The sequence below is a fragment of the Chrysoperla carnea genome, chromosome 4 (genome assembly GCF_905475395.1).
Source record: "Chrysoperla carnea chromosome 4, inChrCarn1.1, whole genome shotgun sequence".
Lineage (NCBI taxonomy): Eukaryota > Metazoa > Arthropoda > Insecta > Neuroptera > Chrysopidae > Chrysoperla > Chrysoperla carnea.
The window spans coordinates 8,702,371-8,755,856 of NC_058340.1; the positions used below are offsets into that span (position 1 = coordinate 8,702,371).

The 53,486-nt window shown below is 28.6% G+C and overlaps 1 protein-coding gene and 1 long non-coding RNA gene across 3 annotated transcripts; one reads left to right on the forward strand and one right to left on the reverse strand.

Moving 5' to 3' along the window:
* Positions 1 to 6,321: 6,321 nt before the first annotated feature.
* LOC123297875 lies at positions 6,322 to 8,821 on the forward strand. The gene is made up of 3 exons (XR_006535253.1): positions 6,322 to 6,458; positions 6,581 to 6,761; positions 8,639 to 8,821. It is a non-coding gene; the product is annotated as an uncharacterized LOC123297875 (long non-coding RNA).
* A 1,543-nt stretch (positions 8,822 to 10,364) lies between these two features.
* Positions 10,365 to 46,914, reverse strand: LOC123297375. Of its 2 annotated transcripts, XM_044879007.1 has the most exons (6): positions 46,898 to 46,914; positions 46,756 to 46,819; positions 15,192 to 15,457; positions 14,462 to 14,719; positions 11,898 to 12,167; positions 10,365 to 11,478 (listed from the first exon to the last, which is right to left on the reverse strand). In XM_044879007.1, exons 3-6 carry the CDS (start codon positions 15,371 to 15,373, stop codon positions 11,208 to 11,210), a joined length of 981 nt encoding a protein of 326 aa, XP_044734942.1. In that variant the 5' UTR covers positions 15,374 to 15,457; positions 46,756 to 46,819; positions 46,898 to 46,914; the 3' UTR covers positions 10,365 to 11,207. The 2 variants fall into 2 exon arrangements, with proteins under 2 accessions (XP_044734942.1, XP_044734943.1); XM_044879008.1 differs by lacking the exons at positions 46,756 to 46,819; positions 46,898 to 46,914 and adding an exon at positions 40,827 to 40,845.
* Between the last annotated feature and the right edge of the window lie 6,572 nt (positions 46,915 to 53,486).

Sequence of the window (53,486 nt, forward strand, 5' to 3'; positions counted from 1 at the left end):
TTTTAATTAAATTTTCTTTTGAAAGTGTACTAAAAATTACTAAAAAAATTAAAAACAATTTTTTTTATATCATGTAATTTTACGGCTTTTTCTAAATTATAAATTCAAACGCCACGTTTTTAGCAACGTCACGGTACGGAGAAATGAAAAAATAACATGCAGAATGATAAATGAATTGTTTTTAAACTTGCTTTCAATATATTATAACGTAATTTTCCATAGAAACAAGATGAAAAATGTGAATTTAGTATGATTCCGATTAACTCACTGCCTCAACGGGTGTACATACGTCACTACCGCTTTTTTTATTAAAAAACATACCTGTTTTTTATTTATAATTAATAAAAAAAATTGAATTAGGTACTAATTTCAAAAAAAGTTACTTAAATATACTTTAGATTAATTATTCTTTCATTTATATATGAATTAGTGGTAAAAAAAAAATTAATGTAAGTTCTCTGTTGCGTGTTTCTGTGTTAAATTGCATCTATCGTTTTACCGAAAAGGTTATATACAAAAAACTTAAAATAAATATGAAAAATTATATTAAAATTAGCTGCCACGGCTGGCGTTTCCAGGCAAGAATATATCACACACTTCTTAATATTCGAAAACATTCTTCTCGAACATTTCAAATTATTTGCAAAATATCTGACAAATACTTGGAACTGCTTTCTAGGACATTCTCACAGCTAAGTGTTTAAACACACTATACGGAGAAAAAAATACTATAGATAACGTCAATTCCCAGTTTAAGCGACATAAAATTAAAAGGGCAAAATTGGTACAATTAGACAACCAGAGCGCCAGAGCAATTCTAAATAAAAAGCTTGATTTTTTAAAATTTAAAGTTGAACTAAGTCTAAAAAACTTTTACCAACTTTAATTTGAAGTTGGACTAAATCAATTCTGAAAATTTCAGGGGAGTTGACCAATTATTTTAATAAATAAATGACTTCAAATGTAGGCATATTTAACATTGTTCTTAGGAAAACGGTTGATGGATGATATGTTTTCATACATTTCTCCAAAACAGTCGATGGAAATTAAACAAAAACTGTTTAAATTAAAGTTACAATCTTTATAAATTATTGAAAACAAAAATCCCGTTGTGTCCGTTTATTTAAGGATGTATGAGCACGATAGTGGAGACACTAATTTAAAAAAAATATATATTTTCAATTTTGATGGTGAATTATGTTATAACTTAGCAATATAAGACAAAAAGTAGGTAAGAATACAATTGTTTGATATCTGGAGTTATTTTCAAAATAGCGAAAATTGAAAATTTTGTTTAATAAATAATTTCTATTCCAAAAACCAAGGCAGATATCGAAGAATTTTATTCTTATATTTCGTCTACATTCATGAAGGTATAACAAAATTCATCATCAAAGTTGAAACTTACAAATAATTTCAACCACATGTCTATACTTGCCTTGGCGCTCATAGTACCTTAAAATGGATTTAAAAGCATTGTAAACATCACAAATCATGTAATATTTTATTTCGGTTTTTGAGACTATTTAAATATTTTCATATTAGGAAATGAATAATAGATAATAGTCAATTTGCATATGACCAAAGATATTATTTAAATTTATAAAATTTATGAGTAAAAAAAAAAAAAAAACAATATATATAAATAAATATAAGAAACAAACAATGTAGTTCGATGATCATTGCACGTAGTCTTTCAATTTACTTACCTTCACCTCTTTTATAACTTTTACTCTCATTTTGTAAAAAGTGATAAAAAAGAAATTACTGTAATTTTTGATATGATTTTCAGTCATTTTTTATGCAAATTCCTATCCAAGGTAAGTATACGTTTTCCAGAGATTCTTTCTGAAACCATAAGAGATAGAATGTAGCAAATTGGCATGTACTTTCGAATTATTGGTATAGAGTGGTTACTTTTATATCAAATTCCTTTCTAATAAAATTCGTAGCGCACGATCTGCGTTAGTTAAACGAATTCCCTTTGAGTTGTAAAGTTGTAAATTGGTAAGGAACTTTAAGTTATTGAGCTAAGTTTTATACCAAAATTTTTAGCAAAGAAAAAACCTAATTAATCCATTTCCGGTTGTCCGCCCGTCCGTCCGTCTGTGGACACGATAACTCAAAAACGAAAAAAGATATCGAGCTGAAATTTTTACAGCGTGTTCAGGACGTAAAAAGTGAGGTCAAGTTCGTAAATGAGCATCATAGGTCAATTGAGGGCGTCAATTGGGTCTGTAGGACCAATCTTGTAAACCGTTAGAGATAAAACAAAAGTTTAAATGTAAAAAATGTTTCTTATAAAAAAATAAAAAACTTTTGTTTGAAATTTTTTGTAAACATCACTGTTTACCCACGAGGGCGTTAATTAGGTGGAAATTTTATAGTATGTATTAATATAGGAATATCAGTTGTGTATGTGTCGATTTAAAAGTGAATATCTTTTGTTATTTACGTGACGTCAAAAAAACAAACGACTGCGCATCAACACTGTCTATACATGGTATTTCAACAATTAACTCAGTCAATTGTTTGTTTTCACTTGTTTTAAAGCTACTTTTAGGTTTTACTGTATGAATACTGTATGAAATATTTGTAGTAGTTCCAAAACATGCTAGATGGAATTGAAAGTTCTTGTGGAATCGATTGCAGCTTTTTTTTGTGTATTTACCTATAGTATTATATTGAAAACATAAAAAATTTACATCTATTTTTAATTGGTAGGAATAAGGAATTAAATTAATTCTATGTCAAAATATATGGTCTTGTCATTTATATTCACCTTCACCTAAATTCACCTAAAAATTCAAATATTTAATAAATATATAAATTACATTACAATGACCACAGGTCATCGATTATTTCAATCCAAGAGTTCATTCTAAAACGATTGAACTAAAGCAATTCTGATACATTTTTGGGCAGTGGCGAGCTAAACTCACGTCCGGAGCACAATGCATTTTCGAATGGTCATTAATGAATTAATGACCAGCCTGTGTATAGTTTTGACTTTTAGCCTGTAAAACATCTTACCTAGGACTTGATATTATGAATGCGGTCGAAAAAACAACTGAAGATCGTAACTGATAAAAAATAGAGAAAAAGTTTTAATTAGAAAGTTAGTTTTAGCAGATTTTACGAATTTTACCTATTAAGTTTACGAAAAAATGTTTCGAACAAAAGTTGTTTATTATTTTACAAAGAATAACTTTCTAATTTAAATTTTACTTCTTTATCTTATCAAGTACAAACTTTGGTCAATTTTTCGTAAGCCTTGAAAATCACTGTAAATTATAGGGCTGAGTGACATTTTCCGAGTAGGGGAATGCCACAAAATATTCAGCTGGGAAGATTACAAATACCGCCCTTTTTAAACAGATGTGGAACTGTTTGAATACTATTGGATACTATGTATGCTGAGTGTTGAATCACTCTGTAGTGGGTTACAATTACAGATTATTATTGTTGTTGACTGGTTTTGATATAACAATTATCTTGGAAATGAACAAAGTCACGTGAATGTTTATTCAAATAAAATTAGTATGGTAAAGCATGAACAGATACATCTTCAACCGTCTGAACATTTACATCTTCAAATTTTGAAAGGACTTTTTCAAATCGTAATTAAATCATAAAAGCCATAAATACGATAGTTTGTAAAGATTTTTTATCCCTCTTTCTTAACGCCCAGTATCTCGAAAACAGCTGGATATCCAGTCAAGTACAGCAAACAAAAGTGGAACCGTGTCATTAACTACCAAGATATCTACTAGCAGACGAACCAAATTTGATAATTTCTTTCCTAGACAATTTCTGTTAGTTCTGTGGTATAAAATCTATATGTAAAATAAAAACAAGTGAAAACAAACAATTGACTGACTTAATTGTTGAAATACCATGTATAGACAGTGTTGATTACTTTATCACATTACACATATATCTATACATGGTACACATACATAACTGATAATCCCATATTAATAGATACTATATAATTTGTATCTAATGTGTGCCTTCGTGAGTACACAGTGATGTTTACAAAAAAATGTTTGAAACAAAAATTGTTAATTTTTTTATAAGGAATATTTTTTATATTTAAACTTTTGTTCTATCTCTTACGGTTTACAAGATGGGTTCTACGGACCCAAGACCCAATTGACCTATGTTTCATCATTTTGAACCATAAATTAAAGAATTCTGTAAAAATTTTAAATAGTAAATGGCCAACTATTCTGATATACTCAATGAATTATGACTATTTTACATTTAAGAAAATTGAAAACTGTGTATATCAAGTGTCATATAGCGTGATACGGAACCCTGTATATTACAACAAACCGCACATGCCTCATTTTTTAATGGGCGAGTAATTCCCGAAATACGCTGGCTTTTTATGCCTTGCAGGATTTTTTTTTATACAATTGAAAATGTGTTCACTATTTAAAAAAATTATAATATCTTCTCTTCCAAGGAATTCAGAACTCTCATTAAAACCACACTATCTTTCTTTACATGTGCGTTTCTTTGACAATGTAGGTGCGTACTAAGCAAGGATTTTTAGAAATTTAACTCTTAAGATGATGAAAAAGGGTATAGACAAAAACTGCTCAACCAATTTTAAGAAAGTTTTTACTTATAAAATGCTACAATATCAATAAGCCACATGATCTGTATTTTATTTTCAAAAAAATTAAGGGTCTATGTTGTGGTACCAAATTACCACTTTCCTCTATTGTAATGATACATTTTTTAATGCACATATATTAATTGAAACGGGGATTCCCCTTTGCACACGGCCTTACGTGTAACTACAATCAATTCCCAAAATTTTTGCGCAGACATGCGTATATTGTATTATATACGTGAAAATCAATTAGGGTATATAAATAGATATAAAGGCTGCCATATAGAAACTTTCCATTTTATCGAGAATTATCAGTTTTTAAAAGCAATTTATTTTATCATATTGATTTTTAACAACTATTATTATAAATTTTTTAGTAAAATGGAAAAAGCTAATACATTATGGCCATTATCTGCGGATAATTTTGACAGAGCTGCATCTACATTTAATGCAGTAAAACCTGTTAATTCAAAAATAGCTGGCATTGCTTTAGTGTACAAGAATTCTGAATATCTTTGGTCTGTTAACTATGAAGTTAATTTTGATGGACCATTACCTGCACCAAATACAGAAAATATACCATTAGCTCACAGTGTTTTGGAAAAGGAAGCCCCTAATGGTGCAGTTGTACGAGCTGTGGATGTTTGTAATGTAAAACCTGGTGGATTACTTCATACTAAATGGCAAGTGTCGTATTCCGTTGAATTTGAGGGGAAATAAACCAGAAATTTATTGTAAATGTTTAAATATTTAATAAAATAAATAATAATATTTAACTGGGTCAATAATAATCAAATTTAAATCCAATGTTCAGTGTTTAATTAAGCTGGACTGCTTAAAGTGTTTCGATACCAAAACGAAAGTGTTACCAAAACACTGAAACACTGAACTTTTATGTGTTAATTAATGAGTATTTAAAACCTTCTGTATAAATTTCAAGTCGATTCTCTGTACGGTTTACGATATATTAATTATTAAAAAAAGTCCTTTTTACCTGATGGTATATGAAGAAGTCGTAATGAATAAGAAACTTTTATCAATATTCGTCAAGTTTTAAGCCTTCAAATTATACCAAAATTAAGAGCTGTTCATAAAATTTGAAAAACTTTTTTTGGTAAAAACACTGATTTTGATAGTTAATTTTTCCTAAACCGTTCAGAGAATTGATAAGAATTGTTCACTAAAGACGTATAAAAGGATGATTAATTGATAAATAAAATTTCAAATATTTTGGTTTGGAAATATCTTAAAGAAATGATTTGTTCAATTGAAAATATTTGGAAAAAAAATTATTTTGATTTATCAGTGTATGCTAAAATGTTTTTCAGTGCAATCAAATGTTTTGTCTATACCAACAATTTGCAGGATCAGTGTATATTGAGCCTTATTAAAGCTGTTATAATAATAATGCTTACACGAAATTAATTAAATTTAATCACTTTTGTTTAGCAATTACAAGTTAGTAATGAAGGATATTCAAACATTATGTAACAAAGAATTTGATGTCATTTGTGTGATAATATTTAAAGTGTTTAAACACGTTTAAAGGAAATATTTTCTTTTTATTATTTTTAAAATTATTTTTTAACTGTAAATGATTGAGATTAAAGTTAAAGTAAAAGTCTTATCGTCTTTGTTTTTTCCAATTTTTTAAAACCGTTATTAGCTTATTATTATTAAAATTGTTTGCAGGAAAATATTTCTAACTACGAAGAGTTTTCATCACTACGAATTTCGTTTTGCTTCACTTTAAATTGAATGTGACATTGCCTGCGTATTTTAATTCGCTGTTTTACTAACTATCGTTTTTGATCTCTTGAACGATTTTACACAAGTAAGTGAATCATAAATTTCGAAAAAATTGTGTTTTGATCCTATTTTGTTACAGTTAAGTTATAGTGAAATAATTTTAGACACGTTTTGAACAATTATTCTCATTTCCAAATTTTATTTCAGAGACAATAAAAGTTGAAAAGGACTTTCAAATACAAAGTTGTTGAATTTGTAAATAAGAATTACGTCCTTAATTTGCTCGAAGCAATTTAAATATACCGAATAAGCTTGGCACAAAAAAAAAAAAAAAATAATAATAATAGAAATGTTAGAAAAATACTTTTCTTATAGTTACAAATAATAGGTAAGTTTGATGACATTTGTGACTGTTTTTCTTTTTCTCTTTCGTACTTCGTAAAGAACACAGCTTATAAATATTGTGTGTCAGTAATGTAGGGTCTGTGATTCATTTTTCCTGCCTTTTTGATTATCGAGTGCTAAGTTTATATGTATCTTCCGTATATCTTAAAAGAAAGTTGTTCACAACAGAATACAGGAAAAAAATTATTGGAAGTTTTCAACTACCAAAATTGAGTGTAATTGTAAAAATCAAAATCCTTTTCCCAACCATTTCGACAATCGTGATTCCATGTATCTTCTTGACAATGACAACTTTCTTTTAGCACATAAAACAGAATAAAAGTCGTCGAAATGCATGAAAAAATTTGAATTTCGATATTAATATTAAATTTATCTTATTATTATTAAATTTATGAATCCCGAAAAAGATTTATAGGAATTTCGTATTTGAAGGCAGGCAAGAAATCTCATCAATTATTAGAAATATTTGGAAAAAAAATTATCAATTTACTATTGTGAAGTGTTACAAGTTCACTGAATCGTACTTACGCATTGTTTGTTCTTGGTATAAAATAATGACGTATTGCGAGATAAAAATAGCCAAATTCATGTATCACAATGTTCATCTAATCAAAATAATTTCGTTGAATACCCTCATTTCAAAGTCCTGTGTAAAATATTTAAGAAATGATTCAGTCCTAGGCAGTTAAAACTATAATTGTTAATTTTAAAGTAAGAATTCGGAACATTAGCTTATAGTTAATTAATTTATTATTTCGACCTATACGAATCTGAGTACTTAATTTTCGTGTTTTGAACATGTGTTGGGAATAGCACATACAAAAGCATACTTAATCGGGTTTCTTTGGTTCGAGGAGGAGAATTTTGATTCTAGAAGAGGCCAAATCGGGAAAATTCGACTCCATAATTTCATAAATTAAATAGTTTTTTTCCATTACACTCAGTCAACTAAATCAATAATAAAGTAAATCTAGATAATACAGTTATTTATCCTACATCCAGCTATTTCTATCTACGAAAATCATGTCGATCCGTTTTCCCACTCTGACTCAAAAGAAGGGCAAACTAACAAATAAAAGAACAGTATCTAATTGATTTTATACATAAACAAGTAAAGATAAGAAACAACTGAGTTAGTTAATTGTATTTAATTAGCTTGGTTATCAATATTAAAACTGTTTATAATTATTAAAGTTGTTAAATAAGCCAAAATACATCGTTAGTGATAAAAAAGTGCACTTATTATTTATAGTATTGAATAAATAGTATTATTTTAAGATAAAGAAATGTGCACTAATCTACTTTGAGACAAATATATAGTTTATGTATCCATATGACCCAAGTAACCGATTTGATAAATCACTTTTTATGCTTGCTATCTCCTTTCTTTTTTAAGATAACATACTTACGAATGGCCATATAGGCGGAGATGACTTTTTCGATGATTTTATGAACATCTGCACCAACTAACTTATGATGCCTCTATTACCGCTATTAAATGTAGATATTTCACGCAGTTGCGGCGTTAGCAAATTAGGAGTTCTGTTATTGTTTGAAAAAGAGATTCCTGAATCCTAAGGAGAACCGAAAATGCATAAGTCATTACGGGACACTGAATTAAAATCCACCTAAATGTCCTTCCCTAGTAATCCCTAGTAACAACTTCCGCTCGGAATGCGACAAAAGAGAATTAACTATGTAACATATATCTTACTGATACAATTGAACCCGGCGTTCTAGAAGCATAACGATGGAACGATACGGTGACAATGTACACCGAGAAAATAAAGAGGTTAGCAAAAAGCTGAAACTGCTTCAAAGCAAAGATTTAAGAGAGATTAATAGATTTTTATTCCACAGAGCACAACAAAATGAGCCTGAGGTCGCTGAGTGAGTGTCCGTACTGCCAAATTGCCTTTACCTAGTTGCCCTAACCCAGAAAAATTGAAAAATTCCCTATATATATTATCTCTGAAACAAGTGTTAGCAGATATTCCAGAAAAACATATAAACATAAAATTATGGATTTCAACTTGGCTTATTATTTTGTATAGGTAATAATATTAATTTTTCCTGTTTGATAATAAAATAAATTTTATATAATCATATTTCAAAGAATTTATTAAATTTTTTTTCGTGTTAACAAAACTCATACAATACAATTAATTAAAATTAAATTATTAGTATCTTTATTTTCCTGTTGATTATTTTTATACAATTTATTTTTTTTAGGTACAAGATAAAATAAAAATAGTCAATTATATAAAAAATAAATATATATCTACTTATTTGCTAGCGTATATCGAAAATTATTCGTGAGAAACGCATTTTACGAAGTTTATAACACTGACTATTTAGCATAAATTGTTTAAAATGAAAAAATTTATTATTAAAAATAAATTTTCATCAATAAACTATCGATTTTAAATGTTTAGTACGACCTGCGGCCATAAATTAACTGCAACAAGACATTATAGATAGTGAAAATTTTATGATTCCCGTTTTGGAGGGCTTATAAAGTTAATGTTGGTAAATAAGAAAATATAATTTATGAAATTTGTATATTTTCGTGTGAAATAATGACAAGAAGCTTGGAAAAATATATTTTTTAACAATTATACTAATTACTAACACTAGGGAATTTTTTGTTACATGTGCTATTACGGAAGACAAAAAATGCGAAAATCAAAACACACGATTTTCTTACATTCGAAACTAGAACGATAGTTCCAACCTTAATTTTCTTAATAGAGAACTTGTTTTAATTTTTTTTAACCACAAACTCATATATACATAAAAGAATAATAATATATTTTAGCAATTTTTAACAAAATTAATAATTCAATTTTGTTATTAATTATTAATAATAAGTAGTTATATTATAGAAAAAAAAACAAAAAAAAATAGTGACGTATTTCGTGTGAACCAATCGGAATCGCTAAATTTATATTTTTCAGTTCGTTTCTATGGTAAATTTACGTTTAATTAGACACACCATTTCTTCGTGCGATGGCGTTGCTAAAACGATGTGTTGACGTCACTGGAGTTTGGATTTATAGTTTAGAAAAACCATTTTTAATTGTAAAATTACATGAAAAATCAATTTAAAAAAAATTTTGTTTGTTAAATTTTTCTTAGTAATTTTTAGTAAACTTTCGAAAAAAAAACAAAATTAAAAAATATGCAACTCTCTATTGCCAAACATACACTAATTCTCCAAAACGCAATCAGAAGAATTGTTGAAATTTTCACTTAATTATCGGCTTAATATTTAACTGTCGGCCATTCTGATTTGAAAATCTAAACTTAAGAGTCAGTGGCGCTGAGAATTTTCTAGGATTTTTTTCTTTTTTTAATAAGCTATAGAGGTTTTTATTAGTTTTTTTTTAGAAGTAGGAGTATTTGTATAATTTATTATATTACAAAAAATTAAAAAATTCAATTGCACAATTAATTTTTTTTTAGTTGTTAAATTCGGAATGTAGGAATACGATATAAATTAAAATAAACACAAATATTTGAAAAGTTAAATGGTATCCTAGTACAATAAAATTATTTAAAAAATCATGGTAATAAGGAAAAAAGTGTGAATATTTGATATATTTCACAGTTGTTTGTTTCGTACCGACAAATTTCATTAAAGTATATAACATTGTCTAAGAGAAAGGAGCATAAATGGAGTATAATATTATTACAAAGTATAAAATGAAACGTTTCAATTTTAGTAATTTGTGCTATAGTTCAGTCCCCTTATTTGGAAAAAACTTTTTTTGAGGTACATACTTCGAGACCATGGGGGGTGAGTTCGAAATGTTATCAAAAACAAAAATCCAAAAAAGTTGCACAATAATTTTTTCCCGGAACGATCTTTTTTGGCGGATTTTTTGAAAATTTTGAAAAAAAGATTTCTTTTTTGGGTTTTTTTGGGAAAGTTATTGAATTTGCAGATTACATTAAAAAGGAAAGTTGGAGATAATACGTTTTTTGAGCCAAGACTCGCATTTCTGTTCAATATTATGAATCTATGAGCATTGCAAACTATAGTTCCGTTTATTATCGGTAGATAAAGTCTTTCTTAGTATTAAAATCCAATATTTTGTCTCTTTCTATGATATCGCGTGCTCTCTCATGTCGTTAGAAACACCTTAAAATAAATTTTGTAATAAAAAAAATTGTAGTATTAGGTACGTGACATTAAGATTATTTTTAGCTCTTCGAATCTATTAACTAGATTCTGTGGTTTGAATCGATATTTACAAGTTTTATTCTTTCGGCTTTCCAAGAAAAGAAATTTTGTTCAATTAAATAGACTAGGTAGTTAATAATATTATATCGAAGTTATATAAAAAAACTTTAATTTGAAGATGGCGAAGAATTGGATATAGCATCAAACAAGTGGAATAAAATTATTTTATACACGAAGCTCAACTTAATATCGTTGTGGATGACTTCGATCGGAATATTTATTTGACATTTTCCCAACAGAATATCGATCACTATATCGATCTGGATCGGTATATTTTTCTTCAGCTTTGTAATGAATCTCAGGTGAGCCGATATTCTTCTGCCAATGATGTGTCCAATATAAATCATCTGGATGTCTTGGAGGTGGTCTAGCTTCACGACATACAACTACACAGTACACCAAACTTCCAATTAATGTTAAAAATCCAAATACAAGGAATAATATTCCCAAGCCCCTAAAAATAATACAAAACATATTAGAATAATCTTATTTTAATGCACCAGGTACTGCTGGGAGTTGAATATAGTGAATAACAAAAAGTATAAAAAAAATTTAAAATATCTGTCCGGTTTATCAACAGGATAATTACTAGAAAAATAGTAGTTTTTGCGAAAAAACGATTTTTGCAAAAGAAAAACGGAAAAAAGATTTTGATAAAAAACAAAAAATAGAGAGTTCTAGAGCTGATAAAATGAGACTATCTAAAATCAAATCCGTTCGAAACTTTATGAGAAAACACGGTTTTATCGCAAAAATATTAAAAAAAATTTTTTCGGATCTGATCTTTTCAGATCATTATTTATTAATTTTCCTTTAAACTTTAGTTTTTATATGCTTAACTTTATCGAGAGTAAAATATCAAAGAATACTTACCAAATAGCAAAATCGAAAAATTGTATAACAATAACAAAACCCAAGCATACTAATATTAATCCTAAATTAATTAAAAGCATCAAACAGCACATTCCTTTAATATTTGGACAAAAAGGATTTGGTGCCGCCATCGTTTCAATAGTAACACCTCCTTTACGAGATGTTCTTGTCTTTACTGTGCTGGCAACTGATGGTGCACGAGTTCCACTCCTGTACGAATAGTGACTGGGTGCTACACTTCTTGAATGACGACTGTAACGGGACCCCCGACTGAAATTAAAAACAAAACCATTGTTATTTTATTTTAACGATGTTACTCTAAAAAACATCTTCTTGCATTTTTTGCATATCGACAATTTAACACTTTTGTGTTTTTAGACAATTCAAAGCTGCATACCAATTTTTGTAATTTATCTACTCTGAAACATCGACACGGAGAAAAAATGACACAATCTGTAAATTTAGAAGATTATAAGACAAACTTTTTGTAGGTATTTATTTAAAGTAAATTTCCGGTCTATTAAGCTACTCTAAATCATGCTAATCAATAATTTTATTTCAATAACCTGTCAATCGCTTGATTAAAACCGTTGATAATTTAATTACAGTAAGATTATAAATATTTGCGATAGTATAAGAAAATGAAAAAGTCGGTTCATAATTTTCGATTGTTAATACTGTTATCTACTTTCTTATGAGATAAAATATATAAGAAATAATATTAAAAAACTAGCAAAAAAATCACGCAGAATTTCAGAGAAGTAATTTTACTTGTTTTTGGTGAAACAAACGCATGCTTATGGTAAGTACTCTTGCAATTTTTTCAAATGATTGTAAAATCCCAACGCACCTTTTAAGGAACCTGGTAGTTTAAATTGGAACTCCTGGAAAAACGGTCCAGTGCCTCTCTTAATTGGTAAAAATTTTTATCGCCAGGCGGGATTTATCTGATTTGAATTTCAATGTTTTGACTGGCAGGCGTTCAAAAATTGTAAGTGCATTATTGCCATCTAGTAGTCTATTTTGAAACTACTGAAAACGAGTTTTAATTAGTTCGAATAAGTATCGCCAATTGGCGGGTTGCAACACAGTTAAGCGTGCCCGATTCGGATTCAAATCTTTCTTTTGTTTTGGATTATTAAAATAGTTGTTGCTATAGAAAGGGTCGAAAATGGAGTCTTGTTATAAAAACCAAAACCATTTTTAACCCTTTAAATAGTTATAGTTAACTTCTTTCCATTTAATTGCTCGTATTGGAAAAGAAAAAAATTTAACGGATACATCAAGAGAATCAATTTGTTGATTTAAATGAAAGATAAGATTACCAAATAATTTATTTGGTCTAAAATAAAATTAAACGATGACTAAATTTGCATATTATTTATTTCAATTGTCTAGTTTTTGACCCAGTTCACATCGATGTAGACATTTTAAAAAGATGATTGTCAGTCGCGTGCTTCAATGTTTAACATGCAAAATGCTGCTTCTTTTCATTAACACTAACACAATAATAACAAAGTGGTTAACAGTCAATAAATTGACTTGCAAATACAATTTACTTTTTATTTATTTATTTATTTAAAGTTTAAAAAAAATATAATCATAAATGTTTGTTATTATTTTTTTATAGAGATATGAAAATAAATAAATAAAATCTTTCTAAAAAATGATTGGCAATCAAAATATTTTGCTATTGAATTGATTTAATGACTTTGTATATTAAATAGGTGAAAATAATATTATTAAAAATAAGTACAAATAGTTTTTTGATTAAGTTTTGGGTAAAAAAAAAAGATTTTATTTAAATTATTTTTTAAAAATAAAAATAATTTTTGTATTGATTCAATAGATTGAACATATAAACCAGAAAGAAACCAGCTTAGGCACGGATAGCAAGAATTTGGTGGAGATTATTTTGATCAAATTGTAATCAGAGAAAAAAATAATTTAACATTATTTTTGAAAAATAAGTATAATAATCCAAAAAAAGAACGAGAGGTGTCGTGAGACACACGGCAGGAACTATATTCCTTTCGTACCCTGGTACATTATAAATCTAGCGCTTACTTTTTTTATTTACAAGGTATTTTTCTGAAAACTTAAGATATTAATTTTATAATTCAAATACTTGTTTGATTTGATTTAGTTTTTACTGTATAAATTAATTGTAGTATTAGTTTAAAAAAGACATAGTTCTGATTTAGTAATCAACCCAATATGTGCGTACATTACGTTTGGTTTGATCAGGATATTTATTATGACATAACATAAAAATTGCATTGTACTCACTTTAAATTATTTCAGTTATTTTTAATTTCTGATAACTTTCACAACTCAATTTTTTAAAATGATAAAGCATAAAATTTTGACAAAAAGTACAAATTGACAATTATTATAAATATTTCTCAAAATTCATTGCAAGCTCAAGTTTTAGTTTCCTAGGTAACCTACATGTCGGTTTTTGGTGTCGTTTGTTTTGTTGCATTTTTTTTGGTTTTACCCCCAAATCAGAACGATAACGTGCGATAAGGAACATAGTTAGAAAAAAAAGAAATAATATTTACCTAATTTCTGATGGAGCTTTATAAGCTGCACTCGTAACGTATATATCAGATCCATTTTCATCGTAGGCTCCATTTCTTGAATAACTTAACGTTGATGGCATATGATGTCCATTACTTGAACTATTGCCATTTTGCGTGCGATGTTTATTTTTACGTGATGGTGCAGTTGGTGGACTTCGTGATAGTGTACGTTCGCGTTCTCGTTCACGTTCATTTGTTATCGTGTATTCACTAACGGTTCGATCAGAAGGTGCTCCCCTAAAATATAGAATTTTTTTGAACATTTATTTATGTGTTTTTGGATAGTGCGCATTACATGTTGGAAAAACTGTTGTGTTGGTAAGAACATTGTTGTTTATTCTAGCTTTGTTTTTCAAAAGCGTCGTGAAAAAAGGCAGCCTTCGATCTAAAATCTCGCTATGTTCGCTATATAGTATTTACACCCATAAATATGTATATGGCATCTACTCCCTTGGTGTTTACAACTCTGAATAAGGGTCTAGGTTAGATGGGGATCAATTCGGTCATGGACCATTTAGGCCTTGCTTCGTCTGTAATCCCTATTTATTATAAATGTGAAAGTAAAGTTGTTTGTTTGGTAAAAAGCGGTAGAGGAGTGGGAGTTCGGTAGGCCAGACGATCATTTATCTGGCTTTGGACTCGTTCGCCACCCTATCTACGGATCAACGTGCATGCAACATAATCTATGTTATTATGAAAGTGTAAAAACCTGTGCAAACTTTCTTCACCATCCGTTGAGTAACCACGATTTGAAAGACCTAGCCCACTTCGATTACTGCTAATATGGCCACCATTTTGATGATGACTTCGATTAGTGTGTATTGGTGTAGGGGAGTCTGATTCTTCAAGTGGTGATGCAATATAATGATTATGTGTAAGTCGTCGAACCATTGTTGAACTGTTTTCTAACGCTGTACTCTTCTCTATTAGGTTGAATGTATTACTTTTTGGAAAACATTATTGGATTTTTATTATCTGAAACAATTCGAAAAGTATTTTAAAATTATTGTTCGATTTTTAAATTTTAGATATCATTAGATTTAAGTTAGTAGTAAATAAGTCTTAGAAGAACTTTTGTACTAATACCAATTTGATCAATTGCTTCTCCTTTGTTTCAAAGATATCTAGTAGTCCTGTAGTTTTAATTAGGATATTTCTATGTAATACTTCAATTATTTCTCTTGAGTGGAGATTAGTCTTTAAAAATCTTAAAATTGGTGTGACGTAATTCATGAATGACCCCTATATTCAGCAAAAGAGTATCTTTTAAAACTCTTCGCGGGAAAAGTTTTTTCACATTTAAGTCTGTTATTAAGAATTCGGTTCCCAATTTTTTGAATTTTGAATGGTTAATATTTTTAGAAACAGTAATATTATTTTTATAAATCGACAATATCCATCCAAAAGAGCTCGAGCTTTGGGTTCGAAAAAAACCCAAAATTTTAAATTGTTCATGCTTTGTCTGCAAAGACCAAAACTTAATAATTTTACAAAAATAATCTTCCTTCCTAAATATATCAACAAAATTAGAGAATGATTTTGCTTATCGGAATATTAAAAGAGCCTATTTCGAAGTTATTGAAATAAATACCACGATACTCGAAATAAAATTGTATATTTAGAAATTCTATTTAAAAAATACAATTAAAAAACATACAACGGACTTACATGTCGCTAAATATCGATATTTCGATTGCAACGCAATCATCGTCAGTCTCAACTCGACGATATATCTTGGCATTAGTTTTACTGCTATTTCAAAATTATTTTTTATTTTATCGACCATTTTTAATCGTTCAACAAATTGAAATATTCTTCAACAAATCGCCTTTGAAAAACTTGAAATTATAAAAAAATATTCTATATAAAAGAAACCTAATCATTTCTATTATAGATTTCAATAAAGGAAAAGCAACCTTATTAACTGAATATGGTTAGTACAATTATCTACCAGAACTTAATACCGAGAATCACTTGATATCACAAGAATAACGTGGAAGTTAACATTAAATTTTTGCACGTCCTTTTTAAGTTAAGAATTTCCTATGAGAATAATAATTAATGTAAGAAACTTTTAAATAATATAAATAAAAAAAATCGATTTCAAAACAATGTCAATTATGTAGTTATAAAAATTTTCAGCATTAATAAATTCATTTAAATACCAAGGAAATCGAACAAATACGAATCTGATGTATTTTTGGTTAAAAAATAAGAACTGACTGACCAGCTCTGTTCTAACACCTAATTGACTGACAATCATAACTGTTATTTATATGCAATATACAATCTGTATAACAATTTTCAGCTTTAGTAGTAAATTCATGTTAGTACCACGTAAAACTTAACCGCTTCGATAGCATATATCTGACCTCTGTTCTATCGTTCGCTTGACTGGCCGCAGTTTGTATGCGTACACAACTTCTATAACCAAACCTCAAATTATCAGCTTTAGTAAATTCAACGAATTTTTTTTCACCTAGCTCTAAATTCATTATCCAGGATAGCAATACCGGGTATTATAAGGTATGCTATAATTTTTTGTCTTATTTTACTAATTATTTGAGTAAGTGACGAGTATTTGCTTACATATCATAATTTGAAAAAACAGAATAATCTAAATATCAATGGAAACTACTTCCTTGTGATTTTGAAGTCAGTTACAAATGAATGAGTAAATATTTTATGTGTATTATTATTTATTTTACATTTTTGTACGAAAGTTATTTAAAACAGGAATTGATAATTTTTTCATTTCCTTTAATGAATAATATTGAGGAGATTATAATAAATAATTCTTTTGTTTTATTGATTTCATTTTACTTTCCTGTTATAAAAGATTTATTTGTAATAATTCATCTATAAAATCTAAACAAATATCTGCTAGTATTTTTGTTATTTCCTAGTTTCTGTAGTTTGCTTTCGCTCATCGCAAGACTCAGCGAAAATTTATTTTTAATTTTTGGTGCAATAAATACTATACTAAAAATAAAATAAGTATATCGAGGTCTTACTTTTCGATATCCAACACATCTAGTTTTTATTATTTTTCATAATTTTTATCATTCCCTCTTTTTTCGTCAAAGTAATATAATTCCATCCGATTTACATAAATACTGCTCTTTTTTCATCATCAATGTAAAATTTAAACCAAAAGACAGACGGGCAGACGGTACGAAGTAAGTTCAATAGAAATTTGCAATAAAATATGATGGCGACAGTTGTAGGGACTAATAGATCATTTTTTTAATGCCGTCTTATTGTTTACCCCAAAAATTTGAAAGTATCACTCTTAAAATGAATTTTTTCCTAGAGAATCTTCTTCAATTTTGTGTAAGGAACAAAAAAATTTGAATCATGGGATCAATTTTCTTCCCGAAAAGATCAAACCGAAAATAAATTAATTAACTCAAAATTATTGCGATCCAATTAATAGTATCTACTAAAATATTTTTAGCAATATTTTATGAGTTTTTCCAGTGTTCATTTCTCTCAAATAAATATTTTAGGCCATGTTTCATATCTATGTGTACTAATAGTAGCATAGCAGTTTTCAGAAAATCTTAACATGCTCGTAAAATCCTCGGTGCTTTATTTGGCGCACTACGACCGGCTCATTTAATAACTCGGAAAGTTGTAAATTATCTAATGTTACAACATTTAAGTAAAGTATATTTTTTGAAAAACTTTCCGAAACTACTAAAATTAAAACCCGAAAAAAATTGAATATATTCCATATTATATATTTGCAAAAATATTGTGAATAAGAAGTTAAGTCAATAATACGAGTTTTTTTTTACAGTAAAATTCAAAAGTTTCAGTTTTTCACTACTATTCATGTGAAAATTTTTATGATGTAAACAAACTTTCCCTTTTCAATAAACACATGATGATATTAAAAAAGTATAAATTTTTTTAATGATAAAAAATGAATTATATAAAGAAATAAATACCTAAGATATTAATATTTTTACATTTACATACTTTTTATGCGATTCAACTAATGAAAGTTGTTTTCAATTAAAATATCAGGAAGTTATAGTGCGGAATCATCTTTTGAGTTTTAATGATAATAAATGTGTTTAAAATTATTTAAAATTAAATTTGTTATATCATTTTTCTTCAAATAAATGAAATGTAGATATTTTCGCAACTCAAGGTTTGGCATTAATGAATAATAATTTATAAGTTCATGGGAAATATTGTTTTAAAAACTGATTAAAAACTTTAATGTAGTTTTTGGTACGAAGTTTTCACAACCAAATAAACAACTTTGGAAAATTTCAAAGGTGAACAATTTTTGTTTATTGCTTACCATGAGCGTCGCCAGCCGATTGAAAAGAGGGGGACAAGTTGCTTTATAGAAAATGGGAAAAGTATGTACGAGTAAAAATATAGGAGATAAAACGCGAATGTTTATTATACCATTTTTATATTAAATATATCATAGTATATTAAGTTTAGTCCCAAGTTTGTAACGCTTTAAAATATTGATGCTACGAACAAAATTTTAGTATATGTGTTCATAAAATTACCTAATTAGTCTATTTCCGGTTGTCTGTCTGACCGTCTGTCCGTCTGTGTATACGATAACTCAAAAACGAAAATAGATATCAAAATGAAATTTTTATAGCGTGTTCAGGATATAAAAAGTGATGTCGAGTTCTTAAATGAGCAACATTAGTCAATTGGGTCTTGGGCCCGTAGGACCAATCTTGTAAACCGTTAGAGATAGAACAAAGGTTTAAATGTTAAAAATGTTTCTTTTAAAAAAATAAACAACTTTTGTTTGAAACATTTATTGTAAACTTCACTGTTTACCCACGAGGGCGCAAATTTTATCGTATATATTATATGGGAATGTCAGTTATGAATGTGTGGCTATATCTAAGAGTGGATATCTTTCTTACTTACGTATTTCAACAATTTACTCAGTCAATTGTTTGTTTTGGCTTGTTTTATTTTAAAATTAGACCTATTTTACCATTAATTTTCCTGAAAACAGGCGTGGATCTACAGTTAAATTTTGGGGCTTCACAGACACTGGAATCCGGATTTATACTGGTGAGAACCATGTACTTTTTTTATATCTTGCTCCGGACTATCTCATTTAGAGTTTGTAAATTTGCAACATAGATCCATTGGGTCTTGTAAATCGTAAAAGGAAGAAACAAATTTTAAACGTAAAGGGCTAGCTGCCCCTACTCGCCCCCCCCCCTTGGTGACGCCTATGATACTATGATTTTGTATTTAATTTTGTTGTGCTGCTATTAGGTAAATGTATAACTTAATCTTACTTAACCATTTGATTTTGTACATGATTTGTGAAAAAATGAATTATTGGATGATGAAAACAAATCGATTATTAATAAAAAATAATTTAATTAATAGTTTAAAAGTTGTTTGTTAAACCTATTACATGCAAGATTAAGTAAATAATATGCATAAAATAAAAGATGAATTCAAGTTTGTTTGAAAATCTGTAGTTTAATAAAAAAATAGTGGTCAAACTACTCATGTTTTTATATAACATGTCACGATATAAAAGTATATAAAAGATAATTTATGTAATTAATCTTTTAAATATTACACTTTTTATTATAATTATTGTATTCTAAGTACAATGTGTATAAATATATACCAACTAGCGTTATACCCACCCGCTTCGCTGGGTTTAAAATAAATATTGATAAAGACCACCGTGTTATATCATTGCACCACTTTTGCTTTCACTTGTCCCCTTTTTATAACACTCGTAATAATGATATGGATTTTTTTACACAGGTAAAATATATGAACGGTTTTCTGTTTTTTTAAATGTAAAATAGTCATATCAAATTGAGTATTTCAAAAAAGATGGCAATGAAATTTTTATATTGACTATTTTTAGTAAGAATAAAAATTATTTAAATTTGACATTACTATAAATTTCTGTAAAAAATTTTTACAGAAATCTGTAAAATATTTATTATTTTTATTATTTTTCACATTTATAATATACTAGAGTGATACCCACCCGCTTCGCTGGGTTTAAAAGTAAAGATTGATAAAAATTGCTCTCGCTTATCCCCTTTCTATAACACTCGAAATAATGGTAAGGATTGTTTTACACAGGTATGGTTTTTCTATTTTTTTAAATGTATAATAGTCGGAATTATTCATTGAGTATATCGGAAAAGATGGCCGTGAAACATTTTATATTGACTATTTTTACAGAAATCTGTAATTTATGGTAATGTCAAATGACTACTTTCACAGAAATCTGTTATTTATGGTAATGTCAAATTAAATTAATTAAAAAAATTTTTTTTTATTAATATATCTTTATAAATTATATCTCATGTGTTATTCTCATGTATCAGCTATATTGCTGTACACTTTCATTAAAAACCATTCGCTAGTTTTATCGTGAAAGCGTAACAAACAAACAAACAAACATGCTTACTTTACGCATTTAATATATATAGAGAATAGAGATAATATATTTTCTAAATATATATAAAAAAAAACATTTAAATCCGTATTGGTTTGAAAGATTGCATGGAAGAGAAATTTGATATTTTGACCTTTCAGTCTACTAACCTAACTCTAAGTATAAACTTAATTTTTCGATAATTATAGCTTCAACATGTCCATAAAAGGTTAGTTAAGATATAACAGAATATTTTCTAACTATTTTTTGATTCGACTTTTTAAACTTACTTTTTATATTTACATAAGTCGCATGAAAAGGATCTATATTGAGATTTATTTAAATTTAATTTGTTAAGACAAGAGAAAACAAACAATTGACTGAGTTAATTGTCGAAATACCATGTATGGACAGTATTGATTACTCTGTCTTATACTATAACTGATATATCCATAACATACATTACACTATACAATTTTGTGCTCTCACGGGTAAACAGTGATGTTTACGAAAAAATGTTGTTTAATATTTTATAAGGAACATTTTTTACATTTTAATTTATGTTCTATCTCTAACGGTTTACAAGATAGGTCCTACGGAGCAAAGACCCAAATGACCTTATGACCTCTTAAAAAATTCGAAAAAATCGTAAAAAATTATTTCTTTCGAAATTTGAGGAAACTCAGTTTATAAGGTAATTTTGACCCAAGAAATTCAAAAATCGGGTTTATTTGGCGATTGGCCGCGTAATTTTCGAAAAAAAACGATATTTCGGATCGATTTCCGGTATTATCTCGAGAATTATTCGCCCAATCGTTAAATGAAACCGATTTTTGTATTTTTTGGGTCAAAATTACCTTATATATAGAGTTTTATCGAAATTGGAGACGATAAATTTGTATCGATTTTTTGAAATTTTTTCAAGGGAAAAATAGAAAAATTCGAAAAAATCGTAAAAAATTAATTGTTTCGGAATTTGAGGAAACTCAGTTTATAAGGTAATTTTGACCCAAGAAATTTAAAAATCGAGTTTATTTGGCGATTGGCCGAGTAATTTTCGAAAAAAACGATATTTCACTTAAACTATATAGTGTCAAGAAACAACCGTTAAAAAATATAAATATAAAAGACAAAATAAACAAACAAAATTACAAAAATAAACTTTAAGTTTGTTTGCAAGATAATTATTTATTTATTGTTCGTGTTTATACATAAATAGAAAATTATACATAACATATATAATAGAAGATACGAAGTTAAGTAAAATAATTAAAATTATATTAAGTTATATTTAGATAAAATAGTAAACCGTTAATGTGATTCAAAGAGTTGCAAGTAATACAAAGATGTTTTTATAGTTGGTTTGAATTTTTAAAACTCCTATGAATAAATGGTGAAAAAAATAAGGAAGATATTAAAAAAATAGAATGACTTCAAAAATACAGCCAGCGACTTCGTAACGTACGCCACGTAAAATCAATGAAGTAATTAGCCGTAAATACAGTAGAATCTTGATAAGTTAAAGTCCAAGGGAAACACAAAATATTTTAAGTTATAGAGGTTTTGGGCTCTGATGGGAAGGGAACATAGTATTTTTTGAAGTAACAGAGGTTTTTATGTTACCGAGGTTTAAGTTATCGAGATTCTACTGTAATTAGTTTTGTTTTAAGAAAAATAATGTGGTTCTATCAAACTAAAGTGACACTGAGAAAGAGATATCTATAGATGTATGTGCACTTTAAAATATATGATCTAAGATGTGCACTCATGTCTACACTCTCTTTTGTTCAGTGCCACTTTGTCTTGATAGAACTACATATAAGAACAATTATAATACGAAAAAGTGAACTTTTTAAAAGAAAAAAAACTTTTATTTAAAAAAACAATGCTAGGTTATTATTTCCATAACTTTTTTTTTTCTTCAAAACTACAATTTTTCAACAGGTAGGACATCCACGCATGTCTTAGAATGCGATCTCCAAATGCAAGGTTTATTTTTCCAACAGCCAATGTACAATTTCTGTAGGAAAAAGGTTAATGTGTAACTGTTTGTATTCGAAAACTGTACAGCAAATCTTAAGCTTTCATACACAAGAGGATCGTAAAGGAGTGTAGTTTTCGCACGAAAGGGCTAAATTTGTAATCCGTATGGATACTTTAGCAGTCAAATTCATTTTAACTCTACACGAGTCAGGACTTAGGAAGTCAGTAAGTAAGTCTTAGAGCTTGTCCTGGTCTTACAGGAAGATTCTTGCAAGTGTCTTGTTTTTTAAAAATCATAAATGCTTTCTTTGTTACATCTACCTTTTTTTCAACAACTTTGAAGGACAACCAGTAATTCATTTCAGCAGTAAAGATGTTTAATCTGTCACAGTTTCTAATCGAAAACTGTACAACGAATATTGTTGGTATTAAATGGTTAAACTTGTAATCCGTGTGGGCACTTTAGGTGGCAAATTCATTTTTTTAACCCTACATGAATCAGAGTTAAGAAGTCAGTAAGTTTTTCGGCAAGAAAGAACCTTTGTCTCTCTTTTACTTGGCTAACTTAGCCTACTACAAAACTAATGTATACTTAGTAAATCGTGTTTCTATGCAAGCAATAAATTAAGGTCATGGTGTTTAACTCAACATGCGTCAGTGTTAGGAAATCAGTAAGTTTTGCAGTCTTACCCTCAAGAAAGACATTGTAACGACCTGGTGATTCTTCATTTTTAACTTACGCAAGATCAATGAGATCCATGGTTACCATCTCGCATATTTTGTTTACTCTGACACCCGATTGCACTCAGAAAGTGGACTTCAAGACATCATTCAAATAGTTTTCATTTTCTCTCCACTTTTCAGCATTCGAATGTGACCTCTTACAAGATTTTTATCTCTTTTTCGCTAGGCTAACTTAATATAATACTAAACTAATGTGTAATTAGTAAATTGTATTTGTATATGCAAGCAATAAATTATGGCGTATTCTTAATTAAACTTATTTCATAACATGTCGAAGTTAGTAATTATATATAAATTATTGCTCATTAAGTAGTAAAGATATTAATGTTGACATATTATATTATACATTATACTTGTATAAGGCTGTAAGATTTTATTTATTTATTTATTTTGGCTTTGTACCTCTATATACTCACTAAACCTAAGCATAAATTTGCCTTAACTCATTCAAAAAATAATCTGAAATAATATAAAATATCTTCTTTATCCAGACTATGAAAAATATTCCAGAGCTCTTTAAGATACGATCAATGGTGCGGATATATGCCTCGCCGATAAGAGAGTCAACTAACCTCTCTACCCTGCCTTATTTGCACTAGTACTCACCCTGTTAACACGAGATATCTCGTGCAACCATGGATGGTTTAGAGACTCAATCAATACGGAAAGATTCAGATCTCCCGACTTCTCTAACTCGGTCATAGATTACTGTGAGTGTAGGAGACGCTGTATACTCATAATGAAGGTCAATTTATAAGGCAGTACATTTTCAATAGTTTGGATAATAACTCAATAATCTTTTCCTGTACACTACCCGATAAGGCAATGGCTCATTCAAGAAAAGGAATATGGAAACAGAAGTATTAAGATATCTAAATGACTAAATTATCCAATCAAATTCATCGAGGTGTACTGTTGATGTGTTTTTTCATCTTATAAGAAAATCTTTGTATGAGAAGGGGCATTAAGCCTCTTCTTAAATCAAATAATTGATATTGATGAGATAGAATTATCAACGAAGAATTGGTGAAATCGGTACCTATTAACAGTTTTATAAATGTATAGTACTAATATCGCGACAGAATTAGTCTCCGAGATAGCTGGTGCTCAGGGGTGTACGGTACTCCCTTTGTCTCCTGGAGTTTGCGGGAAATTCGTTATATAATCGGTCCAAACTTGCTACACGGGGATTTTTGGGTTCGCTGAACAAGACTATCGCGACAAAATCCGGCACCAGGCACCTTGAAAATCAATTCTGTATTCTGATGTTCTTCTTCAGGGACCCCAAAAAATCCACGAGTAACAAGTTTGGAATCATTTTCATTACTATTAACCGAATTGTAAATTTAGTATAATTACGGTCAATTTAAAATGAATTTTATTTATGCAAATTTTAATTTCTTATAAATCATTTTAGGTCACAAATTTCCTGACGCGCTAACAAAAGCCTCGTTTTCTCGACTAACTATGCGATTTTAGAAGATACTTTGAGAGAAATTAGCTTATACATTGTGGTTGTGTGAGATTTTCAAGAGAATTTATACATTAATACATTTGAACATAGATTTAATATTATATTCTTGATAATATCCGGTAATAATAACTTCATTCTTGAAGAAACATATTTAAATAATCTTTTGATTGTGACTGACAACGAACAAATACATACACTGCTACAATAACTGGTTTTTATATCAAATATAATTATTATAGGCTTTTAATTTAACGACAATTATTACAAAAAAATAAAATTAACTGTTTATATAATAATCATTATTATTATTATTATTATGATTTTGGATGTACACAATTCGACTAATAATTTAACCTGGATGGTTGATGGTTAGGTTATATTGGCTGTCCACGAAGGACACACTTAGGCGAACAGTACATTTCTAAGACCCTCAGTATTCTAAGTAAAAGTGGGAGGCTAAGTGACCGAGCGAGTTAAGGCGGAATCAACTTTAACCGTTTCACTACTTTAACTTTGGCTGCAGGTTCGAATCCAGGTAGCGGCAGTCTGATCAAATATAATTAATTGGGTGGTAAATTGATCATGTTGTCATCGCTTGGATAAGAACGAAGTTATCGATTTCACCCACATCATAAATTTAATTTTATGTAATCGAAGTTTAAATAAATAAAGTTTAAAAATAATGATGTGGATAGCCTCTGTTATAGACGTTTATGACTGAGGAACGGATTTTAAATTGCATTATTATTCAAAGCCAAAATAACTCTATAATCTGGAATTGAAATATTACTAATCCGCTTTAAAATTCTTTAAAAAAAAGTTTTCGAAATTGAACTTTGAGGCCAGCCCAGACTTTTAGACCACCTTAGCTAGATAAACATAGGATTTTTTTAAGGGACATTGATTTTTCACAAGTTTCTGTGAATATTCTTGAATATATATTTTTGTATGATATAACAAGTCAAACTGTAATTGTAAATTACAATGTACATACAAACATTAAAATATTAAAAGTAATAAAGTAATTCAACTTTAATTTCATGACTTCGTTCTATATATTTTAATGTTAATTAAATCTAATATTGATTACATTTTAAATGGCTATTCTTTATTTATTTTTAAAAAATATTTTATGCTTTTATAATTCTTTCTCATCGTTTATGTAGTTCACATTACCGAGACAAGAGAAATCTTTGTAAATGTCTAGGAGACGTTCCTGTCAAATTTTTTGTTTTAATATTTAATAAAGCCATATAAGAATTAATTAACCATACAAAAAGAAAGTAAACAAGTGATAACAAACAATTGACTGAGTTAATTGTTGAAATACCATGTATAGACAGTGTTGATGACTATCACATTACACATACATACATGTCACACATACATAACTGATATTATACAATTTATGAGTTTATTGACTTTTTGATTATTAATAGACCAAAAAAGAAAAGAAAATTCGTTTCGAAACAACTTATAAATACAACTCTTGGCATTGATAACTCGATTATGGAACAAGATATTGAACCTGGCTTGGCAAACATATTTCATTCTAAATTAGGATTATGAATCACTATATATTTCTTAAATAGAGATTTCAATGCTTGCATTTATTTCATAACCAGAATCAAACATATACAACAACTGCTAAATAATGGTAATGTGACATCAATTCACAGTGGCCAACACATTGAATTCATTTGTGTAGGTAAATTATACAAGATTGTGTATATGATATAAAATGGGGTAAGGTGCAATACCACGGATACATTTTACCTTGAATCACTATAACGTTTCTGTCTAGATATTGCCGTAGATAACAACCATGGATAACCTAGTGAATGTTAATCTATATATATATCGCACGTTATCGTTCTGATTTGTTTGTTGGGAGGTAAAACGAAAACAAGTGCAAAAAAAAAAAAAAAAAAACGACACCAAAAACTACTATTTTCTTCTAGGTTACCTGGAAAACTTGTACTTTTTCAATCGATTCAGGTTGCCATGAATTTTGAGAAAATGCCAAAATATTATTATAACTGTCAATTTGTCATTTTTTGTCAAAATTTTATTGCGAAATTTATCAGAAGTTAAAGAAAACAGAGATAATTTAAAGTAAGTTCAATGGAATTTTTATGTTATGTCATAATAAATATCCTAATCAAACCAAACGTAATGTACTCACATATTGGGTTGACTACTAAATCAGAAGAATGTCTTTTTTAAACTAATATTAAAATTATTTCAAACAGTAAAAAGTAAAAGTAGCTAGAAAATTGAATTCTTTAAAAAATAAAACAAGTATTTGACTTCTAAAATTAATATCTTTAATTTTTAGAAAAATATCTTGTAAATAAAAAAGAAAGCGTTACATTTATAATGTTCCTAGGTACGAAAGGAATATGGTTCCTACCGGGTGTCCCAAGATACTACTCGCTATTTTTTATCCAGTTATAGGTTACCACGTATAAACCCTATAGTAGTATAAATATAGAAAAATAGGCCTGCTTTGCCATTAGCTAAAAATAGCAATTAAAGCTGTTACTAGCCGCTCATAGAAGAGGATGCCTATAAAATAAGTTTTTGAAGCAGTTCCTTAGAGTAAATTCTCAAGATTATACGACGAAGAGAGTGCCTCGAGTGCATTCAATAACGGTGATTCTAGGCATCATAGGTTGGGATCCATGGTATATTATGATTTTGTACTACGGTTCACAAGTTTTAATCGACAGCGGTTGAATATTTAAATTTTCAAGCACAACATATTGTGTAGAAATAGGAGTTTTGGTATTTTTTTAATGCATGACTTTGTGATTTTAAATTTTGGTGCATTGGACTACACACGCCCCTACATTCAAACATCACTAAATATGGTCATGTGAAGGTTGTCTCTGTAAATAAAACACTTAATATTATTGTCAGAATAATGTATGCTTAAAAATGCATTTATGTATGAATAAAACATACAAATGTGGTGACTTGGTTATTGGATGTGCTTTTTTTTTATTAAAGAATTTGATAATTGAGTTTGTTGATAAGTTTCTTTTATTGTTAGATCTTCATATCCTATACCTAGGCGGCGAAAGGTCTTCCTTAGTTCAATAAAATAACTATTTGACTTCTTAAAAAGTAAAGTATAGAAAGAAAATATTACGCCAACTTACGGCAGAAACCATCGATAACAAAATGCTTTTTTTTCGAAAAATTTCAATAAAATTCAATTTTTTGCAATATCTTTAGGGATTTTCAAACCTTATATGATTTTCTCTTGCAGGCATGTTTTGTATAATTTAAGCTCTATAAAATAATAGAAAACAATAGAATTTAAATATAAGTAAAAATAACAGGAAAGAATAATAAATTAAGTGATTGTTTTTATTCTTATTGTAATTTACATTAAATTAAAAATGTGGTATAGATTATTGGATTTGATAATAATAAACTATACACGATATTTGTGGAACGATATTGTGGTCAGTGGCACTCGCATCACAAATGTTTTTACTTAACCCAGATTGCACTGTTCTTACAGAAAATGTTTCTAGTGTATTTTGCCCATTTAGGCTCTTTTTCAAAGGTTAAAAAATACAAGAATAGTTAGGGAAAAATTGTTTACATAAAAGTTACTTGTTTTGGAGAAAAAATAAAATTGAACAAATTATTATTTTGGTAGCTAGGAACTTAGCTGCTGAACTATTAAATTGGTACTATGTTTCTCCTTGGTATGATTAATATGTGTGGTTATGACCACATACTACAGGTCAACCCACGTATTATATAGTTTGAAACAAAATGGAAATGCAAATTTTGATTTTATAAAAATAAATATAAGCCCACAATTTAAATAAAATATTATTTACTTTTACTTTTGAAATATTTCAGATAAACCATACATTATACATTCAATATAAGTAATCTACATAACATTTTGAAATTTTAACAAATAGAACGTGTGCCTATGATGAAGCGAAATTTCTATGATTCTTTATGGCTGTTCTTTGGAGAATTGATAGATAAAGGCAAGTTTAGTAAAAAGAAGAATGCGAATCAGAATGGTAATTGAGTTTTTCGGTGGATTTTTAAATCCGTTTTCTTATATATATATATCCTCCTGGATTTGTACCCTGAATCTTTCGCAATGCGACTAAATATTCCAAGCTATCGAACATAAAAAAAAAAATAATTAATTTTGTTTTGAAACATAATTTTGGACACTTTCAAATCAAGGACAAAATAGATTAATGATTTTATGGATGATATTATAAAATAATTATAGTTTATATTTCAAATAAAACAATTAACACAATTTTTTGTTGTTATATTTACCTAAAAAACAACAATAATTTCATAACACAGGCAGGCATACTTGAAATTTATTATTTAATTATTAATATTGTAATATTTATTATATTTATTAAATTTAAAACAAAGAATGTATAGTTTTATACAAAGTGGCCATCAGAAATTTAACGAGAGCACATATAACCGTGGACAACAAACCATTCAAGTGAGTTTAACGCAGCTTATCACAGATTCGTGATTCGTGAGAAATCTGTAAAATATTTATTATTTTTATTATTTTTCACATTTATAATATACTAGAGTGATACCCACCCGCTTCGCTGGGTTTAAAAGTAAAGATTGATAAAAATTGCTCTCGCTTATCCCCTTTCTATAACACTCGAAATAATGGTAAGGATTGTTTTACACAGGTATGGTTTTTCTATTTTTTTAAATGTATAATAGTCGGAATTATTCATTGAGTATATCGGAAAAGATGGCCGTGAAACATTTTATATTGACTATTTTTACAGAAATCTGTAATTTATGGTAATGTCAAATGACTACTTTCACAGAAATCTGTTATTTATGGTAATGTCAAATTAAATTAATTAAAAAAATTTTTTTTTATTAATATATCTTTATAAATTATATCTCATGTGTTATTCTCATGTATCAGCTATATTGCTGTACACTTTCATTAAAAACCATTCGCTAGTTTTATCGTGAAAGCGTAACAAACAAACAAACAAACATGCTTACTTTACGCATTTAATATATATAGAGAATAGAGATAATATATTTTCTAAATATATATAAAAAAAAACATTTAAATCCGTATTGGTTTGAAAGATTGCATGGAAGAGAAATTTGATATTTTGACCTTTCAGTCTACTAACCTAACTCTAAGTATAAACTTAATTTTTCGATAATTATAGCTTCAACATGTCCATAAAAGGTTAGTTAAGATATAACAGAATATTTTCTAACTATTTTTTGATTCGACTTTTTAAACTTACTTTTTATATTTACATAAGTCGCATGAAAAGGATCTATATTGAGATTTATTTAAATTTAATTTGTTAAGACAAGAGAAAACAAACAATTGACTGAGTTAATTGTCGAAATACCATGTATGGACAGTATTGATTACTCTGTCTTATACTATAACTGATATATCCATAACATACATTACACTATACAATTTTGTGCTCTCACGGGTAAACAGTGATGTTTACGAAAAAATGTTGTTTAATATTTTATAAGGAACATTTTTTACATTTTAATTTATGTTCTATCTCTAACGGTTTACAAGATAGGTCCTACGGAGCAAAGACCCAAATGACCTTATGACCTCTTAAAAAATTCGAAAAAATCGTAAAAAATTATTTCTTTCGAAATTTGAGGAAACTCAGTTTATAAGGTAATTTTGACCCAAGAAATTCAAAAATCGGGTTTATTTGGCGATTGGCCGCGTAATTTTCGAAAAAAACGATATTTCGGATCGATTTCCGGTATTATCTCGAGAATTATTCGCCCAATCGTTAAATGAAACCGATTTTTGTATTTTTTGGGTCAAAATTACCTTATATATAGAGTTTTATCGAAATTGGAGACGATAAATTTGTATCGATTTTTTGAAATTTTTTCAAGGGAAAAATAGAAAAATTCGAAAAAATCGTAAAAAATTAATTGTTTCGGAATTTGAGGAAACTCAGTTTATAAGGTAATTTTGACCCAAGAAATTTAAAAATCGAGTTTATTTGGCGATTGGCCGAGTAATTTTCGAAAAAAACGATATTTCACTTAAACTATATAGTGTCAAGAAACAACCGTTAAAAAATATAAATATAAAAGACAAAATAAACAAACAAAATTACAAAAATAAACTTTAAGTTTGTTTGCAAGATAATTATTTATTTATTGTTCGTGTTTATACATAAATAGAAAATTATACATAACATATATAATAGAAGATACGAAGTTAAGTAAAATAATTAAAATTATATTAAGTTATATTTAGATAAAATAGTAAACCGTTAATGTGATTCAAAGAGTTGCAAGTAATACAAAGATGTTTTTATAGTTGGTTTGAATTTTTAAAACTCCTATGAATAAATGGTGAAAAAAATAAGGAAGATATTAAAAAAATAGAATGACTTCAAAAATACAGCCAGCGACTTCGTAACGTACGCCACGTAAAATCAATGAAGTAATTAGCCGTAAATACAGTAGAATCTTGATAAGTTAAAGTCCAAGGGAAACACAAAATATTTTAAGTTATAGAGGTTTTGGGCTCTGATGGGAAGGGAACATAGTATTTTTTGAAGTAACAGAGGTTTTTATGTTACCGAGGTTTAAGTTATCGAGATTCTACTGTAATTAGTTTTGTTTTAAGAAAAATAATGTGGTTCTATCAAACTAAAGTGACACTGAGAAAGAGATATCTATAGATGTATGTGCACTTTAAAATATATGATCTAAGATGTGCACTCATGTCTACACTCTCTTTTGTTCAGTGCCACTTTGTCTTGATAGAACTACATATAAGAACAATTATAATACGAAAAAGTGAACTTTTTAAAAGAAAAAAAACTTTTATTTAAAAAAACAATGCTAGGTTATTATTTCCATAACTTTTTTTTTTCTTCAAAACTACAATTTTTCAACAGGTAGGACATCCACGCATGTCTTAGAATGCGATCTCCAAATGCAAGGTTTATTTTTCCAACAGCCAATGTACAATTTCTGTAGGAAAAAGGTTAATGTGTAACTGTTTGTATTCGAAAACTGTACAGCAAATCTTAAGCTTTCATACACAAGAGGATCGTAAAGGAGTGTAGTTTTCGCACGAAAGGGCTAAATTTGTAATCCGTATGGATACTTTAGCAGTCAAATTCATTTTAACTCTACACGAGTCAGGACTTAGGAAGTCAGTAAGTAAGTCTTAGAGCTTGTCCTGGTCTTACAGGAAGATTCTTGCAAGTGTCTTGTTTTTTAAAAATCATAAATGCTTTCTTTGTTACATCTACCTTTTTTTCAACAACTTTGAAGGACAACCAGTAATTCATTTCAGCAGTAAAGATGTTTAATCTGTCACAGTTTCTAATCGAAAACTGTACAACGAATATTGTTGGTATTAAATGGTTAAACTTGTAATCCGTGTGGGCACTTTAGGTGGCAAATTCATTTTTTTAACCCTACATGAATCAGAGTTAAGAAGTCAGTAAGTTTTTCGGCAAGAAAGAACCTTTGTCTCTCTTTTACTTGGCTAACTTAGCCTACTACAAAACTAATGTATACTTAGTAAATCGTGTTTCTATGCAAGCAATAAATTAAGGTCATGGTGTTTAACTCAACATGCGTCAGTGTTAGGAAATCAGTAAGTTTTGCAGTCTTACCCTCAAGAAAGACATTGTAACGACCTGGTGATTCTTCATTTTTAACTTACGCAAGATCAATGAGATCCATGGTTACCATCTCGCATATTTTGTTTACTCTGACACCCGATTGCACTCAGAAAGTGGACTTCAAGACATCATTCAAATAGTTTTCATTTTCTCTCCACTTTTCAGCATTCGAATGTGACCTCTTACAAGATTTTTATCTCTTTTTCGCTAGGCTAACTTAATATAATACTAAACTAATGTGTAATTAGTAAATTGTATTTGTATATGCAAGCAATAAATTATGGCGTATTCTTAATTAAACTTATTTCATAACATGTCGAAGTTAGTAATTATATATAAATTATTGCTCATTAAGTAGTAAAGATATTAATGTTGACATATTATATTATACATTATACTTGTATAAGGCTGTAAGATTTTATTTATTTATTTATTTTGGCTTTGTACCTCTATATACTCACTAAACCTAAGCATAAATTTGCCTTAACTCATTCAAAAAATAATCTGAAATAATATAAAATATCTTCTTTATCCAGACTATGAAAAATATTCCAGAGCTCTTTAAGATACGATCAATGGTGCGGATATATGCCTCGCCGATAAGAGAGTCAACTAACCTCTCTACCCTGCCTTATTTGCACTAGTACTCACCCTGTTAACACGAGATATCTCGTGCAACCATGGATGGTTTAGAGACTCAATCAATACGGAAAGATTCAGATCTCCCGACTTCTCTAACTCGGTCATAGATTACTGTGAGTGTAGGAGACGCTGTATACTCATAATGAAGGTCAATTTATAAGGCAGTACATTTTCAATAGTTTGGATAATAACTCAATAATCTTTTCCTGTACACTACCCGATAAGGCAATGGCTCATTCAAGAAAAGGAATATGGAAACAGAAGTATTAAGATATCTAAATGACTAAATTATCCAATCAAATTCATCGAGGTGTACTGTTGATGTGTTTTTTCATCTTATAAGAAAATCTTTGTATGAGAAGGGGCATTAAGCCTCTTCTTAAATCAAATAATTGATATTGATGAGATAGAATTATCAACGAAGAATTGGTGAAATCGGTACCTATTAACAGTTTTATAAATGTATAGTACTAATATCGCGACAGAATTAGTCTCCGAGATAGCTGGTGCTCAGGGGTGTACGGTACTCCCTTTGTCTCCTGGAGTTTGCGGGAAATTCGTTATATAATCGGTCCAAACTTGCTACACGGGGATTTTTGGGTTCGCTGAACAAGACTATCGCGACAAAATCCGGCACCAGGCACCTTGAAAATCAATTCTGTATTCTGATGTTCTTCTTCAGGGACCCCAAAAAATCCACGAGTAACAAGTTTGGAATCATTTTCATTACTATTAACCGAATTGTAAATTTAGTATAATTACGGTCAATTTAAAATGAATTTTATTTATGCAAATTTTAATTTCTTATAAATCATTTTAGGTCACAAATTTCCTGACGCGCTAACAAAAGCCTCGTTTTCTCGACTAACTATGCGATTTTAGAAGATACTTTGAGAGAAATTAGCTTATACATTGTGGTTGTGTGAGATTTTCAAGAGAATTTATACATTAATACATTTGAACATAGATTTAATATTATATTCTTGATAATATCCGGTAATAATAACTTCATTCTTGAAGAAACATATTTAAATAATCTTTTGATTGTGACTGACAACGAACAAATACATACACTGCTACAATAACTGGTTTTTATATCAAATATAATTATTATAGGCTTTTAATTTAACGACAATTATTACAAAAAAATAAAATTAACTGTTTATATAATAATCATTATTATTATTATTATTATGATTTTGGATGTACACAATTCGACTAATAATTTAACCTGGATGGTTGATGGTTAGGTTATATTGGCTGTCCACGAAGGACACACTTAGGCGAACAGTACATTTCTAAGACCCTCAGTATTCTAAGTAAAAGTGGGAGGCTAAGTGACCGAGCGAGTTAAGGCGGAATCAACTTTAACCGTTTCACTACTTTAACTTTGGCTGCAGGTTCGAATCCAGGTAGCGGCAGTCTGATCAAATATAATTAATTGGGTGGTAAATTGATCATGTTGTCATCGCTTGGATAAGAACGAAGTTATCGATTTCACCCACATCATAAATTTAATTTTATGTAATCGAAGTTTAAATAAATAAAGTTTAAAAATAATGATGTGGATAGCCTCTGTTATAGACGTTTATGACTGAGGAACGGATTTTAAATTGCATTATTATTCAAAGCCAAAATAACTCTATAATCTGGAATTGAAATATTACTAATCCGCTTTAAAATTCTTTAAAAAAAAGTTTTCGAAATTGAACTTTGAGGCCAGCCCAGACTTTTAGACCACCTTAGCTAGATAAACATAGGATTTTTTTAAGGGACATTGATTTTTCACAAGTTTCTGTGAATATTCTTGAATATATATTTTTGTATGATATAACAAGTCAAACTGTAATTGTAAATTACAATGTACATACAAACATTAAAATATTAAAAGTAATAAAGTAATTCAACTTTAATTTCATGACTTCGTTCTATATATTTTAATGTTAATTAAATCTAATATTGATTACATTTTAAATGGCTATTCTTTATTTATTTTTAAAAAATATTTTATGCTTTTATAATTCTTTCTCATCGTTTATGTAGTTCACATTACCGAGACAAGAGAAATCTTTGTAAATGTCTAGGAGACGTTCCTGTCAAATTTTTTGTTTTAATATTTAATAAAGCCATATAAGAATTAATTAACCATACAAAAAGAAAGTAAACAAGTGATAACAAACAATTGACTGAGTTAATTGTTGAAATACCATGTATAGACAGTGTTGATGACTATCACATTACACATACATACATGTCACACATACATAACTGATATTATACAATTTATGAGTTTATTGACTTTTTGATTATTAATAGACCAAAAAAGAAAAGAAAATTCGTTTCGAAACAACTTATAAATACAACTCTTGGCATTGATAACTCGATTATGGAACAAGATATTGAACCTGGCTTGGCAAACATATTTCATTCTAAATTAGGATTATGAATCACTATATATTTCTTAAATAGAGATTTCAATGCTTGCATTTATTTCATAACCAGAATCAAACATATACAACAACTGCTAAATAATGGTAATGTGACATCAATTCACAGTGGCCAACACATTGAATTCATTTGTGTAGGTAAATTATACAAGATTGTGTATATGATATAAAATGGGGTAAGGTGCAATACCACGGATACATTTTACCTTGAATCACTATAACGTTTCTGTCTAGATATTGCCGTAGATAACAACCATGGATAACCTAGTGAATGTTAATCTATATATATATCGCACGTTATCGTTCTGATTTGTTTGTTGGGAGGTAAAACGAAAACAAGTGCAAAAAAAAAAAAAAAAAAACGACACCAAAAACTACTATTTTCTTCTAGGTTACCTGGAAAACTTGTACTTTTTCAATCGATTCAGGTTGCCATGAATTTTGAGAAAATGCCAAAATATTATTATAACTGTCAATTTGTCATTTTTTGTCAAAATTTTATTGCGAAATTTATCAGAAGTTAAAGAAAACAGAGATAATTTAAAGTAAGTTCAATGGAATTTTTATGTTATGTCATAATAAATATCCTAATCAAACCAAACGTAATGTACTCACATATTGGGTTGACTACTAAATCAGAAGAATGTCTTTTTTAAACTAATATTAAAATTATTTCAAACAGTGAAACGTAAAAGTAGCTATAAAATTAAATTCTTCAAAGAATCAAACAAGTATTTGACTTCTAAAATTAATATCTTAAATTTTTAGAAAAATATCTTGTAAATAAAAAAGAAAGCGTTACATTTATAATGTTCCTAGGTACGAAAGGAATATGGTTCCTACCGGGTGTCCCAAGATACTACTCGCTATTTTTTATCCAGTTATAGGTTACCACGTATAAACCCTATAGTAGTATAAATATAGAAAAATAGGCCTGCTTTGCCATTAGCTAAAAATAGCAATTAAAGCTGTTACTAGCCGCTCATAGAAGAGGATGCCTATAAAATAAGTTTTTGAAGCAGTTCCTTAGAGTAAATTCTCAAGATTATACGACGAAGAGAGTGCCTCGAGTGCATTCAATAACGGTGATTCTAGGCATCATAGGTTGGGATCCATGGTATATTATGATTTTGTACTACGGTTCACAAGTTTTAATCGACAGCGGTTGAATATTTAAATTTTCAAGCACAACATATTGTGTAGAAATAGGAGTTTTGGTATTTTTTTAATGCATGACTTTGTGATTTTAAATTTTGGTGCATTGGACTACACACGCCCCTACATTCAAACATCACTAAATATGGTCATGTGAAGGTTGTCTCTGTAAATAAAACACTTAATATTATTGTCAGAATAATGTATGCTTAAAAATGCATTTATGTATGAATAAAACATACAAATGTGGTGACTTGGTTATTGGATGTGCTTTTTTTTTATTAAAGAATTTGATAATTGAGTTTGTTGATAAGTTTCTTTTATTGTTAGATCTTCATATCCTATACCTAGGCGGCGAAAGGTCTTCCTTAGTTCAATAAAATAACTATTTGACTTCTTAAAAAGTAAAGTATAGAAAGAAAATATTACGCCAACTTACGGCAGAAACCATCGATAACAAAATGCTTTTTTTTCGAAAAATTTCAATAAAATTCAATTTTTTGCAATATCTTTAGGGATTTTCAAACCTTATATGATTTTCTCTTGCAGGCATGTTTTGTATAATTTAAGCTCTATAAAATAATAGAAAACAATAGAATTTAAATATAAGTAAAAATAACAGGAAAGAATAATAAATTAAGTGATTGTTTTTATTCTTATTGTAATTTACATTAAATTAAAAATGTGGTATAGATTATTGGATTTGATAATAATAAACTATACACGATATTTGTGGAACGATATTGTGGTCAGTGGCACTCGCATCACAAATGTTTTTACTTAACCCAGATTGCACTGTTCTTACAGAAAATGTTTCTAGTGTATTTTGCCCATTTAGGCTCTTTTTCAAAGGTTAAAAAATACAAGAATAGTTAGGGAAAAATTGTTTACATAAAAGTTACTTGTTTTGGAGAAAAAATAAAATTGAACAAATTATTATTTTGGTAGCTAGGAACTTAGCTGCTGAACTATTAAATTGGTACTATGTTTCTCCTTGGTATGATTAATATGTGTGGTTATGACCACATACTACAGGTCAACCCACGTATTATATAGTTTGAAACAAAATGGAAATGCAAATTTTGATTTTATAAAAATAAATATAAGCCCACAATTTAAATAAAATATTATTTACTTTTACTTTTGAAATATTTCAGATAAACCATACATTATACATTCAATATAAGTAATCTACATAACATTTTGAAATTTTAACAAATAGAACGTGTGCCTATGATGAAGCGAAATTTCTATGATTCTTTATGGCTGTTCTTTGGAGAATTGATAGATAAAGGCAAGTTTAGTAAAAAGAAGAATGCGAATCAGAATGGTAATTGAGTTTTTCGGTGGATTTTTAAATCCGTTTTCTTATATATATATATCCTCCTGGATTTGTACCCTGAATCTTTCGCAATGCGACTAAATATTCCAAGCTATCGAACATAAAAAAAAAAATAATTAATTTTGTTTTGAAACATAATTTTGGACACTTTCAAATCAAGGACAAAATAGATTAATGATTTTATGGATGATATTATAAAATAATTATAGTTTATATTTCAAATAAAACAATTAACACAATTTTTTGTTGTTATATTTACCTAAAAAACAACAATAATTTCATAACACAGGCAGGCATACTTGAAATTTATTATTTAATTATTAATATTGTAATATTTATTATATTTATTAAATTTAAAACAAAGAATGTATAGTTTTATACAAAGTGGCCATCAGAAATTTAACGAGAGCACATATAACCGTGGACAACAAACCATTCAAGTGAGTTTAACGCAGCTTATCACAGATTCGTGACATTGATTTCTGTAGAGTTTCAGTTAGCCTAAACAATAAGTTCAATTTGGTGAAATTTAGAAATACTGGTCGTAAAAGTACTTGTGATACTCGATGGATTCGAAATGATATGCAAGAAGCATATTTTTAAGCAATAAGATTTTTCAGCACAATGTTTTTATGCTCTTAATCTTAAACAATAATATCCAGTAAATTGGTTTGATAAAGAAAAGAATCATTTTTTGTGTTTCTATTTGTAAATCATTTGTTACGATTGAGATGAATTTTTGTGGCCAAATTTTATTTTTCCTAATCGAGAAAATAAATAAATCTGTACACGTATCTTGATATAAGCTGAGTTAAAAAGAAAAAGCCACCAACGGAAATTGGTTGCAATTCTCCCTAATTTTTTACATTTTAGTAATTTGTATATATTATATTATTGGAATGAAAATTCCAATAGGATCTTTACTGAATTCATGGAGATCAAAATTTTCTGTTGCGATTTTCTCTTTCGAGTATAGATGAACAGTACGTACATAAATTGCCCATAAGTATCAAATAATCCATCAAAATTTCTAATTTGTGTCTTTTCCAGATGAATATTTTAAACAAAAAATTTTTCTATAAGAAAACTTTTTTGATGAACCATTTTGTAGATATATTTTTAGTGGCTTTTTTTGTTACTAAATGTAATAATAATAATAATGATTGTTGTATGCCATATTTTATTTAGAAAAATTAATTATTTCATATTTGATAATAGAAAACTTAATTGCTTTAAATAATTTACTACTGTAACCCATATTATTTCTATTATTTCAGTTGTATTAACATTTTTGAATAATAAATTGTAAACAGCAGTTTAACGATTGAAAATGGTGAGGAGGGGGGGGGGGTTGAAAAATTGATGGTAATTTGTATAATCTCAAAAATTACTCGATGGTTTTACTTGAAAAAAAAGTGGTTATTAAGGACACAAACAGATATTTTTTCCATAATTATCATTTAAATTGGACTATTTTTAAAGATATGAAAAAAAGAAGGATGGTTTTTCACCATTTTCTCGGAAATTATGAGGTTATGTTAAAATGACTAATATAAAAGTTCTAGATTTTGGCGCGATCAAGAACTTTTAAATTAAATACATTTTATTTGACCCCAACTTTAGTCAGAAAACGCAATTATACAAACTACCACCCCTTTTTCACCCCCCAAAAACACCCTCTAACTTTTCTGCTGGGAAATAGGCTTATTTTATATTCCTTAAAACCGCCTCACCATTTCCAATCGTTAAACTGCTGTTTTCAATCTTTTTTTTTAGTAAAATTATGTTAAAATATCTGGTCCATATCTGTTTGTGACTATATAAAAAGATATTTTTTTTAAACTTACTGGTATTAAAATTTCTGACACAATCCAGAATATTCTAAACTCAATCTAAATATTTTCAACTAATTTAAAACAGTTTAATATTCTTATTTTAGTCCAGAATAATGTAGACGAACAATAGTAACATATTATTGCAATCTATTTCTAAATAAATTTTCAGATAAAATATCTCTTAATAAAGTATACCCTCGACATAAGTAATATTCCCAAAACAAAATATCTTCAAAATAAATGTTCAAATTGTATAATCATCGATAATAAAAATATCTACCTAAAATAATACAGCAAATTATATTTATAATTATTCAATAATAAATTTTACGTTATTTAAAGATTGAAAATTTTTTAAAGATTTAACTCGAAAATTGTTATACTTATAAAATTCAAATATTAAAGTTAATTTTTTTAAATTTAAATTTTTTAAGTTAAATAATATAGGTTGGCTTTATAGAACGTCTTATAAGGCCTTCACCACATGATCGCAATTTTGCAAATCAGTTGGAGACAAACTTTGCAAAACAAGTTGGAGAAACACGTAGGTTTGCAGAAAATATTTTGCAATCAAAAGTTGCATTCATAAAAAATAAAACAATGATTTCTAAGATCTTACCAAAGTATCATAAGATTAAATAATACCAAAATCATTTCCCAAACACACAAACAATATGAAACGATCTCTTATCTTTATCGCATGAAAACACTATCTGGTAAGAAACATATCAAGTTTTTTTATTTATATATCTGTAAAATACGAAAAATAGTTGAACTAATTGATAAGTCCTTTTAAACAAATTAACCAAAAAAGTGCGAAAAATAGTAAAATTTGGAATATTTTTATTTGTTTTTGTAAGGTGACAATCAAATTTAATTTTTAACAAGAAGTAGGTATATTTTATAACCTAATAACAAGAAACATAAATTTTAAATTTATTTATAGAAGAGATATGTTTTTCTTTTTTCGCATTTGTGATAATGTGATAATGGTATTTTTTTTAATATTGTACAATCCCCACACAACCTCCATATAGTCGACTAAAGATACTCGTACGAGGTAAATTACATAGATTTACCTCCCCCCTCAATTTAATTGTTATAGACGCTTAATTGACTTGAAAATTATTTTTATTGATATCAAGGCACTCTTACTCGTATCATGACACACTGACAATGCAATATTTTAATGATGTATCCTGACCAGGATCAGCAGGATAAACGATCGATAATCTTGTCTTGTTACTTATTCTAATATTTATTATCTTTAAATATTATCAGTAAGATCTGATGGTGTAGTGGCGATAGTGTCCGCTTCTCTTTTTTGCACTAAAAGTGGAGAGTAATTTATATTAAAGTTCAAAACGTGGGGTGATCGATATTTATCAAATTAGCTAATTTAAAGAATGGATGTAGAGAGCACCCCACGCTTTGAATTTTTCCTTAAAATTAAAATGATCACTAATTTTTTGTGCAACAATGCGTGTCTTTGGTTTTTTAAACCAAAATTTATTGATTAAATAGTTTTTTTTCAAATTTGAACAGTATTTGCAAATTACTATAGTTTTTTTAAGATCCTTCTATTTATTCAACGTCTGCTAAAAGGTTGGTCAGGTTATTGTAATTCTATTCTAAACAAGCAGGTGTCGCATGGCAAAATGATTTTCTCAAAAGTAATTCGTGACGCCAAAATATTATACAAAAAGTTCATTTGAACATATGTATTCAATTATGATCCCCTTCGGAGCTACTACTGCCATCGCAATTTTCATGCACCATTTTTCGACTAAAAGATCCTATTTTAATGCTGAACATTTTTATATCTAAAAGTTTTGCTCCATTGCAAATAGTTTGTTCTACTGGAGACTAAGGTTTTACTAGTAGATGGAGACCTGAATTGTTCAAAAACTGTTTGAAATATAACAAAACTTTAAAAACAAAGTATGTATGCATACATTCACCAGGCACTATTTAAGGAGTTCCTTTCGCTACCAATGTTAATTAAAATCAATTACCTTCTAGCTAGTGTACTATTTATTTCCAGCCAGCGAAAGCACTGGCTGGAAATTTAACCTTAAATTTATATAATGTTCGATAGATACATCTCAATAGTGCCTGGTAAAATTTTGGTTTGCCTATGGAGAAGCCTATGTGTGCTGAAACAATTCTGTTAATTAGGGGTTCATTTTGATCTTTTTTCATCTCTTCAGCTAAAAACGTTAATAGAGTATTTGTATTAGAAAAGAAAAAGTTGGATAAAAAAGAGTTCTTGGATTTGGATGAACATCTCTATCACAGGACTATTTGTGTGCTGCGTATAGAGGAAAAAATACTTAAAACCATTCTTTGTGTTTTATTTTTGTAATTTTAAGAATATTGAAAACAAATAATAAAATTAGTAAATTAGTCTCTGTATTATTTAGCACGATTTCAATGAATAATACATGAGATATGTAAAAATTTGTTTCATACTAATTAAATTTTATTTAAATTTTCACTGCTGTGATGATATAATATAGCTCAAGAGTGGAAGCAATTTATTTAAGTACTGGAGATTTTTTTATAGAAGAGAAAATTCTGCGAAAATGTCTCAATGGGTACATCGAAAAATAATGGGTATTTAATGATATTTCGAAGCATGAAATTAGTACATCGGTGTCGGAATGAATATTTATATGTCTAAAAAGTGTGTTTGAATTGGGTGACAGTGCAAAATTTCAAATCAATATTCCTATAAATAACGAAAATATGAGGGTGTTTTCATCTTAAATGCGACACACCGTATATGACCTTAATGATGGGAGCGATGATGCTCTCTAGTTGTTTTTTTCAATGCAAAATCTACGTAATTAATCATAATTAATTGCAATTTCAAATAGAGATGATTTTATTCTTAAAAATAAAATTAACTTGATTTACCAATAAACATATTATCATCATTCAATTATTCTTTACAATATATTTATTTTATTTTGTATGTAGGTATATAGCTTGCTAATGTTAAAAGATATAGCATGCCAGCCCTTGACATACAAATAGAAAATTCTTAATAATAAAATAATTATACATTTAATTCTACACAGGTATGTTTAATTTAATTTTGTTATTGCATAACTATTAATATTCAAGCGGATGTGTATTTAATTATTATCGTTTACTCTTTAGCTAATAGAATCATATCATATAAAGTATATAAATGAAACAATAAAAACCCTAATAGACACCTTCATCTCCGAGTGTCTAGTAACACCTTCGACTGGTATTTTTATTGACTCGATATAAATGTGACCACTTCAAGAAGAAAACAATTGATAGTGTATCTTTTCAAACTTTTTCTTCTGAATATTTTACGTTATATTCAAAACATCAATATGGCATAATAAAATATCCACCAATAAGCAATGATTTACGTAGAATGTGATTTAAGCAATTATATCTAGATGCGAGCGCAAAAAAACACTTCTTTGATGAGTTTTTTTTTTTGGAACATCATTTATTTTACATTAATATAAAAAACATATACATATAAGACAATTCTTTAAATTAAAGATCCAGAAGTCCGATTTCAAAAAGATATGGTACTGCTCCTGTTGGCGATTTCTTGGAGGTCCTCCAAAAAAGTTGTCTGGCAGTGAGCACTATATCTCTGGTTGGGATTATCCAAAATGAAAAAATCCAGAAAAATAGTCAAAATTATAATTTTTGACAAAATAGAATTATCGAAATAATTTCCAGAAATCTTATTCCTTCGATTAATACCTGGAGAAAATATCTAAGAAAATTGTGAAAAAATTTGCTCGCCGGCTTTGAAAAGGCTGTTTCGAGAAAAACACGTTTAAAGTTTTAAAAGACGTTTACACTCAGTTAAAATTTTTTTATTTATGCGTTTCGTGAATATTTATCGGATCAACTTCGAATTTTCAGAGAATATACTTAAATATATGTATATTCCGAAAATGATGTTCTTTCTATTTTACTTCAAAACAAATGCGAATGAAAACCGATATCTTTAGGTTGATTGCCTTAAAATTAGTAAAATTTTTCTGCATATAATTGCTACCTCACAAATATTAATATATATCAAATATTAACTGTGAAGTGATTCAAGGTAAAATGTATCTGGGGTACTATATATTCTTCTATTATTTAAATTTTGCATTTTATTGTATTCCATACACCAACATAAATTTAATTATCTTAAACAATTTCTATTATTCATCAATACCATATGGATGATTTTTTTTCTATAGGTGTGTCAGATTCTTTAAGATTTTTACGTCATTATGACTAAATTGTTTTGAATGATATTTATTACTCAAATCTACAGAATATTTTTGATAGAACATTCAAAAATATTCTTTATAATACTTTGTTTAGAAATCATAAAGAATTGTGGTTGGACAACTGTTTTATTTAAAATTGTTCGTATGCTTAGTCAGAAAAATATACCATACATCGGTATCGTTACCATCATTGGACCTTAGAAAACACCCAACTAAACTAGGATTAGAAAATTTAAAAAAAAAATTTAACCAGCGAAATTTACAAAATTTAAAAAACCCCCGACAAAAATTTAGTTATAAAATGTTCTCAATCAAGTCGGTTTAGGGGCTACGATGCGACTGAAAAACACACAGACGCACAGATAAACACTTTAAACTTATAACACTCCTTCTTAAATCAATATCAAAGTGATGGTCAAGGACATCAGATGAGATGAAAAGGATACTTAGAGAGCTATCATTTTTTGGGACCAATTTTTGAAAACATTTTAATTAAAATTGAAATATTTAAGTTGACTTTGTTCTTTTGAATTATTGTTTTGAATTACTTAATTATTTTACCATTTCACTTTTCGAAATGAATGGAGCCAGGTTTATTTGATCATTCATTTCCATAGTAATTATTTATATGTTAAAACTATGTCATTAAAATCGTCATTACAGTCGGGTAATCTCTTTTCGGTCCTATGGAATACTGTTTAATCTTAGAGGTCCTCCGACTGTAAATACGATTTTACTTATCATAACAATTTCAGATGAAAATATTTTGTTTTTTCATACTTTTAAGAGCGCGATTCTGTAATTGTTGGGGTTTTAGTTTTCAAACTTTATTTTATTAAAACCATTTTGGAGTTATAATTTCGTGAGAAAGTATAATAATATATATTATATTTGATAATTGCTATCATAGCTTTATGTCCTGTAGAGGGCGTCATATTCAATTTAATGTGACCCTACAAAGCCTATAATCAGCGGGCAATTAAGAAGCTTCTAACGATACCTCATTTGTCAAATTATGATAAGTAGTTTAGAAGCTAGGTGGGAACAGACGAAAATACATACATTTTAAAATATTTTGCGGTTATAATTTCGTGATTAAGTATAACAATATATATATTTTTGAAAAGTACTAAAAACGCCCTTTAATTTGAAACCAATCACGCTATAGTTTAATTGAAATTTGTTTTTCGATAATAACTTTATGTACTCTAGAGGGCGCTATAGTCAATTTAATCTTGCGCCAAAAAGATTATAACCAGCAAACGATCAAGCCGCTTTTAACGATACCTCATTTGTCAAATTATGATTAGTAGTTATTAACTGTAATTTTTAGAAATGTTACATCCAAGGACACATACTCAGTTGTAAATATCGATTTTTTTTTTATCGTGGATTAGTATTCATTTAATATTTTTATTGATTATAATCAAGGTTAAAAGATATTTAAAGAAAGTTGTCAATTACTAGTGGAAAAACTAATGTTTTTGTAGGTGTAGTATTATCTTGGCAATAAACACATAATCTTATTGATTTTAAGACTTTCTTTTTTCCTTAAAAGCATACACAGACAAGATTGATTCGCAAAATCTCTTTGTAGCGGAGTTCGTGAATATTTTTATCGTGAAGTCCTAAGGCGATTTTTGGAATCAAGTAGAATAATGTAGATTCTTTGAATAATGTAGAATCTTATAGTTTTACTTAGAAAGATTATTAAAATCTCTTTTGTCTTTATTTATTGATTGCCATAATTCCTCGTCTATCAAAGGGTAAACAAGAAAAGAAAAGGTTACCTAAACCTATAAAATTTGAGAAAAGGTTCTTGGGTTTTTGATGTATAGCAGAAGGAAAATACCTAGACCGTGGTATTTTTTAAATGATGAATACATGTAAGTGTATTTGAAACTTCGTGAGTGGTTTCCTTCTGACGAGTCTATCAAACTTTCCCCTACGATTTTATACACAGCAGGGAATTTATCGAACACTATGACCAACAAAAACAATAATACTAAAGTACGGCATGTTCGAGGTGGTATACAAGCTCATCTGTGCAGTATTTTCGCCGGACAAACTATTTGTGTTGTCTAAAGTTGTACCGTTTATTTAAAATCCATATGATTTCAAAAGAAATAAATTGTGCCCCATATATTATTGCTAAGAACTCATTGATATGTGATTACTTCGGCAATTTTTGTAAACAATTTAACTATTTTAAACGCACTTTTAAAATCGACACATTTTTATTAAAATTAAGAAAAAAAATTTCACCTTATATTTAATCCACACTTCAAAAATCACAAAATTATGTATACATCCTTCGGCAATTATTTAACTAAAACACAAAAATTCACTTTCATTTATGCAACAGAACACAAACACTAGAATTTTTTTTAGTAAAAATAAATATTACACTGAAATAATATATTCAATATTATTTTGTTAATAGAAAATTCTTCAAAAAATTACATTATTATCTTACGAAATTTCATACTGTTTTTAAAAACACAGAAATTCTCTTAAAAAGGTAAAGATCTTTAGAGAACACAACATCAACATTTAAACACTACTTAAGTTTAAAAGTTAAGTTTATTATTATTATTTTTATTTGACTTTGCAATGCGCGAAGTATAGTAAACAGGTAGGTAAAGTTGTATACACACTCATACATACATACAAACCACACACAGGTAATACTGATGACGTCATTTACCTATTATAGGAAGTGTCTATTCACACGTTAACGTGCTAATACTTTCCGAAGTATGGTGTTTCATTTTCGATCATACTTAATTTTCTTGAAAGATATTACTATATTAATGAGATAGCAACTGTATACTCATCAGCAACAACGTTATGGGCGATTATATAATTGTAACTACTTAGGCTGTGCCAGTCGGGAATGAAATAGTCGCAGAAACGATGCAATGAAGAAAAATTTGAACAGTAAGTCGGATTTGAATATGGTTTTCAGCATTTAATTCGCTAGAGCGTCAGGAAATTTTGTGACCTGAATTGATTTATAAGAAATTTAAAATATACCATTTGCATTTTATAATAGGGTCACTCAACACGAATTTCGCGTCAGAATTGATCCCCGAGGTAGGGTAAACGGTGTCCCGGTCGTCTCTTAAAAAATTCCGGTCGTCCCCTGAAAAGTTTTTGAAGTCGTTGAGCAAGAATATTGCAACAGAATCAAGCACCAGGTACCTTGTAGATCAATTCTGCAACGATATTCGTGCTCAGAGACCCAAAAAACCCCTGAGTAACGTGTTTGGACCAATTATATAACGAATTTCCTGAAAACTCCAGGAGACGATGGGGATACCTTTTACCATGGGCACTAGGTAACCCGGAGACCAATTTTGACACGATATTCGTGTTTAGCGAATATAATAACGTCGAATATAAAAAACCTCCAAGTTAGAAGTTTGGAATATTTACGGCTAATTTAAAATGCAGTTATAAAATGCATATTATTTATGAAAATTGCATATTTTTAATTTCTTGAAAATCAATTTAAATCACGAAATTTCCAGACGTTCTAACGAATCGAATGCTGAAAACCGCATTCAAATCCCACTTACTGTTCAAATTTTTCGAACTGTTACCGTTTTTAATGTTTCGTTTCTGCGACTATTTGATGGAAGATTGCCTACTCAAATTTAATACGCAGAAGCTTGTGAAAGTTTTAAATTTTCTTTAACGGCTACGTGTAAACAAACGCATGGTATATTAATAAATAAATATAAATAATAGACTTTTGTTTTATTCATATTTGTATGTTTTCAATATATTCTTATTCATTTTATTGAGGCTTAATTTATAAATGTATGTAATAATAGTTTATAGATGTATGAGGTAATCAAAATGTCTATACCAATATAATTTAGCATGTATGTTCTCAGACATTTGCAGTATGTCAAAAATTTTCGAAGGAGTGTAAAGATCAAAGCTTGTTTAACCAATAGAACAATTAAAATATTATTACCAAAATGGTGGAAGCGCATATCACTGCATTAAACATATCTATACAAAACAAAATTAAGTACTTCCCAACGCTTCCACCATAATATTCTACATTAATTCCGGTTTCCCATTATATTACACCGGATTTCATAACAAATGGAAAATTAACTTTATTAGCAATTGTTCTCAATTCCATTAAATTAAAAACGACTTTATTTAAAGAAACTCAAGATTTATGGTATCAATCTTTATAGATCAATTTTAAAGTTTTATAATTAACAGATTGACTTAATGGAAATTGTTCTTAGATATAATTAATTCGTCTTCGAATTACAGTTCATAGCTTTCGGACGGTAAATAGCCCTTAACACTTTCGTAATCATCGCAGGATGGAATTTAGCCCAGTCAGAGACTTAACAGTGAAGCATTAAATTTTTTTAGAAAGTTCTAAAATTTATTAAAATGATTTAGAATGTTTTATAATGTTCGTAGGTGTTCCAGATTCTTCAAGAATGTTCTGAAAAGTTTCAGAATTTTCGAAATTCAAAGTTATTTGAAATGTTTTTGATTGATTCAGAATGTTACTGTCTATTAAAAATGTTTCAAGTTTTTCAAGAATTTCCTTATCTTTGTATGCAATATTTCAGAAGTCAAGCCATCCTTCAAGGAGATCTTTTTGATAAGGTAAGTCAGGCACAGAAAAATGTTTCAAGCAAAAATTGTTCGTGTAGAAAAAGGAGGCATCCCTGAAACGAATGCTGGCCTCTTTGAAACGAATAATTTTGGCTTGAAACTTTTTTCTGTATCTGGTTTATTTTAAATGATCGTATTGAAGGTGACTAAGAACTTCTAAGGATTTCTAAGGACATAATGAAACATACATCTCTGACAGTCTATGACTCCATCAAGTGCGTGATATATTCTTGCGGAGGCAATTTTACATCATTTTAGTCTTTTTAGTTTACAAAAATACTAAACTACTAATGGTATTTTCGACGATCGATTTGAAGAAAATCTATGGCAAATTAAACATTATATCTCATTCAAAATAACCCTCTGAAAGGTGGCTAAAATCTTGCCATTTCTCACAGGCATACAATTTTTATACATGCGCAATATTTCAACGCGTTTTAAGTACAGTGTTCAATACTTTTAAATAGCTGCTATAGGTTTATTTTATAACTTATAAATATTTTATATGTACATGTGTTTATAGCCTAACATTCATTGCTTCATGGTATAAGCCTACGCTATTTTTATATCTTACAAAAAGAGAAATTAATATATACAGAGTGCATTGGTGTTAAGTGTCAATCTTCTTAACAACGTGTATGTAATTAGCAAAAATTTCAAGGAAAAAGTTATAAAATTAAAAAAATTCAACATAATTTTTCCAAAAAATCGTAAAAAAATTATTGTATATATAACAGAAACTTTTTTCCTTTTCAATTTTCTGACTTAAAATTTTTGTTCTGCGAGTGTGAAAAACCTCTACCAGATCATATTCGTCACTTATATTAATTTTTTTATTAAAAATGTTTAATTTTTAAGGGATTTTTTTTCTTAATTCTGAACAAAAAGAATCCGATAAGCTTTTCTGAAGTTATTCATCAACACACAAAGTCCGAAATATGAACACAATATTAAAAAATAAACGGACAAGAAAATCAAACTTGTCTTAAAAATAATTTAATTAATAGTAAAATTTACGAAGGAAATAAAAAGAATGTGATATCGAAAGCGAGTGCAAAAGTTTTCAATCAATTTTAAGTACATTGATTTAAACACTTACAATATTTGTCTATATTTCTTGCTTCTAGAAATAGAATAGAAACACGATGTATATTTTTAAAAACATTTCGCATTTTTAAAACCATTAATAAAGCAGGTTTCATATAATTTTTTATCTATTCGTCTGAAATTGCAGTTTATATATATATGTACTTTAATGATGAAAAAAGGCGTTGGGAAGTGTGAGTTGTGAAGTAGGCATGTACACTTTAGAACCTTTTTTATCACGCTACATCATATATACATATATAATCTAGCATTGAAGTCTCCGATGAAATGATATATTTAGAAATTTATGTTATTGTGTACAGATAATTGGTTTTAATTTTATGCAATAGAGATTTTATTATAAAAAGACTCCAAATATATATATATATATATATATATATATATATATATTCTTTAAACAACGCTTGAAAATTTGATTGTAATTACGCCGCTCATAAATGATACCATCTTACATCCCCCCCCCCCAGGAGCGGACCAAGAAATTCCTTGTAGCAGGATCAACACTTTTTCGTGTTATTTCACCTGTGTGCATGTTTATACAGAGTGGTCCAAGTTATAAGAGCGGTACCACATCAAATGGTACCCAGATAACGTTAAAATAATGGCACAAATAGTCGGAAAAGCGTTTTTTTCGAGATACGGGAGATAAAATTTTAGATTAGAAACGGTATTATTGCGAATATTGCATTACGCCTGCTAAGTAAAATTTGACGTTTCGAGAAAAAATCTCTAACGCCACTAAATTGATTGCAATAAGTACATGTTTGGAGCTAAATCTTTCCCTTTTTTTATTGAAAAAGCTATTATTTTAACGTCATCTAGCACTTGATGGAATCTTGCTGTTTGAAACTGTGAAAATCAAAAACTGAAATCATGCTGTAGATAATAATCGGTTTTTGCATTGCCATAAAAATTTTTTATCAAAATCCGGTAGATTTACCCAACTATCTTGTAACTAAGCAAAATTATCTTGGAACACAATGAATGAATAAGATAAGAAGTAGTTATTGGTTTACACAAGGTTATTTTAATGTAAAACTCATATAAAATAAAAAAAAACGTGAGATCTGCTGTACAGAAGTAACCTATAGATAGGTACATTAAATGCAAAAGAATGGAATGCACTATCAAGGTAATCTTATGACAGTTAAATAAAATAGTTAAAAGTATTTTTATACTTCAATATTATGTTTGTTAAACTTTGTTTCTTAAGGCCATGCGCTATGATACTTAGCAAAACAGCATTTAGCCATTTAGATTATAAAAAAAAAGTATTTAGCGTATTCTCTTTGGTACTGAGTATTTGTAAATATTAGTGCAAAGAAGCTGTGGCAATTCGACCAAACTTGACACTAATATAATTATTCTAATTGTGTACAAAGAAATTTTTATACCATGTATACATACATAGTATATAAAGTTTAATCCCAAGTTTGTAACGCTTAAAAATATTGATGCTACGAAAAAAATTTTGATACAGGTGTTCAAAGAATCACTATTTTCAACATATTTCACATTTTAACAGTACTGCCCAAATTTATATGAAAGAACTATCGCTAGAATAGTGAATGCCTAGATTATTGAATTTCATTATTCATTTTTTCTTTTTCGTAATCTGGATATTGTAATATTTTTTAATTTTAAATTGTACTATTTTTAAAAAATTACACAAATTATTTAAAGCGATTTAATTTATGTTACCAGTAGCGTATCTAAATGGTTATTCACGAGGAATTTGACTTTATAGATTTTTACTATAACAACACAAAGTTGGTGAATTTTAAGTATCAATACATACTTATAGCTTCGTGAGTAGGTAGTTTCCTTATGGCAAGTCTACCAAACTTTGTCTCAACGACTTTTTCCGAAAGTGCTCCTTGAAATGAGCATAATAATTTGTCATACACTATAAGTGACTTCATAACAGTTCAGCAATTATTGAACAATTCAGCAAAAGTATTGAAAAACAAAAATAAGTACATGGTCGAGGTGGTAGCAAGAACATATATATTAAAGACATAAAAGCTCCTAAGCTGAAAAATAAGCGTCCGTTGCTGAATTTAAGGCGCCTATTTGGGCGGATCTAGAAAAAACAGCCTGATGCGTAGTACAAAGCACGCAATAACCGACTCGCCACTAGAGGCGCCTTTTTTCTTGCTACCCTCTCCACTCTAGTTTTACATCCTTTTATAGGAATTAACAAAGTTGCCATTAATAGTCTACTCGCTTCATGATCTTGTTATTCCAGAGACCACTACTGCATATGTCTGTCACATTTACTGCTTTGCGTCATCAGTGATTTTCCCAGTTTTCAAAATAAGTAAATTTAATTGTTAGCATACTTATACAAATTTTGGTGTTTGTTTCTTTTCTCCTGGAGATGGATGTCATAATTTTTGCCTACTATAATTATATTAAAAAAACTAGAGTGTTTGTACGTTGCACTAAGCTTGGAAATTCGAAGGACTTTCACGAGAAATGCATAAGAAAAAATTTATTCTAAAATTGGCCAGTGCATCACGATTACTGCAGGAGCAGTCACGATGGGGAGGGGGGGGACGATATTTCACCTTCTCTCTTACTTTCCAGCTCTTGCCATGAGGAAATGAACTTCCTCTGACAACCTCCTCTTTAACCTGAAGTCCATTGAATTCTTTTGCTGCTCTGAGCTTTCCTTGCTGTTCTTAAACAGCTCCGAATAAAACATCTCAGTTGTTGAAGTAGGGGTCAGAGATAAGTCAACACTCTTATCGGTATTACAACAGTAATTATGGTCTAAGTGTGTCTCACCCCAAGATGGAAACTCTAACCTAACCTAACCTAGAATGGTTGATCAAAAGCATCCTTCATGTATACTAGGTACGTTACTGTATAAAGGTAAAGGTAGATAGATATACTTTATATGGTAAAGTAATATAAAAAGATGTGCTCATTAGATTGTGTCATAGTCATTCAAGCATACATTTCATTTCATAGCAAAACACAACACCGCACACAAAATTACTATTTTATAACACAATTCTATCATTATCATCATCTTATATGACCATCTGTTTGTTTGTTACTGTTTTGTGTTGTGTTTTACCTTCTACCATTACATCTATCATACCTTCATCCATTATATGCTGCGATTTTTATGATATCTGTAGAGCTAGATCCTGGTTTGGGTCGCCAGCCGATAGCAAAGAAGGTGGCATCTTGCTTTATAGAGAATGGGTAGGTATATACATTCA

Bases quoted from the DNA above. Each gene is read 5' to 3' on its own strand.
- LOC123297375 (XM_044879007.1), bottom strand. From the start codon at position 15,373: ATGGTTCGACGACTTACACATAATCATTATATTGCATCACCACTTGAA. The intron at 14,720-15,191 runs GTTTTTACACTT...TCTATATTTTAG, and splicing joins GGTGAAGAAAGTTTGCACAG to GGGAGCACCTTCTGATCGAA. The intron at 12,168-14,461 runs GTAAATATTATT...TTTTAATTTCAG, and splicing joins AAAGCTCCATCAGAAATTAG to TCGGGGGTCCCGTTACAGTC.